At 49.7% G+C, this 61,540-nt stretch overlaps 3 protein-coding genes and 1 long non-coding RNA gene across 10 annotated transcripts; 2 read left to right on the forward strand and 2 right to left on the reverse strand.

The window, feature by feature from the left end:
* Positions 1-10,878: 10,878 nt before the first annotated feature.
* On the forward strand, positions 10,879-34,345 carry LOC103628712 (sugar transport protein MST1). Of its 2 annotated transcripts, XM_008648867.2 has the most exons (3): positions 10,879-11,119; positions 32,822-33,141; positions 33,222-34,345. In XM_008648867.2, exons 1-3 carry the CDS (start codon positions 10,990-10,992, stop codon positions 34,338-34,340), a joined length of 1,569 nt encoding a protein of 522 aa, XP_008647089.1. In that variant the 5' UTR covers positions 10,879-10,989; the 3' UTR covers positions 34,341-34,345. The 2 variants fall into 2 exon arrangements, 1 of the variants encoding a protein (XP_008647089.1); XR_002262056.2 differs by lacking the exons at positions 32,822-33,141; positions 33,222-34,345 and adding an exon at positions 12,374-12,824.
* A 590-nt stretch (positions 34,346-34,935) lies between these two features.
* On the reverse strand, positions 34,936-38,645 carry LOC100383737 (10A19I.15). 2 transcript variants are annotated; one of them, XM_008645881.3, is made up of 5 exons: positions 38,417-38,549; positions 37,133-37,205; positions 36,823-36,957; positions 35,797-36,172; positions 34,936-35,315 (listed from the first exon to the last, which is right to left on the reverse strand). In XM_008645881.3, the coding sequence occupies exons 3-5, from the start codon at positions 36,955-36,957 to the stop codon at positions 35,173-35,175; spliced, it is 654 nt and encodes a 217-aa protein (XP_008644103.1). In that variant the 5' UTR covers positions 37,133-37,205; positions 38,417-38,549; the 3' UTR covers positions 34,936-35,172. The 2 variants fall into 2 exon arrangements, with proteins under 2 accessions (XP_008644103.1, NP_001169845.1); NM_001176374.1 differs by having other exon boundaries at positions 34,937-35,315; positions 36,748-36,957; positions 38,417-38,645.
* Positions 38,646-38,766: 121 nt separating this feature from the next.
* Positions 38,767-40,506, forward strand: LOC103627327 (uncharacterized). Its single transcript, XR_553538.4, has 3 exons — positions 38,767-39,241; positions 39,392-39,702; positions 39,806-40,506. It is a non-coding gene; the product is annotated as an uncharacterized lncRNA (long non-coding RNA).
* Positions 40,507-40,755: 249 nt separating this feature from the next.
* Positions 40,756-50,661, reverse strand: LOC103627329 (sugar transport protein 6-like). 5 transcript variants are annotated; one of them, XM_008647637.4, is made up of 6 exons: positions 50,397-50,661; positions 50,222-50,286; positions 49,825-50,139; positions 42,176-42,455; positions 41,405-42,055; positions 40,756-41,295 (listed from the first exon to the last, which is right to left on the reverse strand). In XM_008647637.4, exons 4-6 carry the CDS (start codon positions 42,440-42,442, stop codon positions 40,999-41,001), a joined length of 1,215 nt encoding a protein of 404 aa, XP_008645859.1. In that variant the 5' UTR covers positions 42,443-42,455; positions 49,825-50,139; positions 50,222-50,286; positions 50,397-50,661; the 3' UTR covers positions 40,756-40,998. The 5 variants fall into 5 exon arrangements, with proteins under 5 accessions (XP_008645859.1, XP_008645860.1, XP_035814699.1 ...); NM_001301492.1 differs by having other exon boundaries at positions 40,935-41,295; positions 49,825-50,126; positions 50,397-50,578; XM_008647638.4 differs by lacking the exon at positions 49,825-50,139 and having other exon boundaries at positions 50,397-50,649.
* Positions 50,662-61,540: the final 10,879 nt, after the last annotated feature.

Below are 61,540 nucleotides of genomic sequence, written 5' to 3' on the forward strand. Positions count from 1 at the left end.
GCAATTTCTCATTTTCAATTTTAAGGCTAGCTAGGGATACATTCAATTCATCAATCTTAGCAAGCAAGTCAACATTATCATCTCTAAGATTGGGAATTGAAACATTACAAACATGTGAATCAACCTTAGCATTTAAGATAGCATTTTCATTTCAAAGGTTGTCAATCATCTCACGACAAGTGCTTAGCTCACTAGAAAATTTTTCACATTTCTCAATTTCAAGAGCATAAGCCTTCTTAACCTTAACATGTTTTTTGTTTTCTTTAATTAGACAATCCTCTTGGGAATCCAAAAGGTCATCCTTTTCATGAATAGCACTAACCAATTCATTCAATTTTTCCTTTTGAGCTATGTTAAGGTTGGCAAAAAGGGAACGCAAATTATCTTCCTCATCACTAGCATTGTCATCACTAGAGGATTCATATTTAGTGGAGGTTTTAGATTTAACCTTCTTTTTGCCGTCCTTTGCCATGAGGCACTTGTGGCCGACGTTGGGGAAGAGGAGTCCCTTGGTGACGGCGATGTTGGCGGCGTCCTCATCGTCGGAGGAGTCGCTAGAGCTTTCGTCGGAGTCCCACTCCCGACAAACATGGGCATCACCGCCCTTCTTCTTGTAGTATCTCTTCTTCTCCTTTCTTCTCCCCTTCTTGTCGTTGCCCCTGTCACTATCACTTGATAATGGACATTTAGCAATAAAGTGACCGGGCTTACCACACTTATAGCAAACCTTCTTGGAGCGGGACTTGTAGTCTTTCCCCCTCCTTTGCTTGAGGATTTGGCGGAAGCTCTTGATGACGAGCGCCATTTCCTCATTGTCGAGCTTGGAGGCGTCTATGGGTTGTCGACTTGGTGTAGACTCCTCCTTCTTCTCCTCCGTTGCCTTGAATGCAACGGGTTGGGCTTCGGATGTGGTGGCATCATCAAGCTCGTTGATCTTCCTCGAGCCTTCGATCATGCACTCAAAACTTACAAAATTCCCGATAACTTCCTCGGGGGTCATTTTAGTATATCTAGGATTACCACGAATTAATTGAACTTGAGTAGGGTTAAGGAAAATGAGTGATCTTAGAATAACCTTAACCACCTCGTGGTCATCCCACTTTACGCTCCCGAGGTTGCGCGCTTGGTTCACCAAGGTCTTGAGCCGATTGTACATGTGTTGTGGCTCCTCCCCTTTGCGAAGCCGGAACCGACCGAGCTCCCCCTCAATCGTTTCCCGCTTGGTGATCTTGGTGAGCTCATCACCTTCATGCGCGGTCTTGAGTAAATCCCAAATCTCCTTGGCGCTCTTCAACCCTTGTACTTTGTTATACTCCTCTCTACTTAGAGAGGCGAGGAGTATTGTTGTTGCTTGAGAGTTGAAGTGCTCGATTTGGGCCACCTCATCCTCATCATAGTTTTCATCCCCTACTGATGGTACCTGTGCACCAAACTCAACAACATCCCATATACTTTTGTGGAGCGAGGTTAGATGAAATCGCATTAAATCGCTCCACCTAGCGTAATCTTCACCATCAAAAGTTGGTGGTTTGCCTAATGGGACGGAAAGTAAAGGTGTATGTTTGGAAATGCGAGGGTAGCGTAGGGGGATCTTACTATACTTCTTGCGCTCTTGGCGCTTAGAAGCGACGGAGGGCGCATCGGAGTCGGAGGTCGATGTTGATGAAGTGTCGGTCTCGTAGTAGACCACCTTCCTCATCCTCTTGTGCTTGTCGCCTTTCCGATGCGGCTTGTGGGAAGAAGATTTTTCCTTCTTCTCTTTGTGGTGAGAAGAAGATTTCTTCTCCTTCCCTTTGTTGGAGGAGCTCTTCTTCTTCTCCCTCCTTTTGGTGCGGGACTCTTCCGATGAAGTGCTCCCGTGGCTTGTAGTGGGCTTTTCGCCGGTCTCCATCTCCTTCTTGGCGTGATCTCCCGACATCACTTCGAGCGGTTAGGCTCTAATGAAGCACCGGGTTCTGATACCAATTGATAGTCGCCTAGAGGGGGGGTGAATAGGGCGAAACTGAAATTTACAAATATAAACACAACTACAAGCCGGGTTAGCGTTAGAAATATAAACGAGTCCGAGAGAGAGGGCGCAAAAACAAATCCCAAGCGAATAAGCAAGTGAGACACGGATATTTGTTTTACCGAGGTTCGGTTCTTGCAAACCTACTCCCCGTTGAGGAGGCCACAAAGGCCGGGTCTCTTTCAACCCTTCCCTCTCTCAAACGGTCCCTCGGACCGAATGAGCTTCTCTTCTTAAATCAAAGCCGGGAACAAAACTTCCCCGCAAGGGCCACCACACAATTGGTGCCTCTTGCCTTGATTACAATGGAGTTGTGATCTCAAGAACAAGTGAGAAAGAAAAGAAGCAATCCAAGCGCAAGAGCTCAAATGAACACGGCAAATCACTCTCACTAGTCACTAGGGCTTTGTGTGGAATTGGAGAGGATTTGATCTCTTTTGTGTGTCTAGAATTGAATGCTAGAGCTCTTGTAGTAGTTGAGAAGTGGAAAACTTGGATACCATGAATGGTGGGGTGGTTGGGGTATTTATAGCCCCAACCACCAAACTTGACCGTTGGCTGAAGGCGTCTGCACGATGGCGCACCGGACAGTCCGGTGCACACCGGACAGTCCGGTGCCCCTGCCACGTCATCACTGCCGTTGGATTCTGACCGTTGGAGCTTCTGACTTGTGGGCCCGCCTGGGTGTCCGGTGCACACCGGACATGTACTGTTTGATGTCCGGTGCACCAGTATGGGCGTGCCTGACGTCTGCGCGCGCTGCGCGCGCATTAAATGCACCGCAGGGAGCCGTTGGCGCCGCAGGGAGCCGTTGCTTCGCTGGCACACCGGACAGTCCGGTGCACACCGGACAGTCTGGTGAATTTTAGCGGAGCGGCTGCCGCGCGAACCCGAGGCTGGCGAGTTCCGGAGACCGCGCTTCCTTGGAGCACCGGACATGTCCGGTGCACACCGGACAGTCCGGTGAATTATAGCGCGCCGGCTTCCGAGAATTCCCGAGGGCGAAGAGTTTGAGTCTGAGTCCCCTGGTGCACCGGACAGGTACTGTTCACTGTCCGGTGGCACACCGGACAGTCCGGTGCGCCAGACCAGGGGTGCCTTCGGTTGTCCCTTTGCTCCTTTATTGAATCCAAAACTTGGTCTTTTTATTGGCTGAGGGTGAACCTTTTACACCTGTATATTCTACTCACTTGGGCAAACTAGTTAGTCCAATTATTTGTGTTGGGCAATTCAACCACCAAAATTATTTAGGAACTAGGTGTAACCCTAATTCCCTTTCAGCGCGACAACTCTTGGGTTGTCGGTTGGTTGCGCCCAAGACATCCTGTCCCTGGTGGCCTTCGTTTCCGGGCAGTCCCTTGTTGGGTGCGCATAGTCTTCGCCGTGAAACAAGCAGTAAAATCTGTGCGCTGCTGTGCCCATCCTCGGCCCCGACCACGAGTTCCATTGCCGCGGCCCTAGGGGGGATAATCTTGGCGGCGAGGTGCCTCACCAGCGGGGTGCTGGTTGGCGATGTTATGCACCTGCTGCTGACTGCGGCCGTCCCGACCGGAGTCTGACTGTGAAGGTCTTGTCCACGTTCGGCTGGACTACGGAGGATCCTTGGGCTTCCTCTGGGACTCGACCTTGCGCTGGTGGAGCTCTTCAGATCTGGCATATTTTTCGAACAGCTGATACAGCTCCTGGAGGTTCTTGGGTGGATCCCTAATGCAGTGGCTGTAGAGGACGCCAGCCCGAAGGCCATTGATGGCGTAGTGAATGGTGATTTGGTCATTGACCAAAGGCAGTTGTGACTTGAGAGTCAAAAACTTGTGGTAGTACTCCCGCAGAGTTTCTCTCTCCAGTTGCTTGCAGAGTGACAGTTCGACCAAGGCATCGGTGTCTGGGCGGTACCCTTGGAAGTTGAGCAGAAATTTGTCCCGGAGACTTCTCCAGGAGTCGATAGACAGCGGGGGGCAACCTGGTGTACCAGGTTAGGGTCGGGCCTTCGAGGGCGATGATGAAGGACTTGGCCATCGTGGAGTCGTCCCCTTGGGACGATGCGACAGAGACCTGATAGCTCATGATGTACTGTGCTGGGTCGGTGCTGCCGTTGTACTTGGGGTAGGCCCCTGCCCTGAAATTGGCGGGCCATGGTGACACTTGCAGGTGTGGCGCTAGGGGACTCCGCTCATCGAGGTAGTTGACGCCTTGAAATGATGCGGCGTGTGGGATGACAGGTCCGCGCTGAGGAATGAGAAGGTCTTCGACTGGCGCGCGTTGTTGGAGGGGCGGCCCGTACTGCAGATCATGTTGGCCTTCGCGCTGCATGAGCGCAATTTCTTGTTTGAGCTCCTGGGCCCTCTGCTCCTCGTCACATATCATCTGGCGCACCTTGGCCTGCGTGGAGACACGTTGGCGCTTGGCCTCGAGGATCTCTTTCTGCTTCTGGAGGTTGCGGTTCTTGATGCACAGGGCTCGCAGCTGTAGCTGTTCCTCTGCTGAAACACCGATGACTTCACCGTCCTCAGTGGCGTCCTCGCCCTCTAGTGGAGCGAAGCCTGGGGGTTGTTGTGGTTGTCCTCCGGAGCTACAGGTGCGGAGGGTGCCTTCGGGTGTAGGTTGCTCATTGCGTTGTCTCTTGCTGAGCGCGTCTTCTTCGCAGGCTTCTTGATGGGTTGTGTCTGCAGGGGCCTTGCCCTTTTTCTCGGCCAGCAATGCTGCCTTCGCTGCCTCGTCAACAGATGGGGCTGCCTTCAAGCTAGCTCTCTTGGGTGCCATCACGGGTGGTTTTTTCGTAGCACGAACGGTGGGCGCCAAATATTGGAACTCACTCTCCTGGGCAAGTTGATCCAACGGGAGAGTGAAAACGACGTAAACAAGGTTTTAGCTCGAGATGGCGATAGCTCTGTTAATCTAGCCTCTCAAGGGCACTGTACGGGGGTATTTATAGGTGCCTGAGTGCCCAACGCCTCAATGTATGGACGCATGTACTCTCAGGCACCTGGACTATCCCCGGAATATTCCCATAAAGGAGGGTTACAGACTGTCATTACAGAAAAGCTATTACAAAACGGGCCCGTAACACACTTCTCCGTGCGGGGCCCGTTACAATGGGCTGAATCCCACGTGGGCCCCCAGGTCGATTGAGGACGTGGGACGGGGCGACGTCGTCGTAGGCCTTCGTCTTGTAGTGTGGAAGACGAAGGGTGGACCTCGTCGGTTCTTCTGCTTCCATTGGCGCAGCGAGATAACGCGAAGGCTGGAGCGAAGGGTAGCGTCTTCGCCTTCGCCCCAACACCCGGTTTTGGAAGGTAAACCGAATGCGAACCATGTACGTGCCAGGATCAGAACTTACGTACACAGCGATTACATATTTGGACATCATCACACAATGCTTGAATTAAATAGCGGAAAGGTATTTTATTACATCAAGATGTCCAAGACATCCACAGAGCCTATTACATAACCATAGTGTTTAACAATAACATCAAAGTGTGGAGTATCGAAACGTAGAATGTAAGCCTACATAGGCAGCTAACTGGGGGTTTGCCGCTAAGATAAACTAGAACTCATCGTACTCCTGGAACTCCTCGAAGGCATCCATGTTGCCAGCTTCACCTCCTGAGCACTGAGAACAATGGGGACAACCTGAGGTGGGGTGGTTTGTAAAGCAAGGGTGAGTACACTTCAACGTACTCAGCAAATGTCCCGTTTGGCTAAAGTGGACTAGCTATATATGTGGAGTTAAGGTTAAGCAGTTGCTTTTAGTTGGTCAAGTTTTATTATTATAAGTAGAGCCAAATTTTAGTAATAACACAGTTATTACCCAGAGGCACTCCCTCCAAGAGGAAATACCAGAGATCAGGATTATAATCACCATTGTTAATCATCGTCATAAAAGTAACCATTGTTCTTCTAATCGAAGAGGATCCCAAGGCTGCTCATAACCGTGAGCACGGCTGATATACCAGTTTCTAACACTCTGCAGAGGTCGCACACTTTACCCACAAGCCGTGATTCCCATTCTGCCCGGGGTTCTAGCCTTCCCATTGATCACTACCAAGGTGACCTAGCAGGGTCTCACTACGTAGCCTTTACAAAGATTTCCCAGAGGTCATAGCCGCCCGTTAGGTTTCTCTAGTTTGATAAACACAATACATCTCCCTAAACGAAGGGTGACTAACAAAACCAAATCAAAGAACCTCTGCAACCAACCTCGGCAGAGCAAGTACTGTGCCCAGACCCCATTGACGGCCCTATGGTGAAGCCAACTACTCCTCTGGTTCCTCTAATTAATCAGCTAAGGGCGTCCCATTCCACCCTCATGGTTGCACTGTTATCCCGGGTTGTCACTCCCCAAACAGGTCCTTACGGAGAGGCACTCAAGAAAGAGCCTGAGCCCCCTAAAGTATCATAAGAACCTCATCAGGATAACATCATCGTATCATAAAAGATCACATCATGTTCATTGATTAAGTTAAAGCAATAGCAGAAGCTAACCATGATTAACTCAAAAAGGTAAACAAGGGTAGGGGAAATACAAACTAGTCAATCCTTAGGTTTCAATAAAGTAATGCGGAACAGTGAATTATAAAGTAAAGTAGGACATGATAGGTCTGAGGACACTTGCCTTCACCAGGTTGTTACTCACAGGGATCTTTGGCAACACACTCAGGAACCACAAGCTGCTCGTCGTCTAAGTAAAGCGAGCATACATTCAATACATTTGGAAGGTAAAAATAAACATCACATCACACATGTACAAATATTGGCACACAACTCAAGAAGGTACAATATTAAGTACAGAGGAATGAGGTCAAGTTATAAAAATGGACTAATCCTAATTGGGGAATTGATTACTCTCTAAATGTTTAGAACATAGCTCAAAAAGGTTAAGTAGTGATTAAAACAAATGAAAGCTAGAATTATAAGATAAACTACTCTCATTTAGAAATTTGATATTCTTTTAAGTATTATCCTTAATTACATTCCTAATTCTATTTATGTCATTAAGGCCTAGAGGTTGAGCCAAAAATAAATCCAAGTAATGCATAACACAAATCTCACAAGATTGAATATACCTTATTCCTAGGGTTCTCCTTTTATTTATTTCATTAAATAAATAAATCAACATATACTTTAATTCTATGTTCTAAGTGTAAAAATTAAAGTGTATAGATTACAGTTGGTCATATTTTATTTGAACAGAGAATAATTTGGTGAACATTTTGCAATTTGAACCACTAAATTTGGAGTTCATATAAAAGAGATATGAAATAAACAAGTTTTGAGGTTTGAAATATGAAATTAGGGCTAAATCTATGATTAAATAAAAGTCCAGAGGTCTAATTAAAACAAACTAGGGACCTACACGCTAAAACAGAGGACGGCGGGTTGATTTCCTAAAACCAGGGGGTTTCTTAAGCAAAACAACCACGTGAAGGGGTATCGGGTGAATCTAACTGTTGGATCAGAAACCGACAGCCGAGATTAGATCTGCGGCCGAGGGCGCGCGCGCAGGCGGGCGAGCACTGACAAGCGGAACAGGGAGTGTCAGCGACAGAGGGGGAGAGCGGACTGACCGAGCGGGTCCAGCGCCAGAGGGGAAACGGACGGCTACAGGGGTCCGAGGGGGTCTGAGTCATTCGATCAAGATCGGACAGGGGGGGTCCGAGGGGGTCCGAGCCATTCGATCAAGATCGGACGGGGGAAATCAGACCAGGAAGGATGAGCGGCTGCGGGTGACGCTGACAGGTGGGTTAGGGCGTCAGGTGCGCGTGCACGAAGCGGTACCCGCGGTCCAAGCCGTTCGATCAAGATCAGACGGGAGGGGTCAGACTGGGGAAACAGACGGCTGCGGGCGGCGCCGCTCCTCTCCGCGGCGGTGAGGTCACCAGAGTTGAGGCGGGAGCAAGCTAGGGTGGCTCCGGGGTCGCCGGAGTTGGGCTGAGAGGGAGAGGGCGCCACGACAAACTCGATGGCGGGGAAGAGGCCACGAATCCACGAGCAGAGAGGGGAGAACGGCGGTGGGAAGACCTCGGGCGGGCTGGAGCAACTCCGGTGAGCGATTCCGGCCACGGGGAGGGGACTTAAGGCGCGCTAAGGCCTGGGCTGGCTTCAGCAGAGGCAGATGCACCTTAGGGACTAATATCGGGGAACTAGACCGGACTAAATCGGCCGGCCACCACGCGAGCACGGCGGACCGCCGCGGTCGAGCACCGGTGAAGGCGAAATTGGACGAACACAGGGCACAATAAGGGAAATTGGGCACGGGGACGGGTGTCTCACCTCGGGGCGGAGCTCGGGGAGGCTTGACGCGGTCTCCGGCGAGCTGGATGACCGGGAACGCGGGCGCGGGTCTCCGACGACGGCTGGCGGCGTGGGCAGAGCGCGAGAGAGGGTGAAGCTGAGTGAAATGAGGCGAGGGGCGAGTGCGGGGCACTGGTGGGGCTCTAAAAAGGGAGCTGGGCGCGTGGGCGGGCGTCGTGGCCGAGAAACCCGGTGACGTGCGCGAGTGCGCACGCGCCGGTCCACGGCGGGCGCGAGGAAGGCAGATCTGAGAGGGAGGGTCCACGGCGCAGAGAGAGAAAAGGGGGCACGCGAGGGCAACAGCTCGGCACTGGCGAACCGGGCCCGCGAAACAGAGAGAGAGAGGGAGAGCGAGCGGGCGAAGGAAACTAGCGCCGACCGGTCGGCCCCACTGAGCAGAGAGCGAGAGAGGGAGGGCGCGCGAGAGGGAGAACTGCCGTTGACAGGCGGGGTCCGCTTGTCAGGCGGCACGGGCGCGCGGGCGCGCAGCCTGGCTGTGCTTAGTGGGCCGATTGGGCTGCTTTCTCCTTTTCTTTTTCTCTGGATTTTCTAATTCCTTTTCTATTTCTTTTTCTATAGGGTTTTCAAATCCAAATTCAAACTAGGTTTCAAATTCAAATAAATTCAAACTTGTGCAACACTTCAAACGATATTTTAAGCTCAGCATGATGCAACATGACATGACTCATAAGGTTTTGACAAAAATAAATAATTAACCTCCACTAGCTTAGGCTATCTTTAATCAAAAAGGAAGAAGAGAGAAAGAATCTAGAGAGAGAGAAAGCCTAGAGTGAGAAAAAGAAGAGTAACACATGATTTTGGGTGATAATTAGAAAGAAATTTTATACCCCTAAAATCAGGGTGTTACAGACGTCCTCGTCGGTCAACCCCAAGCCAGGAACATTTCCTCTTAGCCACGTCTATGTATCTAGTGTGTCATATGCCATGTCATGTGACCACTCTAGGCCCACATCATCATGTGTCATATGTTCGAACCACTAGCCCACACATGCCTGTGAAACCGGAAGGATCGGTTCTACTTCAATTTATAACACCCCGTCCACTCTCGGACCCGTGGTACTTACTCCTGTCAGCCCTCTAGGATCATAGACTATCCCCACAAATCAATACGAGTCTTTTATGTGCTCTTTGTCCTTAATCATGTGCATCCGAGAAGATTTTCCGGTCGATCACCCATCCCAAGATTGTTCTGGGTCAAGCACGTTTAACCTCGATGTTTTTTTGAGATAAGCTTTTGAAAAAATATGCACATTGTTGGTATGAATATTCTATCAATTCTATTAAGCCTTAGACCATTATATAAACCTACCCATGCCAGGATATCACAAAGGAGACGGTAGAAGCCATGTTTTTTGTGCTATGACTCGCAACAAAACGACTCCAGCTCTTGGAAGATTCTCGACGAGAAGCCGTTTTTTTACTGTTTGGTAGGATTTTGTGATGAGTTCGAGCTAGACCTGTCTTTTTTTTATTATGGAAACAAGAGTTCCGGCTTTAGCATACAAATGCGTACAGCCATTACATAACGATTATTGCACCATAGAGCAGTTGCTTGAATAATTAAACTAACTCAAAGAAAACAAAATGCTATGACTATAGAAAATACTAGCCATCTTTAATTCTTGCATTCGAGCGCCATCCATGCATTGCAAAAACATTCATCGCCACCACCTCCAAAGCTCGACAGGCATCGAGAATTTGTTGGTGCTTTTCCTCCTTCTGTAGAAGTCTCCAGAATCTGAACCAATGAGTAACCCTGAAAATAACCTGCACAATTGATAGTATTGGTTTATGATTAAACACCACATCATTTCGATAGAGCCAGATGGACCAAAATAAAGCTGATATTCCAGTCAGTAATAATTTTTTGTATGCCAGAGCATTATTAGATTCCCAAGACCCGATAATATGATTAATGCTAATGGACATGTCTATTTTTAAAGCAAAGAGCCGAACCAAAAGGCCCTTAGGTTCTAGAGAGATAAAAAAAACTAAATACTTGTTTGAACATCTGAACGATGGTTTCCTCAAGGTAGAATATGCAACTTCTTCGTCGTTTTGCCAATTCAAGTGTTTCCCATACATCTCCATAAAATTAAGCTAAACATGTCCCGATCGGATGCTCACAGCATGCAAAACATGTCACATTGTCACGTCAATACACCAAACTTGTGCAACATAATAAAGTGTTAGTACTGAGTTTACACTCATCATAGATATTTTGTTGCCGTATATCTCCTTATATTTAAAAAACAATAAGTGCATATGCAAGGGGTGGTAATGGATCCAAATTTTCTTCACAAAAAGTTATAGCTCTTAATTATTTCTAGTTTAAATATTGATAGAAATAGAGTCCGGTTCTAATCAGATTCTATCATTAAATTTTGTAGTGTAAAATATAGCCTATTACCACCGTATATGCAAGTGGACAACTGGACATCACCGCAGAAACCAGTAGGGACCGAGCAAAAGCGTTTTTTAAAAAAAATAAATCAACCGCTGACGTACCGCTCGTGTGACCAAATGGACTTCCCACCCAATTTTTAGGCCTGGCGCCTTGTCATCTTCCCTATCACCCATTCACCCAACGCTCAGTTGCTGTCTAGCAAGTGCAAGCTCTGAAGCACTTGCTCTGCTTCGCCTTCGCAAGGCTCGCTGGACGAGAGAAGATGACCGGAGGGGAGGCGCTCGCCGTCGGCTCGGGAGGCGGCGGCGGTTCGATAACGTTCGCGGTTGCGATGAGCTGCCTCACCGCGGCCTCAGGCGGCCTTCTACTTGGATACGACATCAGTGTTACAGGTCAGTCTCTCCCTGTACCTGTACGTATGCTGAAGGAGTGAAGTTGCATGGACTGTGTCCCGTAATTACACTACACTCTTGATGCTCGGTACAACTTGTTTCTTGTCTAGCCGCAAGCCTGCCACAATGGTTTGTGAGCCGTGTTTATATGTTAAACTTCGATGTGCTCATATACTTAGATCGTTAAATCACTAAGAGATCGCTTGGATGCTCATATATTAATATCTATTAGTCTTGAATTAAGATAATTGCATGGGTATTTAAACAGTGGATATTAACATCCAAACAAGGCCTAAGACATTATTTGATGTCCATATATTCATATCAATCTATATATGGTGGGGGCGTTTTAGGGTAAATTTTAGTTCAAATTTTACTCTAAACTATATAGGAAACATATCATGTGCAATCGAACCAATTAGTGCAACCATACAACCAAGACATAGTGATGAAGGTGGGATGGCCTGTTTAAAGTATCATTTTTCAAAACAACTCTCCCACTCTTCCTATATATTTTTAAACAGGCTTTCCTATCTCTATCCTTCTGTCTTGGTTGCACACATTGGTTGCACCGGTTGCGCCAAATAATTTGGTTGCACCTGATGCGTTCCCAACTATGTAGGAACAAAGTTTTTTTTAGTATTGAAGCAATACTGCAGTATTGAACAATATATTATATATTTTGAGGTGTTTGGGAACTCATTTTTCTTGACAGTGTTCCAATGCTTACAGTTTTCTTATCCATAGTCAACACTGCACGGTATACATGATGTATGCGTACCATTACAAGATGTGCAGCTACATACATCTCACGTTAAACAAAGCAACTCCGGCTCATAAGTCGTTGTCTTACGGTACCGTGTGTCCATTTCAGATGATGCATGGTACCTCTAAACAATTCCGCAACGTTATTGTACCAGATGGCAAAGTCGCTCTAACAGATTTCAATCAGAATTCATAAAAAAGGGATAATATACAAACACAAGAACTAAAATTTTGATTGGTATAGTGCTACTCCTGTCATATGCTTTCCGAGAATGTAAGCGAGTTATAAGACCCATTGTCTTTCACTCTAGACTTTATTCGTATAGTAGAGTTTAAATATAAAGATTATGATGGGTAAACTTCTGAAGATAGCCTAACTCTATCATGACGGATAACATTTTGCAAAACAATTGTGTTGGGGGCCTTCGTCCTCCGAAGGTCCTCAAAAACATGATTTGACAATATCTTCCAAGTGAAATGTATGAACAGATATCTTCGGACCCAGATTGTGAACATGAAGTACGATCAGGACGAAGCTTAAGCTAGACGAAGGAAGATTGAGATGAAGGACGGGCTGATCACCAAGCCGTACGAGGGATGGTGCATAGCCGAAGCTATGCGCAGGGGAGCTTCGGCATAGTGGCAGAAAGGGGAACCGACTTAAAGATGAAAAGACTACTTAGGCTTTGACAGATCCTCATAAGTCATTAGCAAATGTAGTGGACATGAATGTAATTTTACATGGGCTGCGTCCCACGTCTATAAATAGATGAACAGTACTCCCGTACTGTACACACTGACTGGGCATTTGCTTTTGCGTCACATTTGTATTTTCATCTCCTTCCAAGCCGAAGGTACATTTGTAATTCAATATTGTCTCTATTTTTCTATGATGATATAAAAAAGCTAAATTGATGATGTTATATGATTATTCATGCTATCTTTTATGTTTCATATGCTTCGTCTTTCATTAATGTATACTGTGATGATGAAGGTTCGTCCTTCATGACCTTCGTCTGAAGATCGTTATATCCTAAGGGAAATAATGCTTCAAAGGACGAAGGATTTTATCGTTTAACATTCTCTGTGTTGCCTTGTTCTTAACTCATAGCACTTGAGAACAAGTCCCCAACATTGGCGCCCACCTCCGGTGAACTCACTTCCACTTCGAGTTTTTTGAACACCTTCGGAAGCCATAGACCCTCGCTATGGCACCGAAGAAAGCTTCAGCGACTGGGGCTGCAGCTCTGCAACCGCTGGACCCTAACCAGGAAACTGTCTCTCTTCGGGAGGCCCGAAGCCAGAAGAGGAAGGCCGTCAGCCCGACGCTTCAGGAGGATGAGCTAGACCAAGAAATCAGGGATATGGAGATGCTACATCAACAGGTGCAGAGGAAGAAGGAGAAGATGGCCCGACTAGCTGAGTTGCAAAGGCAGATAGACGAAGCCTCTGAGGAAGTTCGCCATCTTTCTCACGATGAGCAGAACCGAAGGCCTCAGCAGAAAGACCTTCATCAGGAGGGCTTCGTCAACGAAGATGACTGGTATGACAATTTCCATCAGGGAAATTTTGTTTTCGATGATGCTTCTCCTCTGTCCGCCGAACTGCAGGCTACACCTTGGCCCCCGTCCTATAAGCCACCCCAACTTCCCATCTTTGACGGCCATTCAGACCCGAAGCAGTTCTTGATGAGCTACGAAGCAACAGTGTCTTCGTATGGTGGCAATGCTGCAGTCATGGCAAAATCTTTTGTTATGGCTGTCAGGAGTGTTGCTCAGACCTGGTATTCCTCTCTTCGACCAGGAACAATCACTTCATGGCAGAAGCTGAAGGATATGTTGTTAACCAGCTTTCAAGGGTTTCAGACGAAGCCGGTCACTGCTCAAGCCTTGTTCCAGTGCACTCAGGATCATGAAGAATACCTTCAGGCGTATGTCAGAAGGTTCTTGCGTTTGAGGGCGCAGGCACCAACGGTGCCCAATGAAATTGTCATCGAGGCCATGATCAAGGGGCTTCGTCCTGGACCTGCAGCTCAATATTTTGCTAGGAAGCCCCCTCAGACTCTGGAGAAGCTGCTCCAAAAGATGGACGAGTACATTCGTGCCGACAATGATTTTCGCCAAAGAAGGGAGGAGGCTTTCAGATTTTCTGAGTTGACCAGGGGCTTCGGAGGAAGATTCTATCCGAGGCATGTCAGGTCCATCCATAACTCTACTCAAAATGATGATAAGGGGAAACAGCAGCACAGGCCGCAGCCCTCCTCACAGGCTTCGGGGCAACAACAAAGCTTCTTCCGGCCACCAGCTCCAAGAGGAAGAGGCGCCAGGGGCTTTGGCGGAAGATTTGGAGATCAACCAAGGAGAATATTTTGCTTGTTTTGCGGTGAAAACAAGGGCCATACCACCAGGATGTGTCATGTTACCATCCAAAAGCAAAAGGAGATAGCCGAAGCTGCAGCACAACAAGCTCAGCCGAAGCAGGTCATGCATACTGCTTCGTGCCATGTGCCTTACATCCCAGAATACGTAGGTAACCACCCTGCAATTTCTGTTGCTTCGGCAAGTCAACCTCAAGCTTCCTGGCAACAACCTCCACCTCCACCACCGCTGCAACAAGGCCAACAGCCAGAAGGGAGCCAATATGCTCCACACCAAAGGGACTTCAGAGAGCAGTCCGAAGCTCGTACAGTCAACAGCACCGTGCCGGAGTCAAAGCACATTTATTGACAAGTATCCTACCTTGATAGCAGTCTTTTCCATTTAGTTCTATTTCCTGTATAATAAAGAACATTTCGATTTTCATGTAATGGTTTTGTGGTTGGTCATAAGGGAAATCTATTTTCTCCGAAGGCTTAAGTTGCTGAAGCTTGAAAGTTTGCGGAGGACCTTCGAATTATTAAAAATCCTTCGAAGTAACAAAAAGACGTTCCAAAGGGAGCGCAGTGTAAGTTTTTTGCTCCAAAGACGTTCCTAAGGGAATGCAGAGCTTATACCGCCTAAGTAAAAGGCGAAGAAGCTCCAAAGACGTTCCTAAGGGAATGCAGAGCTTATACCGCCTAAGTAAAAGGCGAAGAAGCTCCAAAGACGTTCCTAAGGGAATGCAGAGCTTATACCGCCTAAGTAAAAGGCGAAGAAGCTCCAAAGACGTTCCTAAGGGAATGCAGAGCTTACAGCGAAGAATCAGCGCTGATACAAAAATATTGTGTGGAGATATGTGTGTATCTTTCGGAACAAATGTCATCTACGTAACATAACATCATCACATCATTTTGCATAGCATAAGCATCATACATCATGTTGCATATGGCACAAGAAGGGGACACAATATTGATCTTCGGAAGTATGCTTTGAAAGAGTGAAAATCGTGTTAAGTCACAAGGAGACACAATCTTCATCTTCGGAGTATAGCTTCGGAGAATGTTTTCACGAAGCTTGGATATTCTTCATCTGAGCACTATGGACATTGTTGTGATACATAAAAATTTTTCTTCACGAAGCATGAAAAGAAGGGAAGGTGTTTTTTCGCCGAAGGCTCAAAAGCGGTACGTATGTAAAGTTTCATGCATCGTAAAGAATTGAATAATGAACAGAGACTTGTATATTACATTCAAATGTACCAAATATTACATAAATCACACTTCAACTGTTTTTCCTAATAACACCTAGTCTTCTCTTAATACTACTTCGGCAGCCTCATTTAGAAGCTGTTCAACAACTTTATCCACGATAGTTTCGGTCATTTGTTTAATTTCGTCATCCCCTTTTGTGTGAAGGTCAACAAACGATCCAGCAGGTTCTGAGGGAAGAGAATATTTTTGCATTACTATTACAAACCGCGAACAAAGTTTGAAATAAAAATTACAACACGATACAAACTATTAATTAATACCTAATTGACCTTCGGGCTCTGCGCTCTTTTCAGCAGCCTTAGCCACTTCTCTAGCATCGTGAATGCCCTTTTCACTTCTTTGAATAATTTCTCCTGCCATTTCCCGGCCACCATTATCCCAGACGTCGGTGAAAAATTTTCCACCAACTTGGCTAGCTTCGGTCGAGGGGTCTTTAATATCTTCAGCGGATAAAGTGGCTTCGGATTGCGCAAGCAGCTTAATATGATCACAACCTTTCTTCTCTAGAATAGTAGCAACTCCTCTGGCGCCTGAAAATGCGCAGATATCACCGCGGCTGCTCAGGATTTCCTCGAAAGCTTCTGCTTCATGACTAATCCATTCCAATGGACCTTCGGGATTGCCTCTGGAGAAACTTTCTTCACTAGAAAATGCGCCAACGCTGGCGAAGCTGGATTTTATCTTTTTGACGCATTCTATAGATTTAACATAGCATTTCCTCTGGGATGCACGAAGCTCCTGAGTACTTAACTCTAAATGATTAACCAACTGATCACTAAGCTCTCGTTTTGTTTCTTCAAGCACACGTTCCTCTTTAGCTCTAGCTAGCTGTTTCTGAAGATCTTTAATCTCACGTTTTTGGGCTTCGGCCTGGATCTTTGAGGCAGCTTCGTCCTTTTTAACCTTGTCTACCAATGTAAGCAAAATTTTATCCTTTTCCAGAGCTTCGTTTCTCAGTTTAATAACTTCTGACCGAAGGTTGTTGAACGCAATTTCATAGCTCTCATCTTCGGCACTCTTTTGTGCTCTTAATGCGTTGCTTAGGATTAAGCCCTATGTGTAAAGACTTGGTATAAGAATAAAAGAATGAATTACGTATTGTAAAATTTTTTCAAAACGACTAATTCCCATACCTTTAGGCTGTTATACGCAAGACTGTCCGCGAGATCCTCCTTCGTCATAGCACATAATCCAGCTTCGAGCTTCGGGAACCCCATACTTCTAGCCATCTCTCGGCAAACAGATAATTCTTTGTTATCAGGGAGGCAGTATAGGAAGTCATCCTCATTTGTCCCATTGAACACCACTGCTCCCTTTGGATATTTTAACTCTCTGGCATAGTGATTGGCTTCATAAGTCTCTTCTTCAGATAATTTTTTCCCCGAAGCATGTCGTATGATATAGTTGAAAGGGAAATGTGCCCTTGGGCCATTTCTAAGTATTTTGGTGATTAAGTGCAAACACAGGTGCCAAAATGTGAAAATATGCCCATGGATGAACAAAGTGCAAATCACAATTAAAGGTATGTTTCTAAGCCTTAGTACATTGGTTTTGTGTACTAATATCTTGTCCAAGTGTTAGAAACAGGAAGAAGAAGAAAAGAAAGGAAGTGGAGAGTGTAAAGCCAAAGGCTGCTTCGGGCTGGGGCACCGGACTGTCCGGTGTGCACCGGACAGTGTCCGGTGCGCCAGACCAGCGCAGCGCAAACCAGCCGCTCTCGGGTTTTTCTCCGGCGACTTCGGCTAAAATTCACCGGACTGTCCGGTGTACACCGGACTGTCCGGTGAGCCAACGGTCGGCCGGGCCAACGGTCGGCCGCGTGATCGGCGCGCGACACGTGGCCGAGCCAACGGTCGGAAGGAGGCACCGGACTGTCCGGTGTGCACCGGACTGTCCGGTGCGCCAGATCTGCAACGGTCGGCAACGGTCGGCTGCGCTGTTTATGGAAATAAATCGGGCACCGGACAGTGTCCGGTGTGCACCGGACTGTCCGGTGCTCCCGACGACAGAAGGCAAGGATAGCCTTCCAGATGTGTTCTCAACGGCTCCTAGCTGCCTTGGGGCTATAAAAGGGACCCCTAGGCGCATGGAGGAGAACACCAAGCATTCCTTGAGCACTCTTGATCACTCACACATCAATCTCGCGCACTTGTTCGACATTCTAGTGATTTGAGCTCCGTTCTAGTGTGCTAGTCTTTTGAGCTCAAGTCTGGGTCTTGTGTGTGCGTATTCGCTGTGATCTTTGTGTCGTGTGTGAGTTGCTAATCCCTCCCTTGCTCTGTGATTCTCTGTGAACATCTTTTGTAAGGGCGAGAGGCTCCAAGTTGTGGAGATTCCTCGCAAACGGGATTGAGAAAAGAAAAGCAAGAACACCGTGGTATTCAAGTTGATCATCGGATCACTTGAGAGGAGTTGAGTGCAACTCTCGTCCGTTGGGACGCCACAACGTGGAGTAGGCAAGTTTTGTACTTGGCCGAACCACGGGATAACCACCGTGTCATCTCTGTGATTGATTTCTTGTGGTTATTGTGTTTTGACTCCTCTCTAGCCACTTGGCCATAATTGTGCTAACACTTAACAAGTTTTTGTGGCTTAAGTTTTGAAGTTTTACAGGATCACCTATTCACCCCCCCCCCCTCTAGGTGCTCTCAATTGGTATCAGAGGCGTTCTCTTCAAGAAAGGGACTAACCGCCCGAAGAGATGGATCCTAAGGGGAAAGGAATCGTGATCAACGATAAGGAGAAGGAGTCCTTCGTCAATGAGCCCAAAGATGACAAGCCTACCGACTCCGGCTCGGGTCATAAACGAAAGGAAGGGAAGAAGAAGAAGACGAGGCGCATCAAGGAGATCGTCTACTACGACGACAGTGATGAGTCTACATCTTCCCAAAAGGACAACGACCACAACGACTACGAGCAAAGGAAACCGGTTAATTCTAACTTTTCTTTTGACTACTCTCGTATTCCGCAAAGTTCAAATTCACATTTGCTTTCCATTCCACTCGGCAAGCCCCCACACTTTGATGGGGAGGACTACGGATTTTGGAGCCACAAAATGCGTAGTCACCTATTCTCTCTCCATCCTAGCATATGGGAGATTGTAGATAGTGGAATGCACTTTAATAGTTCGGATAGTCCTATATTCATTAATGAGCAAATCCATAAGAATGCACAAGCTACTATTGTTCTTCTAGCCTCATTGTGCAGGGATGAATATAATAAAGTGAGTGGCTTGGATAACGCCAAGCAAATCTGGGATACCCTCAAGATCTCTCATGAGGGAAATGACGCTACCTTGCTCACCAAAATGGAGTTGGTGGAGGGCGAGCTTGGACGGTTCGCAATGATAAGGGGCGAGGAGCCAACTCAAACATACAACCGGCTCAAGACCCTTATCAACAAAATAAGGAGCTACGGAAGCACACGATGGACGGACCACGACGTCGTCCGACTAATGCTAAGGTCCTTTACCGTTCTTGATCCTCATTTGGTAAATAATATTCGTGAGAATCCTAGGTACACCAAAATGTCGCCCGAAGAAGTCTCAGGAAAATTCGTCAGCGGGCGAATGATGATCAAGGAGGCAAGGTACGTGGACGACGCCTTGAATGGACCGATCAACGAACCACAACCTTTTGCTCTCAAAGCTACAAGAAGCAAGGAGGAGCTACCTAGCAAGGTGGCACAAATTGAGGCGGTCGGACTTAATGATGAGGAGATGGCTCTCATCATCAAACGCTTCAAGACGGTGCTAAAGGGTCACAAGGGGCAGCCAAGCAAGACCAAGACAAAGGGGAAGCGCTCATGCTTCAAGTGCGGTAAGATTGGTCATTTTATCGCTAACTGCCCCGATAATGATAGTGACCAGGAAAAGGGAAACAAGAGGGAAAAGAAGAAGCATTACAAGAAGGCAAAGGGCGAGGCGCATCTAGGCAAGGAGTGGGACTCGGATTGCTCCTCTTCCGATTCCGACAATGAAGGACTTGCCGCCACCGCCTTCAACAAATCAGCCCTCTTCCCCAACGAGCGTCACACATGCCTTATGGCAAGAGAGAAGAAGGTATGTACTCGCAACTCTACCTATGCTTCTTCAAGTGAGAACGAATCTAGTGATGAGTATGAAGTAGATTATTCATGTTTGTTCAAGGGCTTAGATAGATCTAAGATAGACAAAATTAATGAATTAATTGATGCCTTGAATGAAAAGAATATACTTTTAGAAAAGCAAGAGGATTTGTTGTATGAAGAACATGATAAGTTTGTAGAGGCTCAAAAATCCCTTGCATTAGAAATTAAGAGGAATGAAATGCTTGCTTGTGAAGTGTCAACATGCCATGATTCAATTTCTAAATTAAAAAGCATTAATGATGACTTAAATGCTAAACTAGTAGAAGCACATAAATCCAACTCTTGTGTTGAACATGTTGAAATTTGCACTAGGTGTAAGGATGTTGATATTAATGCTTGTAGTGAACACTTAGTTTCAATTTCAAAACTAAATGATGAAGTGGCTAGTCTCAATGCTCAACTTAAGACTAGCAAAAGTGATTTTGAAAAACTAAAATTTGCTAGGGATGCCTACACGGTTGGTAGACACCCCTCAATTAAGGATGGACTTGGCTTCAAGAGGGAAGCCAAGAACTTAACAAGCCATAAGGCTCCCATTCCCGCCAAGGAGAAAGGGAAGGCCCCTATGGCTACCAGTGCTAAAAGGAACCATGCCTTTTTGTATCATGATAGAAGACAAACTAGAAATGTAAATAGAAGTTATGATGCTTTTGATTCATATGTTTATGATTCTCATGCCATGTTTGCTCCTAGTTCTTCTTATGTGTATGATAGAAATGTTACTAGGAGAAATGTTGTTCCTAAAAGAAATGTTGCAAATGTTCATAGAAAAGTAGTGAATGGACCCTCTACAATTTATTGTGCTTTGAATGCTTCCTTTGCAATTTGTAGAAAGGATAGAAAAGTAATTGCTAGGAAGTTAGGGGCAAAATGCAAAGGTGATAAAACTTGCATTTGGGTCCCTAAGGAAATTGTGACTAACCTTGTAGGACCCAACAAGAGTTGGGTACCTAAGTCCCAAGCCTAAATTTGCCTTGCAGGTTTATGCATCCGGGGGTTCAAGCTGGATTATCGACAGCGGATGCACAAACCATATGACGGGGGAGAAGAAAATGTTCACCTCCTACGTCAAGAATAAGGATTCCCAAGATTCAATTATATTCGGTGATGGGAATCAAGGCAAGGTAAAAGGGTTAGGTAAAATTGCGATTTCTAATGAGCATTCTATCTCTAATGTATTTTTAGTAGAGAGTCTTGGATATAATTTGCTATCTATGAGTCAATTATGCAATATGGGATATAACTGTCTATTTACAAATGTAGATGTGTCTGTCTTTAGAAGAAGTGATGGTTCACTAGCTTTTAAGGGTGTATTAGACGGCAAACTTTATTTAGTAGATTTTGCAAAAGAAGAAGCCGGTCTAGATGCATGCTTAATAGCTAAGACTAGCATGGGCTGGCTGTGGCATCGCCGCTTAGCACATGTGGGGATGAAGAACCTTCACAAGCTTCTAAAGGGAGAACACGTGATAGGTCTAACTAATGTTCAATTCGAAAAAGATAGACCTTGTGCAGCTTGTCAAGCAGGGAAACAGGTGGGAGGCTCTCATCACACCAAAAATGTGATGACGACATCAAGACCCTTGGAGATGCTGCATATGGACCTTTTTGGACCCGTCGCCTATCTGAGCATAGGAGGAAGTAAGTATGGTTTAGTTATTGTTGATGACTTTTCCCGCTTCACTTGGGTGCTCTTTTTGCAGGAAAAGTCCGAAACCCAAGGGACTCTCAAACGCTTCCTCAGGAGAGCTCAAAATGAGTTTGAGCTCAAAGTGAAGAAGATAAGGAGCGACAACGGATCCGAGTTCAAGAACCTTCAAGTGGAGGAGTTCCTTGAAGAGGAAGGGATCAAGCACGAGTTCTCCGCTCCCTACACACCACAGCAAAATGGTGTGGTAGAGAGGAAGAACAGGACGCTCATCGATATGGCGAGGACGATGCTAGGAGAGTTCAAGACCCCCGAGTGCTTTTGGACGGAAGCCGTTAACACTGCTTGCCACGCCATCAACAGGGTCTACCTTCATCGCCTCCTCAAGAAGACTTCGTATGAGCTTCTAACCGGTAACAAACCCAATGTATCTTACTTTCGTGTATTTGGGAGCAAGTGCTACATTCTAGTGAAAAAGGGTAGAAATTCTAAGTTTGCTCCCAAAGCTGTAGAAGGGTTTTTATTAGGTTATGACTCAAATACAAAGGCGTATAGAGTCTTCAACAAATCATCGGGTTTGGTTGAAGTCTCTAGCGACGTTGTATTTGATGAGACTAATGGCTCTCCAAGAGAGCAAGTTGGTGATTGTGATGATGTAGATGAAGAAGATGTTCCGACGGCTGCTATACGAACCATGGCGATTGGAGAAGTGCGGCCACAGGAACAAGGTGAACGAGATCAACCATCTTCCTCAACTATGGTGCTACCCCCAACTCAAGACGATGAACAGGTTCATCAACAGGAGGCAGATGATCAAGGGGGAGCACAAGATGATCATGTGATGGAGGAAGAAGCGCAACCGGCACCTCCAACCCAAGTTCGAGCGACGATCCAAAGGGATCATCCCGTCGACCAAATTCTGGGTGACATTAGCAAGGGAGTAACTACTCGGTCTCGATTAGTTAATTTTTGTGAACATTACTCTTTTGTCTCTTCTATTGAGCCTTTCAGGGTAGAAGAGGCCTTGCTAGATCCGGACTGGGTGTTGGCCATGCAAGAGGAGCTAAACAACTTCAAGCGCAATGAAGTTTGGACACTGGTGCCTCGTCCCAAGCAAAATGTTGTGGGAACCAAGTGGGTGTTCCGCAACAAACAGGACGAGCACGGGGTGGTGACGAGAAACAAGGCTCGACTTGTGGCAAAAGGTTATGCCCAAGTCGCAGGTTTGGATTTCGAGGAGACTTTTGCTCCTGTGGCTAGGCTAGAGTCCATTCGTATCTTGCTAGCATATGCCGCTCACCATTCTTTCAGGTTGTACCAAATGGATGTGAAGAGCGCTTTCCTCAATGGGCCAATCAAGGAGGAGGTGTACGTAGAGCAACCCCCTGGCTTTGAGGATGAACGGTACCCCGACCATGTGTGTAAGCTCTCTAAGGCGCTCTATGGACTTAAGCAAGCCCCAAGAGCATGGTATGAATGCCTTAGAGATTTCTTAATTGTTAATGCGTTCAAGGTTGGGAAAGTCGATCCAACTCTTTTTACAAAGACATGTGATGGTGATTTGTTCGTGTGCCAAATTTATGTCGACGACATAATCTTTGGTTCAACTAACCAAAAGTCTTGTGAAGAGTTTAGCAGGGTGATGACGCAGAAATTCGAGATGTCGATGATGGGTGAGTTGAACTACTTCCTTGGGTTCCAAGTGAAGCAACTCAAGGACGGCACCTTCATCTCCCAAACGAAGTACACGCAAGATCTGCTAAAGCGGTTTGGGATGAAGGACGCCAAGCCCGCAAAGACTCCGATGGGGACCGACGGACACACCGACCTCAACAAAGGAGGTAAGTCCGTTGATCAAAAAGCATACCGGTCAATGATAGGTTCCTTGCTTTACTTATGTGCTAGTAGACTGGATATTATGCTTAGCGTATGCATGTGTGCTAGATTTCAATCCGATCCTAAGGAGTGTCACTTAGTCGCGGTGAAGCGAATTCTTAGATATTTGGTTGCTACGCCTTGCTTCGGGCTCTGGTATCCAAAGGGGTCTACCTTTGACTTAGTTGGATACTCAGACTCCGACTATGCTGGATGTAAGGTCGATAGGAAGAGTACATCGGGGACGTGCCAATTCTTAGGAAGGTCCCTGGTGTCATGGAACTCTAAGAAACAAACCTCCGTTGCCCTATCCACCGCTGAGGCCGAGTATGTTGCCGCAGGACAGTGTTGCGCGCAACTACTTTGGATGAGGCAAACCCTCAGGGACTTTGGCTACAATCTGAGCAAAGTCCCACTCCTATGTGATAATGAGAGTGCTATCCGCATGGCGGAAAATCCTGTTGAACACAGCCGCACAAAGCACATAGACATCCGGCATCACTTTTTGAGAGACCACCAGCAAAAGGGAGATATCGAAGTGTTTCATGTTAGCACCGAGAACCAGCTAGCCGATATCTTTACCAAGCCTCTAGATGAGAAGACCTTTTGCAGGCTGCGTAGTGAGCTAAATGTCTTAGATTCGCGGAACTTGGATTGAATTGTAGCATACATGTGTTTATGCCCTTGATCATGTTCATTCTGCATTTTGTTGCTTATTGTGGTGCTCAAGTTGTACAAACACTCCCTGGATCTCACAAGTCCATTGCAAAGTGATGCACATGTTTAGGGGGAGATGTGTTACAACTTGACCCTTTGAGACTAACCATATGCTTGAGTTTGCTTGATCTAGTCTCGAAGGAGAATTGAAAGGGAAAAGGTGGACTTGGACCATGAAAGACTTCCACTGCACTCCGATGAGAGGGTAATTACTTCCAAGTTCATCTCATGAACTCTTATTGCCATTTGCTCTTAATTGAAAATTTTGGTGAGGCAATGGGGTTCCAGGGCCAAGATTGATCCCGTTTTGGTGCTTGATGCCAAAGGGGGAGAAAATAAAGGCAAAAGTGATAAATGGATCAGCTACCACTTGAGAGATTTTGAAAATAGTAGAATAGAGTTTTTGTGAATTTTTGTTTTGTCAGTAGAATAGAGTTTTTGTGAATTTTTGTTTTGTCAAAAGCTTTTATTGTCTCTATTGTCAAAAGTGGGCTTCGTGTGGGGAGAAGTGTTGATTATGGGAAATAGGGGGAGTTTTTGAAATCCTTGATCAATCTCTTTTGGAATGACTCTCTTTATGCTTCAACATGTGTGTTTGACTTAGAGATAGAGATTTGAGTTTGATTTGCAAAAACAAACCAAGTGGTGGCAAAGGATGATCCATATATGCCAAAATTGAATCAAAATCAATTTGAGTTTTATTTGAAGTGAATTTGCACTTGTTCTAGTTGCTTTATGTTGTGTTGGCATAAATCACCAAAAAGGGGGAGATTGAAAGGGAAATGTGCCCTTGGGCCATTTCTAAGTATTTTGGTGATTAAGTGCAAACACAGGTGCCAAAATGTGAAAATATGCCCATGGATGAACAAAGTGCAAATCACAATTAAAGGTATGTTTCTAAGCCTTAGTACATTGGTTTTGTGTACTAATATCTTGTCCAAGTGTTAGAAACAGGAAGAAGAAGAAAAGAAAGGAAGTGGAGAGTGTAAAGCCAAAGGCTGCTTCGGGCTGGGGCACCGGACTGTCCGGTGTGCACCGGACAGTGTCCGGTGCGCCAGACCAGCGCAGCGCAAACCAGCCGCTCTCGGGTTTTTCTCCGGCGACTTCGGCTAAAATTCACCGGACTGTCCGGTGTACACCGGACTGTCCGGTGAGCCAACGGTCGGCCGGGCCAACGGTCGGCCGCGTGATCGGCGCGCGACACGTGGCCGAGCCAACGGTCGGAAGGAGGCACCGGACTGTCCGGTGTGCACCGGACTGTCCGGTGCGCCAGATCTGCAACGGTCGGCAACGGTCGGCTGCGCTGTTTATGGAAATAAATCGGGCACCGGACAGTGTCTGGTGTGCACCGGACAGTGTCCGGTGTGCACCGGACTGTCCGGTGCTCCCGACGACAGAAGGCAAGGATAGCCTTCCAGATGTGTTCTCAACGGCTCCTAGCTGCCTTGGGGCTATAAAAGGGACCCCTAGGCGCATGGAGGAGAACACCAAGCATTCCTTGAGCACTCTTGATCACTCACACATCAATCTCGCGCACTTGTTCGACATTCTAGTGATTTGAGCTCCGTTCTAGTGTGCTAGTCTTTTGAGCTCAAGTCTGGGTCTTGTGTGTGCGTATTCGCCGTGATCTTTGTGTCGTGTGTGAGTTGCTAATCCCTCCCTTGCTCTGTGATTCTCTGTGAACATCTTTTGTAAGGGCGAGAGGCTCCAAGTTGTGGAGATTCCTCGCAAACGGGATTGAGAAAAGAAAAGCAAGAACACCGTGGTATTCAAGTTGATCATCGGATCACTTGAGAGGAGTTGAGTGCAACTCTCGTCCGTTGGGACGCCACAACGTGGAGTAGGCAAGTTTTGTACTTGGTCGAACCACGGGATAACCACCGTGTCATCTCTGTGATTGATTTCTTGTGGTTATTGTGTTTTGACTCCTCTCTAGCCACTTGGCCATAATTGTGCTAACACTTAACAAGTTTTTGTGGCTTAAGTTTTGAAGTTTTACAGGATCACCTATTCACCCCCCCCCCTCTAGGTGCTCTCAATAGTCGCATGTGCTGGCAGGAGCTTCGGGGACGGCAGTGTCAATCTTCTCAACCAAAACTGGTTCTGATGTTTTTTCGGTTTCCAAAGATTGTTCCTTGGTGGGCTCTGAAGGCCCAGCTTCAGCTTTAGCTTCAGCTTCAGCTTGTTGCTTCGAAGTTTCGGTAGACGCTTCAGCAAGTTCGACAGTCTTCTTTGGAGTTGTGCTTGAAGACATAATTGTCTCCAAGACATCTAGTACGTTCACCATTCTTTTTCTTTTTGGGGTCATCAATGGGCCCTTTTGGATTTTTCCTGTTTCAGCATTCGCTGAAGGACTTAAGATTTCCAATACTTTTTGTCCTTCAATTCTCGATTTTTCCGCCTTCTCTGCTAAAGGCGCTTCAGATTTCTCTTCTATCTTCGGCACTGGAGCTGGTTCTGTAGTTTCAGAGGCCAAGGAAACTTCACCAATGAATTCTGGCACTGTGGCCGGCTCAATAAAGCGCGCTCGGTGGGTGAGCACCTTCATCTTTTTCCTTTGCGGCGCTGGCTCATTAGTGGCACTTGTGGTAGTTTCTGTTGCAGAAGAAGTATTCTTTCTTTTGCGACCCAACACCGGATAGTGATAGTCAGGGTAGACAAACCCGACTGCGTCAAATACCCGGTTGAGTCTTTTCTTCTTTCGGCCTCCGAAGGCTGCTGATAATGCAGTGTTCTCGGCCTTCGAATATGCCCCAAGCAGTTCGTCACTTAATGTTTCAATGCTTTTCAACCAGTCGTCATCAGGTTCAACAAATTTATCCCCGTATTTGAATGTGTATTTTAGTCTGACCAGTCCGCCTTCGTCGGACTCTTTGATGGTCTCCTTCGGCATTTCCCACTTTCCTGCAAGTGGCCACACCCTGAAGGCAATATATTCTTGAATCAAGTCCCTTGTCCCAATAAAAGAGCAGACTACGCCGAAGGCTCTTTGGCATTCCTCGGCTGCTTCATCCATTTCAACCTTCGGCCTTCGAAGTCCGAAACGTTGCCAGATGGGGCGCATAATGATACTCTTGACGTCTTCTTGCGTTGTTAGGTCATTTTTTACATAGAACCATTCAGTCATCCAGGCTCCGGGCCATCTCTTCCGAAAGGTCGGCACAGGGCAGCTTGACCCGGAGCGGGCAACGAAGCTGTAACACCCAAAGTTGTTGTGATATTGTTCTTTCCCCCAGGGCTTCGTCTCATATAACAACTCATGAATGTTGCAAAAGCTTTTGGCATTTGGTTCTAAACCTTGGCTTCTCGCAGCCCAGACAAACATCCCCATTCTTATGATAGCTTCGGGAGTAATTTGATGAAGGTAGATTTGAAATGTTTTCAGAACTTCAACAACAAAGTTGCTCAGGGGGAATCGAAGCCCAGCCTTGAGAAAGCTTCGGAAGATTACGACTTCATCTTCTTCGGGGGTGGGAGAAGTTTTTTCTCCAGCATCAGCTCTCACAATAGATATATCTTGAAAATATCGGCCCCTCATATTATCAATATGACTCTGCTTAATGGTGGTTTTCCCGAAAACCGCGTGACTTGGCCGCCATGGTCGATCTTCGGACTCTTCCCCACCGCTTTCTACATCATAACTGTCGCTGTCACCAGTATCTTCAGACAAGCCTTCCAGTATCTCCTTGGTAATTTTTTTCGTATTGGTCTCCGCCATCGCTATAAGGAACCCCAGGTTCTTCTCTTCAGAGAGACTCAGCTTCATCTCAGGACCGGCCTTTTTGTCTTCAGACATCTTCGGAAATGCTAAAAACTGTTTTCAATGCCGAAGCTTCAAAACTAAAAGCTCAGTAAATTTTTGCGCGCAAGAGATAAAATTGAGTAAGCAGGGGCAGATGGCAAGTGTGCGTACCAAAATGAGTTTGTGGTATGATCTTATTTATACGCCCAGTGCGTTGAAAGTTGAAAGACCCACTTGTCAGTGAATGTTGCTATTCTAGCAAAGGGAAGGTGTTTTTTCGGACCTTCGGCTTAAGGCCTTCGTCCATATCGCAATCTAAATTTATCATTAATAAATTAATATTGCGAGGGGCTACTGTTGGGGGCCTTCGTCCTCCGAAGGTCCTCAAAAACATGATTTGACAATATCTTCCAAGTGAAATATATGAACAGATATCTTCGGACCCAGATTGTGAACATGAAGTACGATCAGGACGAAGCTTAAGCTAGACGAAGGAAGATTGAGATGAAGGACGGGCTGATCACCAAGCCGTACGAGGGATGGTGCATAGCCGAAGCTATGCGCAGGGGAGCTTCGGCATAGTGGCAGAAAGGGGAACCGACTTAAAGATGAAAAGACTACTTAGGCTTTGACAGATCCTCATAAGTCATTAGCAAATGTAGTGGACATGAATGTAATTTTACATGGGCTGCGTCCCACGTCTATAAATAGATGAACAGTACTCCCGTACTGTACACACTGACTGGGCATTTGCTTTTGCGTCACATTTGTATTTTCATCTCCTTCCAAGCCGAAGGTACATTTGTAATTCAATATTGTCTCTATTTTTCTATGATGATATAAAAAAGCTAAATTGATGATGTTATATGATTATTCATGCTATCTTTTATGTTTCATATGCTTCGTCTTTCATTAATGTATACTGTGATGATGAAGGTTCGTCCTTCATGACCTTCGTCTGAAGATCGTTATATCCTAAGGGAAATAATGCTTCAAAGGACGAAGGATTTTATCGTTTAACATTCTCTGTGTTGCCTTGTTCTTAACTCATAGCACTTGAGAACAAGTCCCCAACAAATTGAATGTTTTAGGAGTAATTCATACGTGTTTTTTTATCATTGGATCACAAACCTACGTTTTTTTCAAAAACGCACACACACATATACAACCTTATCTAGATTTTCATATATATATATATATATATATATATATATATATATATATATATATATATTTGTCGGTACCCTAAATCAGGGGTACTCCTTACTACAACATGAAGACGCGGTGCCCACGTGACTATCTCTAGTCACGTGGTGAACAGCACCCGACTCCACCACGTGGATGGCTCCAGAGTCGTCATGTGGCCAGAGAAAACGATACACTCCAAGATGCCAACAGTAGGTCCGGATCCCATGGGAAAGTGCCGGACCCCTGCACATGTAGACCGGACCTTCGGAGCAAGGTCCAGGACCCCTGCGAGTGCAACCCGGACCTCCAGGTCGGGTCCCGGACCCCTCTGCGTAGGGTCCGGACTACCCACAGTCGGGTCTCGGGACTCTGGGGCAGAGAATACCCAGGCCTTGCTCAGGCAGGGGTCCGGTGCCGACATGTGTCCAGGCCCAGCCTAGTGCGGACCTGTCCGCATAACGCTACTGTTCCTTGCCCAGGCGGAGACCCGATGCTGCCACATGGCCTACCGCGCGTGACGTAAGCCAGCGGGTGGAGCCTGACGTAAGACCTCTGGGTCGCGCTGTCTCTGCATTTATTGCGGAGAAGACGCGCCGCCTGACTATCCAGCTGACAGGCGATGTGCCCCTTCAGCATTTAATGTGTCCTGTCCACTCAGCTGGCAGACGGCGTCCAGACCATCCTGTAGGCGGCGTGCCTATCCATTCCATTGCCAAACAGTACGCCCGTGCTGCGAAGAGCACTGTGCCCATCCATCATCACACGTACGTTGCCAGGGAAGCTTCCCCTGCACGCCAATACTACGCAGATCGCAGATATCAGAGCACAAGGAAGATTGCACTGGCAACGAGTATTAGTCGCTCCAAGTATTACATCTGTTATGTCCCTGGGCCCACATGTCGGGGCTCAGTACCCTTGTATGTGCCCCCTTGACTATAAAAGGGAGGGCACACTGCGTTACAAGGCAGATCCACACACACTCACTCAGACTCAGGCCAACTTAGACTCTCAGCTCTCAAGCTCTCACAGCAATACAACACACAGTGGAGTAGGATATTACGCTCCGGCGGCCCGAACCACTCTAAATCCTTGTGTGTTCTTATGTGTTCATCCTCCGATCTTGTAACAGGCAAAATGCTTAGGCCACTCCTCATCTTAAGACTTAGAGTGGGTGCATTCCATCACCCGGTCGAAGATTTCCTCTCCGACAATATTTTTAAAAATTCTCTAACCTTGGTCAATACCTACATAAATATCTAAATAATATGGGTGTTTGCATGCACTAGAGTTAATAGTTAGTTAGCTAAAAAATTGCTAATGAAATTAGCTAGCTCACTGATAATTAATGTGCTAAAAGTAGCTAATAGTTGAACTATTAGAACTATTAGCTACACTGTTTGGATGTATTTAACTAATTTTAGTAGCTAAGTAGCATTTAAACATGATCTTAGAGGGTGTTTGAATACAATAGAGCTAATAGTTAGTTATCTCTAAAAAATACTAGTACAATTAGCTAGGTAACAAATAGCTAAATACATAGGAATAAACATTGATCTCAATATAATTTGATCCTTAAATTTTATAATATAAAAATTAGAGCCCACTACCACTCTAACCACAGTCCCCACTTGTCAAGGAACAAGGATACATCCAGAGATCCCGTTCCTGATAATGTGTTCACATATTAAAAAATATATTGGCATATAAATTGGATTGAAATATTTGTTTGTGTCTTTTTGGCGTCAATCATTGCGTGAGAACCGGCTAAGCAGGCGTGGACGGTCCGCTGCCAGGGGTCGGACGGTCCGTGACCTGTGGCAGGGCTAGGGTTTTCTGCCTGACGGTCCGGACGGTCCGCGCCTACAGCCCGGACGGTCCGCGCGTGCGTAGGGGCGGCGAAGGTCGCCGGCGGCACCTGGATCTTGCTCCCGGGAGGGACACCGTCGGAAAGGAGAGATCCTAGGTGTTGTCTAGGCTCGACAGGCCGACCTAGACTCCTCTAATCGACGTAGAGTCGAAGAGAAGCGAAGAATTGGGGGGATTGGAAAGCTAAACTAGAACTAGACTAGAACTACTCCTAAATATACAAGAAATAAATACGAGATAAGTTGATTATTTATTCGATTGATGATGGTTAATCTGTATTCCTCTGTATTTATAGAGGAGGGGGCTGGACCATTACAAACAAATTTCCCGAGCTAATTCCGCGAATATAGCCAATAACTGTAGCAAGAAACTCGGAACCCTAATTGGCTCGGCGCGCGCGGACCGTTTGGACCACCGGCACGAACCGTCTGGACCGCGGACCGTACGACGCTCATTTTGGTGCTCAATAATATTAATAACAAACTAAAAAATATTTGGAACAACAAAATTATAGGTGTAAAGTAAAAAAGAAGAAGAAATGACGTCTACTTAAACAAGTCAATCTAGCCAGTTTGCCATACTAGCATGGACGGTTTCACTACCCTAGGGTTCGCCTTTTCGATTTTACTGTTCCGAAACTTCGTTTGGACAAAAAACGGTGTTTGTATTTTTGAATTTAGAACCAAAATAACACAGAAACCGGAGCGAGAAATGCATCCCTTAGAACAAGTAAGGTCAGTTCCTAAACCGACTACTAAGGGCTTGTTCGGTTTCATCAAAATCTATAAGGCCTTATTCGTTTACACTAATCCAACTCTAAGTTAGCATGGATTGAAATTAAATCCATGTCACAAGCTACACTCTAAAATAATCCATGCCTACTCAATTTTTTTTATTCGGTTAAACCCATCGTGGATTGTAACCCAAGAGTTTGTCCATGCGTCAGCGCTGCACCCATACCAACACCGTCGTGTAGGGCCATGTGTATATTGTGCATCCACGCCATCACACATGATGCAGCCACGAGCCAACGCGTACGACCAACGCACCCCCAGTGACTACCAGTGCGCAGGCGCCTAGCGCAAGGCACAAGTTGCAAGCGGCACCATGACAAACATGCAGGGCCTACGAGGATGTCGCCACGACGCTCACCGTCAGCCCGCCGCCCAAAGACAGTCACCACATCCACTAGCGTATCCACTAAACGTACTTTATCTTAGTAGTCTCTCCTTTGATCCATTTTTGGAGACACTGACAACTATCCCATTGTTCTAGGTGGCATTGATCGTTCTATGCAACGTCTATGTGCTCCTCACCAAAGTCTTCCATGAAGGCATTCTAGTCTACCAAAAAAAAAAACAGACACAACATCGGTCTAACTGCCACCCTCAGCCAGTTTCGCACGTCGATCTGTTTCGTTCTTGATGCGATTAAGCTTGTTTGCGAGCTCAGACTTGTTAGACCTTGCTGGTGTGTGACCCAACTCAGCCTCAACGCAGTAACTATATATCAAGTTAATGTTATCGTAGACTCAAACTTTCTCTTTTTTACTGCATAAATTGTAGATATTTAAATTGTTATAAAACAATTTAAAAGTCAACTATAAACTAGTTGTTCAATCGATATTGTGGCGCTGCATAAGAGCAATTACGTGACAGCACCAATGTATTTGTGGTAATAACATTTTCTTAACAGTTTGGACCAGTCACAGCCTGCATGTATGTTTGATCCATGTGATATGATATGATCAAATAAATCTGGTGTGATCTTTGATCGCCATAAAAGTTGAAACTACTTAGAGCATCTCCAAAAGATTTTTTATTTTTTGTTCTCTATTTAACTATCTATTTACGTTTTCATAAAGATTACATTCTATATATAGCATCTCAGTCCAACAGACTATCTATCTAGTTTGGCTAGTGGTGGCTAGCCAAATTTAGCTAGTGAGAGAGCCAATTTACAAAGTCAGATAGTTTGCGAGTCAGATAGCTAGTCTGTTGGAGATTTAATTTACTATTGAGTAGCTAAAATTTGGCTTTACGAGTTATTTAGCTAGTCTCTTGAAGATGCTCTTAGTCATATATGTGATACAAATCTGTTTATTTCTTTTTCAAATAAATTTCAGCTTGTTCTGTTTAATTTCAGGAGGATTGATGCAGATGGAATCGTTCCTCCAGGCATTCTTCCCAAACATCCTCAAGAAGACAAACAACGCGCAGCAGGACACGTACTGCATCTTTAAAAACCAGGTGCTCACCTTGTTCGTTTCCTCGTTATATCTCGCAGCCATCCTCTCCAATCTGGTATCCGGCCACTCGACGAGGACGATGGGCCGGAGGAACTCCATGATGATAGGCGGCATGTTTTTCTTGGCCGGCGCCATCCTCAACACCTCCGCCGTCCACATCAGCATGCTCATCATCGGCCGCATCCTGCTTGGCTTCGCCGTCGGCTTCACCAGCCTGGTGATCACTGCTCAGCCAACGCGCTCGGCATGCTGATGTAAGAAGGCGCATTGTGTGACACAGTGGCGCGTTGGTTGCAGTCTGCACCCGTGTACCTGGCGGAGATCGCACCGGCACGGTGGCGAGGCGCGTTCACGACCTGCTACCACTTCTTCTTCAACCTGGGCATGTTCATGGCGGACATGGTGAACTACGGCACCAACTCCATCCCGAGGTGGGGCTGGCGCCTCTCGCTCGGCGTCGGCCTCGTCCCGGCCGCCGTCGTCATCGTCGGCGCTGCGGTCATCCCCGACACGCCCAGCAGCCTGGTGCTGCGTGGGAGGCTCGACGAGGCCCGCGCTTCGCTGCGGCGCATCCGCGGGGCTGGGGCGGCGTCGGCCGACACCGATGCGGAGCTTAAGGACATCGTCCGCGCAGTGGAGCAAGACCGCAGACACGAGTCCGGCGCGTTTTGGCGCCTGTGCCGGCGCGAGTACCGCCCCCACCTCCTCATCGCCGTGGCCACTCCGGTGTTCTTCGACCTGACGGGCGTGATCGTAGTTTCCGTATTCACGCCGCTCCTCTTCTACACCGTCGGGTTCACCAACCAGAAGGCCATCCTGGGCTCCATCATCACCGACGTGGTCAGCCTGGCGTCCATCGCGGTGGCCGGTCTGGCCGTCGACCGCTACGGCCGCCGCTCCCTCCTCATGCTGGGAAGCGCCGTTCTGATCCTCTCCCAGGTGGCCATGGCGTGGATCTTTGGCGCGCAGCTGGGCACCGATGGCGGCAAGTCCATGCCGCGTGGGTACGCGGTCGCGGTGGTGGCGCTGGTGTGCGTGTACACTGCCGGGTTCGGCGTGTCGTGGGGCCCGATCAAGTGGGTGGTCACGACCGAGATCTTCCCGCTGGAGGTGAGGCCGGCGGCGCTGGGCCTAGGTGGCGCCATATCGGGGGTGCTCATCTTCGTGCAGTCACAGTCGTTCCTGGAGATGCTGTGCAGCTTCAAGTACGGCACCTTCTTGTTCTACGCCGGGTGGGTGGTTGTTATGGCGGCGGCCGTGGCCGCGTTCCTGCCGGAGACCCGGGGCGTGCCTATCGAGTCCATGGGCGTGGTGTGGGAGAAGCACTGGTACTGGAAGCGCTTCGTCAAGCTCAGGCCGTCTTCCGCGCCCACCACAGCGATGGCACCAGCAAAACAGGCGGATGGGCCCGTATGAGTTGGGAATTACGGCGGTTCACGGCGAAATGAAAACATTAAGGGTCTGTTCGGTTGTACCGGAACGAGCCAGGATTCATTCTAGCTCGTCAAAATCTATATAAATTAGAGAAGTAATCCGGCTAGGAATTAATCCGGGGCTCCAATCCGGAACAACCGAACAGGGCCTAAGACAGATGTGTTCTGTTGAGTAGATAATTGTGAGCACATGCATAATTTTAACTTTTTTACTATTTAAATATGGAGACATACCATGGGACAGACGAACGAAAGAGAAATGAACATGTACAGTGGTAGGGAATTGGCTGAAACACTTGTTACTCTGAACGGCTGCTGCTGAGACGTCAAACCTGAAATCTGAAATCTTTCACAAACCTTTCCTTCACACCTGAACTGTTACAACTAATATTAAGTCCACATTGACAGAATCTAGGCAAGTGGCTGGTCGTTTACTATATTGACAGAATCCCATGTCAACTAGTCAAGCAAAAGACAGCCATGAGAACAAAGCAACAACCATGAGAACAAAAAAACTTCACAAGCAGCAACCCATTTTCAGTGTCACTCCACAAGCAGCAACCATGAGAACAAAAAACTGGAATTCAACCAAAAAGCTTATAGCCATTGCCCCCATCTCAGGATATGTTACAACTAATATTAAGTCCACAAAACACATATTATTAACTCCACACAGCACACATAATAATGTGTCCTAGCCTTGCACATAATATCAAGTTCAAGGCTTCTACAAAATCCACACGTACTTAGCCCACAATTCATTGTTCGATGTGGTTCAAGCAAAAGAGCCGCCCAAATCTACCTACTAATTACCCTCACACTCTAGAGAACTTCTCACTGGCGAAATTGCGAGCCCAAATTAACTTGTGGTCGAACGGCAACTTGTTGAAGGCTCTAGCAATGTGAGGGTGCGCCACCAAATAATTGAAATACAGAGATATGTGGGTCTGCTCAAAACCTGCAAAGTTTAGCAAATTGTCAAAAACAATATATGCTGGTAAGTGGTAACTAGAGTTACAACCAGATTTAGTGGCTGCATTGTGTAGGTACTATCAAAGATCAATAGAGCATTGCAACTGCATCATAAGATTCAACAGAAGATAGTAAAGGGGAAGATAAAGCTTCTGTGGTTCAGACCAAAGAAGCTGCTGTTTTGTATGGCACATGGTTATACAAGGTTAGCAAAGAAGGTGCTATTTTGCATGCTGCTTGTATGGTTCGGACAGCAACCTATGTCCAAAATACATTTCAGGTTTCATAAACCACCATGCAAAACAGGTTTCAGGTTACATTATACACAACATCTTTCTTTTTACCAAAAATCACCAAAAGCATAGACAACATAGAAAACAGGTTTCAGGTTTCCACAAACCACCAAAAGCAACATACACAACATAGAAAACAGGATTCATGTTTCAACATACAAACAGAGCACACACCTGGAAGGTTTAGCAAATTGTCAAAAAGATCATCTGGTACATCAGTGTCCCATGTGGCAACCTTCTCAATAGCATTGGATAGCTTATCCGCGACACTTTTGAATGCAGCAATCAACTCCTCTTCACTGTCACGTTTTTTTGCCTTCTTGTTGCTCTTGCTTGCAGAAGATGTTGCGACATTATCATCACAAGCGAACTGCCTTTTAGTGAAAGCACGTGCCGTCACCTCTTCATTTTCAGTTTCATCATCTTCACCTAGACCTGCACTGGAATCCTTTGCAAACTTACATGTGGCCATGGTATTTCCAAATATTGTTTGCATCTCATCAAAGTGTTCAAAAGGCTTGTTTAAACAATCAGCATCGCTTTTGTCATCCTACAGTTGGATAGGAAACAATAATAGTCAGCAAACAACTCATATGTCCTACCATAACTTATATACTTACAGAAGAAAGAAACTTTCAGAAAGAGGAAATGTTAAATTCAGAAATGAGTGGCACTAGTCCACCTGTGATGAACTAAAGATAACTATGGAGTATGGACCAACAACACAATAACTACATGAAAAGCTCAAGTGATGGCTGCAGCGACAGCAAAACCTGTTGCCTCTCGTCAGCACGCTGTCACAGCTCAATTCACTCAGGAACTACTACCTCTAGCAGCACAATCTGATAGCAAGCCTGACGGTATCCAGTAACAATCTCAGTATTCACCACCTGCGACTGCTATACATCTATCATAGATTGTTTGCTTAGATAAGTTTTTACAGGTTACAACACATCAAGAAGCGTGAAAACATGCTGGTCCAAACAGCCAAAAAGATAAGACCAGGCAACAAATCTAAAGCAGCCCCTTTTATAAAGGACTGAGGAAAAGATAGGAACTGACAGAACCATCGGCATGAAGTGGTGAGTATAAACATATTGCAGGTAGAGGATGTTCCAATGGTACCTTAACATAACCATTATAGTGCTCTTCATCCAGAGTAATAACAAAATTATCTTCATCCCAGCCTGTACCACTCACATGCAATGGTGCATAGGTAATCTGTGCGCTCCTTGCATTTCGTTTTCTTTTTCTAGACGCAATAATCACGGCCATCATTGACAGTAAGTTATGTGCAGCAGCAACACAAACTGCAACCTTGGTCCTCTTATCCATCTACATTTAAGCATCAAATACAAAAAAAACATATGGCACATCATAATGAATCTGGAATCACATCATTATGCTATGTATTCACAAGTACATATAAGTTCATTGTTTGTGGAAATAATCTCAAGCAAGCAACAATCGAACTGATCTGTATATATGCAATGTGTTAGGGAATCTGTACCTTGCAACTTGAGCAAACAAATCCGATTTGAAAGGAAAGGCTGGAGGAGGCTTGACTCCCTTTGAGGGCGGATCTGTTCATTGGATGAGAATGTGAGACAACATATACAAAACGATGTTTCTACTGTGAAGCAACAAATAATAGATAATAATGAAACTTCGAAAATGCAAGTCGTATCTCTCGAAAGGCCACGTTTGTTCCTTTGAAACATTCTGTTTCAAAAGAATTGCGTGATGATTTTTTAATACTTGCAGACAAGTTGTTGACGAACCTCAGGTGACAAAAAATCTGTTTCAAGCAACAAAGATGAAAGCAGCCAAAGGCCCTAAAATTTTTGTGGGGTTTCTAAAAGTGATAGTAATCGTGCTGGAGACATACTAAAAGCTACTATGCAATGTAGACTTGAGTAGAGAGAGATATTTTTATTTAAATGAGCCACAAGAAGCTTGGCACATGTGCAAAAATACTTATGGTTCTAGAAAAGAAAAAGAAACATGTAGCTCTGCTCCAACACATCAGCTGCAGTTTATAGATTTGAGTAGAGAGAGATATTTTTGTTCATTGGATGAAACTGTTTTAGAAAACATTTTATAAAGCAACTTTTCATAGTAGAACAGGTAGAGGGAGCTAGTAGGATACGCTACTCTTTTTATCACGGCATTTAAATTTCAAGAGCAAGAATTCACTCAATAATGCCCTAAAACGTTTGGAGAGGAATCCAGGACCCCTTCCAGATCGTGACTATCTCATCTCAGCTGATCATCAGCCATCATGATCATGGCTGTTCCTATAGAAAGAAGTAAGAAAAAAAATTAAAATCTAGCTGAAGGCATCTCCTGCTGATGCATCCATATTCCTTACATAACTCCAGCAGCCCACTGCCCAACAGATCCAAAGCGGAGGTTCAGACCATCGCCTTTCCATCTGTTCTCCCCTGTTTTCGTGAAAAAAGACTGAGGCTATCTCCTTTCGGAAAAAAAAAAGACTGAGGCTATCTCCAGCAGATCCCATCTACAGTTCAGCGTTACACGGTCTAATGGAGACACTCTCTGCCTTCTGTCCCTGCTCTAGCCTCTAGCAACTATTCCTTAAACCCACGGAGGGTCCAGGTCCAACTCCGAGAAAGGCAGCCAGCCAGCGAGAAGGCTCGGCCGCACGTGCCTCGCGGCGTCCACGCACCGCGCCGCCAGGCTCAGCGCCACGACCACTGCGCCGGGCGCAGGATTCAGTGAGGCACAGGGAGCATGATGAGGAGAGCAGAGGGAAAGGAAGTCGTGGACTCACCGAGATTCGCAGGGGATGGATGGCCGGGGCACCGAGCCCCGCGGCTGGGTAGACTCGCCGGCGGCGGACACGGGATGAAGGAATGGATGTTTGGTTTACTGTGACTAATTTTTAGTTATTTTAGTTTTATTTTGTTATAATTTCTAAATTATTAAATACGTTAAAATATGAGATAAAATAAAGAATCCCCTGAATGGGCTCGTTTGTGTAGCCCGGCAACACGAGCCAATTTGGCGGATGGGGTTCGTTTGTGTCGGGGTTTCCTACGGCCCACCTTAAAATACCATCCTTCGCCTTCCGTGACTGAAATTCTGTGTACTAGACCTACAGTTGTTCCATTGCCAGATTCAGCCACACATCTGAAAAAACAAAAACAAAAAACGGGCTTACTGATAACCATGTAGCTAGCGACCATGCTATCCGTAATAATAATAGTTTTATTTATTGAGCGCCATTCGGGAAGCACGCGGTGATGACGCCAGCAAGGCTTCCCCCGCGCCAGCGAGATCACACAAGAACCAAGACCAATTCCTGTTGTTCGCTTGGATAAGAACGGAAGAAACAGAGGACTCGGTCCTCTTCACGGAAGAGTGCTGTTGCTGCATGCTGCCCATGCATGCACGCCATTAATTCGTGGCTTCTGCCTTATATTTATTCTTCCCATGGGCATGGCCTCCAGAGAGAGACAAAACGCGATCTGAAAAATCCACATCAATCTCCAGCTGCTGGCCGTAGGCGGTATAGCATACAGTCCAGACAGTCAGATAGAGAGGCACCTCATCAGTCGTGCATTATTGCCCTCTTGTACGTACACGGCAGTTTTAAGTGAGTTTTCTTATCCCTGTGCTATCTGTAAATACATACTTTGTACTGATATGTTATTACACTATAGATGAAAGACTTATGTATATGCTTCGTCGTAATTTAAAGTTCTTTTTTTGGTGAGTTCGTTCGATTTTTTTTTTTTTTTTGTAGATTGAAAAAATATGGCCGAGAACGAGGGTAGGTTCCGCTGGGATTCGAATCTGGACACTTTTTTTTGCAGGAGCTGCGTTCAATTGCTTGACGACGGGCTAATAACCCAGAGGCAGCCCTCCTTACATGACGAGGCTCTGGAATACTTGTCGCAAAAATTTTCTACGGTGAATTCAACAGTTTCAAAAAAGACTCTGATGAACAAATGGAACTGTATGAAACAGCTGTATGACAGTTATGTTCTGTTTCGTATCCACTCGTCAAATATGGGAGAGTTGAAAAGCCGCAGGATGTACATAAAAAAGACAAAGGTATTCTCTTGCACGTATCTCTTTGATTAAATCTAATTAATTGTATTGTTCAAGTATTAGTATATTCTAATTATATATATGTTTGTTTGTTTCATTTTTCTAGAAATGTGCGAACGTATTTAAGCATATGATAAATGAACCACCTAAGAATTTGGATCTACTTAAAAGATTGTTCCACGACGAAGATCAAGGGACACCGCCATCATCCCCGCCACACCCATCGTTCGAGCCACAGTCATCGTTCATGCCAGAGTCGTCGTCCCCGCCACAGTCGTCATCATTCATGCCAGGGTCGTCGTCCCCGCCACAGTCGTCAGTGTCATCCTCGTAACTTTCCTTTATTTTATGGATAGGGTATGCATGTATATCCTACCACATTTAGGGACGAATGTTGATACCCGAATTGTTAGGACAAGTTTAATAATATTTTTAAATTATATATATGTATGAAATTTGATGTCAATCTTTTATCAAGCACATTATTACAGATAAGAAAAGAATTTGCATAAATTGTTTTATGCATTGTTTCCTCCTTGCAACAAAAGCGGAGGGGGCAATGTATAGGTGATCCTCCACCACTCGCTTCACCAGGCGTAGTAATTCTGTGTGCGCATATGATATGAAACAGGGAAATTCTAAAGTTTGCAAGACTGACAATTGCCCTCGTACTTGTAAAATACTTTTTTCGGTGGTTTCACCTGAATTAATTATTTCGTAATAAACCAATAAAAGATATGAGCTGCATAGAGAAGAAACTTGTAAAGGAACAGAATTGTTCGATTATGCTTACCTATACTAGCACTATTGCCCTCCATATTATCATATGGGTCAAAGCACTGGTACTGGTACTGGAAGCGCTTCTTCACGCCGGCGTTTCCTATGGCCCACGTCGAAATACCATCCGGCCGTGGCGGTCATGTTTGGATTGCCTCGAATTGAATAACAAACCTTAGACATAAAAAATTACCCGTGGGAGAAAAAAAATTATATCCCATCCCTGAATTTGAAAGTGTCCGATTGGTCAGCCACATATCCGCTTAATTGATAACCCTGTAGCGACCATGCCAACCATAACAGCTTTATTGAGCGCCACACAGTTAGTAGAACAGCCATTAGCATAGGAAGTGCAACCAAGCCCTACAGTTGCTATCTACGGAGCCATCAGAAATAGCGCCAGAACTCTGTACAAGCCAAGCCAAGAGAAGTATTTACATCCACCAAACTAGCCTCCTACTCAAGTAACCAGAGTTAACACGCACTCATCTAGCTACGCATTCTCCCTCAGCTGAATCCCAATCACGACCAGATCCACAGCGCATAGTACGCAAGGGTGGCGTTCTTCAGCCTGCACAGCATCAGCAGGAAGTACCGCATCTGGGCGAAGCAGACGCCCAGGTTCAGAGCCACGGCCAGAACGTGTCCGGCCGAGTGAACCTTCCTGCCAGGTAAGGTCCAGAAGAACGAGCCCCACGACCAGCTGAGGCCGCAGGACACGACGCACGTCAGGGCGAACGTCGCGGCCGTGTAACCCACCGGCATGCGCGTTCCTCCGCCAACCCCGATCTGGACTTCCATGATCAGTGGAATCGCGACCTTGCAGACAAAATTTCGACCATGAACAGTATCAGTTGCTTGTTTTTCAAGAACACGTTTGAGTGTCTTAGTTTTTTTTTTTACAAAAAAATTGACTTCTTTCGGTTACCTGGCAAATTACCATCACGATGGCACCGATAGCGAACGTCACCTCCCGGCCGAACTGTTTCACTGAGAGTGCAGATCCAAGAACTCCGCAGGAGGTCACCAGAACCAGCAGAACGTTGCCGATCACCGCTGGGCTGCTCCTGGAACTCACGGCCTGGGACAGCATTGGCAGGAACAGGATGGTGACGTTCACCCGGGCTAGCCGCAGGAAGAGCTGCAAGGCCGCCAGGACTACGACGAATGCCAGGTATTGCTCATTCCTCGCCATGGCCCTCCAGATTGCGCTCGTGTCATGGCCACTTCGCATCCACTGCCTGCTGAAGCTGAGATTCTTCTGGGGGAACTCAGCAACCTTCAGACATGCAGGGTAACAGATGCACTGAAGCGCTAGACCGAGACCGACGTAATCTCGCTTGCGCCCAAGAAAGCTCGATAATGTCTGATCATTGCCCAGCTCATTATTGTCCACGACCAGAACTGGTTCTCCACGGAGGTTAGCACTTTGGCCAAGGACAGATTGCCAACCAGAAAAACGGTCTGGAATCATAGTGCAGCCACAGAGCTTGGTCATTAGAGCACCAACGCTGGCAAAGAATGGCAGGAAGGCACAGCAAGGAAGCGAGTTCATAGCAGCACGGGATATCATCGCGTGCTGCCAAATTTTGTCCAGTTAGAGATGTGTTAATTGGTCACTTAATTAATATCACGGATAAACCGAAATAAAGCAGCATATATGAAGTCCGTTCTCTCGAGCGCGCATTCAGCAACTGACCTGTGCAACAGAAGTTCCGCCCAGTAACCACCTACGAATAAGAGCTCCATAGCTGATGGCAATGCTCTGAATAGCAGTACCGGTGCTGAAGAATGTACGATCGACCAGCAGGACAGGAAGGTGCGACATCTTGTGGATGGTGTGAGAGCCAACGGTAGAGTTGTTTGATGATACACCGAACATGTCCACGTACTTCCTGTACAGAGAGTTCAGCTCCAGCTTCGCCGTGGCAACGCTAGGGAAGAACGCCATCGCAGATGACTGCATATTCTGAGCACACCTGCATGCCAAAGCAAATTATCAGGGCCAATGCATGTGCGGTAACAAACAAGAAGTGTGTGTACATGCTGAAGAATAGCAAGCATAGAACTTTGAAGTGTTAGAGTGTACATGCTGAAGAATAGCAAATGTAAAACTTGAAAGTGTGTTTAAACCTGATGGCATTGCTAAAATCTTATAATTCCGTCGTAGACTCTGACTAGCTACTTGGTAAGCTGCACGAACTACTTAGGCCCTGTTTGGGAACAAAGTTTTTGAAAACCACAGTTTTTGAAATACTACAGTATACTTTAGTCATGACAATACTGCAGTTTACAATACCACAATTTTGGAAACTGAGGTCCAGACCTAAGTTTAGAATACCTTAAAACAACTATAGTATTTGCAATACTTCAGTTTTAAAAACAGAGATTTTAGCCAACTTGCCAAACACCATTCTGTATATAATACTGCAGTATTTGAGAATACTGCAGTATTCTTCCAAAACTGTGAAAAAACTTCACTCCCAAACACCCCCTTAACTATAGTATTTGCAATACTTCAGTTTTAAAAACAGAGATTTTAGCCAACTTGACAAACACCATTCTGTATATAATACTGCAGTATTTGAGAATATTGCAGTATTCTTCCAAAACTGTGAAAAAACTTCACTCCCAAACACCCCCTTAGTGTTCAGTTGCTTCTTGTGGGTTCCTTTTAGGCACTGATTACTAGAGACGAATCATGGCCTCATGGGCATCCTGGAGTAGGCAAGTGAGTCTGGACGATTTGTGAGCGAAAAGTAATAAAAGGGGGTGTTGGTGTGAGATTGGATCTAAGTTATATCAAGACCTCAGTCTCAGCGGATAACTTGGATCCAGCATAGTAAAAAATAAATATATATATATATATATATATATATATATATGGGAACTTGGGAAGAGGGCGATGCATTGCATTGCATTGCATGGCACCCCGTTGCCTCGAACAGATTCCACGGAATATTCCCAGCTCGTGAAGGTTCCTCCGTCGGATGAACAGGCCGGGCAACAATAATCGGGGTAGTGGTCACTGAACGTAGGCTCATGTGACACTCTCCCAGCCAGAAGCTAAGCTAGTAGAGGACTAGAGGTCCAGCGTGCGTGTCGCCTTTTTCCAGCTGCGGAGTGCAGAGTGCAGACGCCGAGCAACAAGAGCCACATGTTGGAGATTCCGAGCACCCCGCTGGCAGTTTCCTATGCCGTGACGATCTCTCTCTCTCTTTAAATTGTTTTTCAGACGATAAAAAGGAAGCCCGTGCCCGGCTCCCGTGGACTTGGACTTGGATCATTCATGGGCTTGGCGCTTATGAAAGCCACACCACAGTATATGAGAGTACATCGCAATGCGCCCGCGCGCGCACACACACTCGTTTATCATCTAGCTAAGCCGCCGACTACTCGTACTATGCGTTTACCAAGCCGATGCGTCTAAAGAAAAGTGAGGCAGAGTGCTGATAGCATAGCATCAATGCGGTGACTCGGGTCGGGTGATCAATATGCTTTCTTCCACCTCAAAACTTCGCTGAGACACGCAGGGGAGGCAGAGCCCGGAAACGAACGACGGAGCCAATTCATGGCTTCGTCCACGGAGACAGACAGAACCCCATTCTGTTACTACACCACCAGCTACTGATCCATCACCAGGGGAGACGTTGAAGCCAGACTTGGTGGAGAAACAGGTCGGTCGCAAGCGCCGCGCCAATGTCCGTATTTCTGGTCCTGAGTGGGTGTAATGTCTTGTGGCTGACAGGCGGGTCTGGGCTACCAGTGCCTGCTAGTATAAATAATGAGTGTGTGTGTTCAGGAAGGGTATGCTGGTAATGAAAACTATTCTGAATCTCTAAGAAACTCTCCGTTCCCTGCCATTCTCTTCTTCCCCAAGCTATCCCCTCTTCTTCTCCTTAGGTAGCTAACAACCTGGTATCAGAGGGCTTCGTTCCCTTGCGATCTATGGCGTCCCCGTCCCAGATCGATCCCACCTTGACCTTGGCGCTGGAATCCCAAACCAGAGCCCTCCTATCGGAGTTGGACAAGAGGCTGCAACTCCTCGACAGCAAATGGGAATCTCGGGTCAGCACTCTGGAGTCCAGGGCGACGGAGGCTGCGCAATCCTTGTCGGAGTTTTCGGGCACCCTTCGTGCTGATGTTGAGGCACACCTTACCGCTGCGGATGCCTCGACGGACGCCAAAATCGGGCAGATCGAGGCCGACCTGGGTTACCGGGTGGCGGCGCTCGAGTCTACCGCGGGCATCTACGAGTTCTGGCGTCCACGCGTGGATGCGTCCCTCGATGATCTCCACTCCTCCGTGGATTGGCTTCGATCGGAAGTGTCGAAGATGGAGATCCAGTGGTCCCGGGGTGCGCGCGCCGACGGCTTCCACATGCCGGGCGTGCTGGGCGCGCACGGGTCGGCACCGGGACGCTCATCTGTCGCCGGGGATGTCGCCGACGGCCCTCGTTTTGGGCACCGCAACGACTCACATCACCGGGATAGCGGACCTTGGCACCCCGGTGCTGACGCCCGCTACCCGGTCACGGGTATGCACAACCCCTATGCTTCTCCTTCGTTCACCTTTCCCCAACCTGGTAGTGTAGGGTTTAATGAGCCAGATCCCCGTGGATGGTCGCCACGCCAGTTGGGAGGATTGCCTAAGTTGAATTTTCCTTCGTTCGATGGATCCAATCCGAAACTATGGCAATCCAAATGTGAAAAGTATTTCCATATGTATGCTACTGAAGCATCTATGTGGGTTGAAGTGGCTACAATGCATTTTGTGGGAGTTGCTGATCGTTGGTTACAATCTGTCGAACCACGACTTCCATCCATGTCGTGGCGACAATTCTGCCAGTCCATTAATGATAGGTTTGGTCGTGAGCAGCATGAGTTAGTAATTCGTAAGCTATTTCACATTCGCCAAACCTCCACGGTGCAAGATTATGTGGATCGCTTTAGTGAGCTTATTGATTTACTGGTCACTTATGAACACACCACTGATCCATTATATTATACTATGAAGTTCATAGATGGCCTCCGTGATGACATTAAATCTGTTATTCTTGTTCAACGTCCGGGCGACTTGGATACTGCTTGTGCTTTGGCATTGTTGCAGGAGGAGGCGGAGACCTCTCGTCGTCGGGAGTCTGGCCGCGTGGATCATGCACACTCTACACGGGCTGTTTTTCAACAAGGCCAGCCTTCTCGGTGGGGAAAACAGCTGGGCAGTTCCAAATCAGCTGCGGCTACACCACCTGCGTCTGCTGACAGCAAGGTAGCATCATTGCGCGCTTATCGGCGAGCACGAGGCCTTTGTCAGTTCTGTGCTGAAAAATGGAGCAAGGGTCATAAGTGTGCGAACACTATTCAGTTACATGCTGTCCAAGAACTGTGGGAAATGTTTTCTTCGGAACCCCAGGAATCAGAGGGCGAATTTGAAGATTCTGCTGAAACCTTCATGGTCCTGCTGTCAACAGAAGCCATATCCCCAAAGAAGGCTCCGTCTAGATCCTTCCGGCTTCAAGGCCAGCTTCAGGATGAGAACATGTTGATACTCTTGGATTCGGGCAGTTCTCACTGTTTTCTAAACACTTCTCGCACTTCTTCATTGTCTGGGTTCGTGAGTTTGGAGACTCCACTAGCAGTAACAGTTGCTAATGGTGGAATTCTGCATTGTCCATTGGAGCTTCCCAATGCTACCTGGTCCGTTCAGGAGTTGGAATTCTGTACAACATTTAAAGTCATTCCCCTTCCGTATTATGACATTATCCTGGGTATGGATTGGCTTGAGCAATTTAGTCCCATGATGGTGGACTGGAAACACAAATGGCTTTCTATCCCTCACTCTGGACAGACGGTTATATTACAAGGTTATGAACCCCTGGTTCCTGTGGGTACAATATTGGAGGTTTGGCCGGTGTCTGAGTTGCAGGACACTTCTGCCGAGCTGCACTGCGTTGTGGACATGTCCCTGCCCCAGCCTATTACCTACTTGCTTCAGCGCTATCAGGATCTTTTTCAGCCGCCAACTACATTGCCGCCCAGCCGGTCCTGTGATCATTCTATTACACTCATTGATGGTGCTCGACCTGTCAGTATTCGGCCGTATCGTTTCTCACCTGCTATGAAGGATGAGATAGAGTCTCAGGTCACCGAGATGCTACAAAGTGGATTGATCCAGCATAGCACCAGTGCATTTTCTTCTCCTGTGTTGTTGGTGAAGAAGAAGGACAATACTTGGCGCTTTTGTGTAGACTACAGACACCTTAATGCCCTCACTGTGAAAGCCAAGTACCCAGTGCCTGTAATTGATGAGCTGCTTGATGAATTATTTGGTGCTTCCTGGTTTTCAATTTTGGATCTTCGAGCAGGATTCCACCAGATTTTGCTGAAGGACGGTGAAGCTCACAAAACTGCTTTTCAGACTCATTTGGGACACTACGAGTTCCGAGTTATGGCATTTGGGCTGACGGGGGCTCCTGGCACATTTCAGAAGGCGATGAACCATACCCTAGCTCCGTTATTAAGGAAATGTGCACTCGTATTTTTTGATGACATTCTGGTTTACAGTGCGTCCCTAGCTGAGCATATCAGTCATTTGGAACAGGTGTTTGATCTGCTCTCTGCTGATGCTTGGAAGGTTAAGTTTTCCAAGTGCAAGTTCGCCCAACAACAGGTTTCCTATCTAGGACATGTTGTCAGTTCAAAGGGAGTCTCAACTGATCCAGTTAAAATCGAAGCTATTGCGCACTGGCCAGAACCTTCTTGTGTTAAGGAATTGCGCAGCTTCTTGGGCCTCGCCGGTTATTATCGCAAGTTTATACGCCACTTTGGCGTTATCTGCCAACCTCTCACTGCATTGCTGAAGAAAGGAGTTTTGTATATTTGGACCAGTGACCACGCCTGTGCATTTCAGACCTTGAAGACTGCTCTTACTCAGGCTCCAGTTCTGTCCTTGCCGAATTTCACTGCCCCATTCTTTCTCGAAACCGATGCCAGTGCAGTAGGAGTCGGGGCAGTCCTTATGCAGCATGGTCACCCCCTCGCTTTTCTCAGCAAGGCGCTAGGTCCAAAATCTCGCGGCTTGTCAACTTATGAAAAGGAGTACCTCGCTGTTATCCTGGCAGTCCAACAATGGCGGTATTATCTTCAGCATCATGAATTTGTCATTCTTACTGACCACAAAAGCTTGACCCAATTGAACGAGCAACGTCTTCACACCCCTTGGCAGCATAAGGTTTTCACCAAATTGCTTGGGTTACAATATAAAATCCAATACCGGCCTGGGTCTGAGAATCGTGTGGCCGATGCTTTATCCCGCCGTGCAACAGCTGACTGTCAGGCTATATCAGTATCTGTACCTCAGTGGTTGCTGGACGTTCAAGCCAGTTACACTCTAGATTCAGATGCTCAGTCCTTGTTGGCGAAGCTTTCTCTTGACCCCAATGCTGTGCCTCATTATACACTTCAAAATGGGCTGCTGAAATACAAGGGCAGAATTTGGGTGGGCAGTGATGACCAACTTAAACATAGAATTTTGTCGGCTCTGCACTGTTCTCCAGTGGGTGGTCACTCTGGCATTCCAGTCACGTATTGTCGGGTCAAGCAACTGTTCGCATGGAGTAAACTCAAACAGAGTGTGCAGGACTTTGTCAAAAATTGCCAAATCTGTTTACAAGCAAAGCCGGACCGGTCAGCATACCCGGGCAAACTTCAGCCCTTGCCGATTCCTACAACAGCTTGGCACACTATTTCTTTAGATTTTGTGGAAGGCCTACCTCGTTCTGGATCGGCGGATTGCATTCTCGTGGTGGTAGACAAGTTCACCAAGTTTGCTCACTTTCTTCCACTATCACATCCATACACAGCTACTTCTGTTGCCCAGCTGTTTCTGTCCCAAGTGTATCGTCTCCATGGGTTTCCACTTGCTGTTATATCAGATCGAGACCCAATATTCACTAGCCAGTTTTGGCAGCAGCTCTTCAAACTCGCAGGTGCAGAACTACGCATGAGTTCTTCTTATCACCCCCAATCGGACGGCCAAACGGAGAGAGTTAATCAATGCCTTGAGACTTTTCTGCGATGTTTCGTCAGTGCCTGTCCTAAAAAATGGTCAGTGTGGCTTCCAACGGCCGAATATTGGTACAACACCAGTTTTCACTCAGCTTTAGGTTCATCCCCTTTTGAAGTCCTCTATGGCCGCAAGCCTCGTTCTCTGGGTATTGAAGTGACACCTAACGTGTCTGGCACATTGTCGGATTGGCTGCTGGAGCGTTCCATGATGCAACATCTAGTCCATCAACACTTGGTTCGCGCCCAGATCCGTATGCAACGTCAGGCAGACAAAGGCAGATCTGAGCGTTCCTTTGAGGTCGGGGACTGGGTTTACATGAAGCTCCAACCTTATGTGCAGTCATCTGTCATGCCTAGAGCGCATCACAAGCTCAGCTACAAGTATTTTGGACCTTATCAGGTCACTGAGAGAGTTGGTAACGTTGCATACCGCTTGGACCTGCCAGCCTCGAGCAAAATTCACCCTGTCGTTCACGTATCTCAACTCCGCTTGGCGACAGGTTTCAAAGGTGCTGCTCATACGACTCTACCACCATCTATACCCGAGTTCAGTATTCCACTTAACATTCTACAGACCAGGGGAATTACAAAAGGCAATAGACTGGTGCAACAGGTCCTAGTGGAATGGTCCGAGCTGCCGCGCGATCTGGCCACTTGGGAAGACAGAGACGCTCTCCAACAATGCTTTCCTTTTGCTCCTGCTTGGGGACAATCAGGTTTTCAAGGGCCGGGGAATGTTACTACACCACCAGCTACTGATCCATCACCAGGGGAGACGTTGAAGCCAGACTTGGTGGAGAAACAGGTCGGTCGCAAGCGCCGCGCCAATGTCCGTATTTCTGGTCCTGAGTGGGTGTAATGTCTTGTGGCTGACAGGCGGGTCTGGGCTACCAGTGCCTGCTAGTATAAATAATGAGTGTGTGTGTTCAGGAAGGGTATGCTGGTAATGAAAACTATTCTGAATCTCTAAGAAACTCTCCGTTCCCTGCCATTCTCTTCTTCCCCAAGCTATCCCCTCTTCTTCTCCTTAGGTAGCTAACACATTCCCTTCCAGACCGTTCGTTGTATCGTTGATGCGAATGCGACGCGCAGCGCTGCGAGGGCGAGGGCTGGGCGAGCTACACGGCTTTCCCAAACCCGCTTTGGCGCTTTCGAATCTTGTGACGTCACATCACTCGCCTAACCCCCTTCTCTTTTTTTTTCTTCTTCTTCTGTGAATGCGTTGCAATTGCAAGGGAAGGATAAGGAGGGCCGGAGAAGGAAGGAAGGAGGGATTTCTGACCTGCTCTGTGCCTGGTGGAGAGTGTTCCGGAGAATACCGCAACAGCTAGCACAGATCCACTTGCTTCCCTCCCCCTCTCTCCCTTGGCTGCGTCCTTGCTTTACGCTCCGCGGGCCCCGCGGACTGTCGGAAACGGACGGCGACCACGTACCCCTCACTCACTGACTCCGGCGGCGAGCTCCTGGTCTCGGAGGAAGGGCCGCCGCCGCGCCGGAGAGCGTGCTAATGAGATCCTCGGAATGGAGTGGAGGTGAAGGATCCGCGGGAGAGCGGCGGACTGGGCGAGTAGTAGTGGTGCGTGCCTGTCAGCAACAGCTGTGATCCTTATCAGGACGTAGGAACTAGGAAGAGACAAGAAGACGATGGAGGCGAAGGTTGAAGGCCCGAGGAGACGTACGACGGAAACGAGGCGTCAGCACTTCTTTCTCGCCTGCCGACTGCCGTTCGCCTCTCTCGATCGATCTGCAGTGGCCGCGCGGGTGGCGATCACAAGGAGTGTCAAGAACGAGAGAGGAGAAAGCGAGAGGAGAGAAAGTGGGTAGGTGGGAGGGAGTGCGAGATAGACCGCGAACCTGTGCTTCAATTCAGTTTCCTTTTCTCACGCCAGAGTGCCAGACCAGAATACCAGATGGTCCGCCGGAGTTCGGCTCCGGTATCCCTATTTCTTCTTTTTTTTTCTATGTACGGATGTGAGAGGAAGGAAGACAAGCCTCGGGTGCTCTGGTGATGTGGGCGGGGGTGGTGGATAGAGCAGACAGCGGAGGCGAGCAAGCGGGTTTCGATGGGCGTGCCGAGCGAGGTACTGTAAAGCTGGCGTGTCCGCTGGGGCCTTGGGGGGGGGGGGGGGGGGGGGGGGGGGGGGGGCCGCGGCGCCGGTGCTACCTGCCTCCTGCTAGGCTGCTACGGCGTCTACGTGTGGTCATGCATGTGAGGCAGCGTGCGCCGCGACCGCGCAGGCGTTCTTTTTTGGTAGCGCACAGGCCGCGATCGCGAGGTCGAGGGAGAGCAACCGCTTTGGGGGTGCTAGTTGCCGGCGTCCTAGCGCACACGGTCAAGTGACACAAGTAGATCAGAATCAGATCCCGACTCGTACCGCTGTCGCTGCCAAGCCGGGTGCCGGGCTGCCTGCCTGCCTGCCGTGGAGATCAGATCAGGACCAGAATTAGATCACGAAATACGAGCCAACATATCCTCATTCCCATATACTAATCCTCTCCAACCCTGTCGGGGACCATAATTAGGGGTACCCTCAAAACGCCTAATTCTCAGCTGGTAACCCCCATCAGCATAAAGCTGCAAAGGCCTGATGGGCATGATTAAGTCAGGGATCAGTCCACACGAGTGACTCGATCACGCTTCACCCGAGCCTAGCCTCGGCCGAAGGCAGCCGACCTCGAGAGACTTCCGTCTCGCCCGAGGCCCCCTTTTTATGGCGGACACATCACCGGCTCGCCCAAGGCCTTGGCTTCGCTCAGAAGCAACCTTGACTAAATCACCACACCGACTGACCAAATTGCAGGGGCATTTAACGCACAGGAGGCCTGACACCTCTATCCTGACACGCGCCTCCGGCAGAGCCGAGGTGACCGCCGTCACTCCACCGCTCCACTGGCCAGTCTGACAGAAGGGCAGCGCCGCCTGCGCCACTCCGACTGCAGCGCCACTCGACAGAGTAAGTCTGACAGGCAGTCAGGCCTCGCCAAAGGCGCCACGGCGAACTCCGCCCCGCCCGACCCCAGGGCTCGGACTCGGGCTAGGACCCGGAAGACGGCGAACTCCGCTCCGCCCGACCCCAGGGCTCGGACTCGGGCTAAGACCCGGAAGACGGCGAACTCCGCTCCGCCCGACCCCAGGGCTCGGACTCGGGCTAAGACCCGGAAGACGGCGAACTCCGCTCCGCCCGACCCCAGGGCTCGGACTCGGGCTAAGACCCGGAAGACGGCGAACTCCGCTCCGCCCGACCCCAGGGCTCGGACTCGGGCTAGGACCCGGAAGACGGCGAACTCTGCTCCGCCCGACCCCAGGGCTCGGACTCGGGCTAAGACCCGGAAGACGGCGAACTCCGCTCCGCCCGACCCCAGGGCTCGGACTCGGGCTAAGACCCGGAAGACGACGAAACTCCGCCTCGCCCGACCCCAGGGCTCGGACTCCGCCCTGGCCTCGGCCGAACGACTTCCGCCTCGACCGACCCCTTGGCTCGGGCTCGGCCACGGCAACAGAAGGCAGACTCAACCTCGGCTTCGGAGGAAACCCCACGTCGCCCTGCCTAGGGCACAGACCGCCACGTCAACAGGAGGCACCATCATCATCCCACCCCGAATCGACTCGGGTCACGGAGAACAAGACCGGCGTCTCATCCGGCCAGCTCCGCCAGAGAGGCAATGATGGCGCTCCACAAGCTCTATGACGACGGCGGCCCCTAGCTCTCTTACGGAAGCAGGACAACGTCAGCAGGGACTCGACCGCTCCAACAGCTGTCCCTCCATCAGGCTCCGCCGCACCTCCTACAGCCACGACATCACGCCAGCAGGGTGCCCAGATCTCTCCGGCTGCCACATTGGCATGTACCTAGGGCGCTAGCTCTCCCTCCGCTAGACACGTAGCACTCTGCTACATCCCCATTGTACACCTGGATCCTCTCCTTACGACTATAAAAGGAAGGACCAGGGCCTTCTCAGAGAAGGTTGGCCGCGCGGGACCGAGGACGGGACAGGCGCTCTCTTGGGGCCGCTCGCTTCCCTCACCCGCGTGGACGCTTGTAACCCCCCTACTGCAAGCGCACCTGACCTGGGCGCGGGACGAACACGAAGACCGCGGGACTTCCACCTCTCTCACGCTCGGCTCCGGCCGCCTCGCCTCACCCCCCTTCGCGCTCGCCCACGCGCTCGACCCATCTGGGCTGGGGCACGCAGCACACTCACTCGTCGGCTTGGGGACCCCCCTGTCTCGAAACGCCGACAGTTGGCGCGCCAGGTAGGGGCCCGCTGCGTGCTGACGAACAGCTCCCCGTCAAGCTCCAGATGGGCAGTCTCCAGCAACCTCTCCGGCCCGGGACGGTGCTTCGTTTCGGGACTCTTGAGTTCATGTCCTTCGACGGCAGCTACGACATGACACTTCTTCCACCGCCGCGCGACTACGACAATGGCGGCCGACAACCCGCCCGCCGGCGGCGGAATCGATGACGTCTACCCCGCGTGGTGGAAGAGCAACATTCGGGCTCGCTCCGTTCTCTCCCCCGCCAACGAAGGAGGAGGCGGGGCCGTCAAGGCCAGACGGGAGGCCACGCTTCGCCGGCCGTCGAGCGAATCGACGCCCCCGACGCCCCGACGGAAGGCACGCCGGACGTCGACCTCGCGTTCGAGACGGAGGCAAGCGCCGTCCCCCCGCGGCACGCTGACCCCGAGCAAGAAGACGACGCCGGCGCGCTCGCGGAAAGCCTGCAGGACGTCGCCCTCGAACCAGAGACGACGGCGCAACCAGTCCCCGATGTGACTACGTCGCTCCACGTCGACCAAAAGGTAACGACTAACTCCCATCTTGCGTCATTTCGACTCGGCCTCAACCCGCCAAACGACCTCGTTTTGGCGGGCGCTCTCATTGAGGCGAGTGCAACCCCACTGAGGTTCTGTATGCGGTCGCCTTGGGACCGACTGACGGACGTCTCGACCTACGGGCCCTCCGGGTCCGAGGAAGATGACGATCCCAGCATCGGTTGGGATTTCTCCGGACATGGCAACCCCAGTGCCATGCGGGACTTCGTGACCGCATGTGACTATTGTCTATCCGACCGTTCCGACGGAAGCCGCAGCCTCGGTGACGAGAGCTGCGGCCCAAGCCGCGAATGTTTCCACATCGAGCTAGGGGATCCCACCGAGGGCAACCATCTTGGCATGCCGGAGGATGGTGATCTCCCTAGGCCGGTGCCTCGCGCCGACATCCCACGGGAGCTAGCTGTGGTCCCCGCTCCGGCGGGGGGTTACGACCCACAACTCGAGCAAGTCCGCGAGGCGCAGGCCAGGCTCAACGAGGGAACAGGGGCGCTTGAGCCGATCCGTCGGGACGCCGGACAGGCATGGGTGGGCCAACCCCTGGCCGGAGAAATACGTCATCTGCCCCAAGGTCTCCAGCACCGCGTCGCCAACGACGTCAGGATCAGGCCGCCGCCCGCATCCAGCGGGGTCGGTCAGAACCTGGCGACCGCAGCGATGCTCATCCGCGCGATGCCGGAGCCGTCAACCACCGAGGGGCGGCGAATACAGGGAGAACTCAAGAATCTCCTGGAAGGCGCTGCGGCCCGGCGGGCCGAGAGCACTGCATCCCGGAGGCAAGGATATCTCTCGGAACCTCATGCCGCGACTTCCCGATTCATGCGGGAGGCCTCGGTCTACACCGGGCGCACGCGCAACACCGCGCCTGCGGCCCCGGGCCACCTCGGCAACGAGCACCATCGACGCGACCGTCGGGCTCACCTCGACGAAAGGGTGCGCCGAGGCTACCACCCCAGGCGTGGGGGGCGCTACGACAGCGGGGAGGATCGGAGTCCTTCGCCCGAACCACCCGGTCCGCAGGCCTTCAGTCGGGCCATCCGACGGGCGCCATTCCCGACCCGGTTCCGACCCCCGACTACTATCACAAAGTACTCGGGGGAAACGAGACCGGAACTGTGGCTCGCGGACTACCGCCTTGCCTACCAACTGGGCGGAACGGACGACGACAACCTCGTCATCCGCAACCTCCCCCTGTTCCTCTCCGACACTGCTCGCGCCTGGTTGGAGCACCTGCCTCCGGGGCAGATTTCCAACTGGGACGACTTGGTCCAAGCCTTCGCTGGCAATTTCCAGGGCACATACGTGCGCCCCGGGAACTCCTGGGACCTTCGAAGCTGCCGGCAACAGCCGGGGGAGTCGCTCCGGGACTACATCCGGCGATTCTCGAAGCAGCGCACCGAGCTGCCCAACATCACCGACTCGGATGTCATCGGCGCGTTCCTCGCCGGCACCACTTGCCGCGACCTGGTGAGCAAGCTGGGTCGCAAAACCCCCACCAGGGCGAGCGAGCTGATGGACATCGCCACCAAGTTCGCCTCCGGCCAGGAGGCGGTCGAGGCTATCTTCCGAAAGGACAAGCAGCCCCAGGGCCGCCCGTCGGAAGAAGCTCCCGAGGCGTCTGCTCCGCGCGGCGCCAAGAAGAAAGGCAAGAAGAAGTCGCAATCGAAACGCGACGCCGCAGACGCGGACCTTGTCGCCGCCGCCGAGTATAGGAACCCTCGGAAGCCCCCCGGAGGTGCAAACCTCTTCGACAAGATGCTCAAGGAGCCGTGCCCCTACCATCAGGGGCCCGTCAAGCACACCCTCGAGGAGTGCGTTATGCTTCGGCGTCATTTCCACAGGGCCGGGCCACCCGCCGAGGGTGGCAGGGCCCACGACGACGACAAGAACGAAGAACACCCAGCAGGGGGGTTCCCCGAGGTCCGCGACTGCTTCATGATCTATGGAGGGCATGCGGCGAATACCTCGGCTCGGCACCGCAAGCAAGAGCGCCGGGAGGTCTGCTCGGTGAAGGTGGCGGCGCCAGTCTACCTAGACTGGTCCGACAAGCCCATCACTTTCGACCGGGCCGACCACCCCGACCATGTGCCGAGCCCGGGGAAATACCCGCTCGTCGTCGACCCCGTTGTCGGCGATGTCAGGCTCACCAAGGTCCTAATGGACGGGGGCAGCTGCCTCAACATCATCTACGCCGAGACCCTCAAGCTTCTGCGCGTCGATCCGTCCTCCATCCGAGCAGGCGCTGCGCCCTTCCACGGGATTATCCCTGGGAAGCGCGTCCAGCCCCTCGGGCGACTCGACCTCCCAGTCTGCTTTGGGACACCCTCCAACTTCCGAAGGGAGACCCTGACGTTCGAAGTGGTCGGGTTCCGAGGAACCTACCACGCCGTGCTAGGGAGGCCATGCTACGCGAAGTTCATGGCCGTCCCCAACTACACCTACCTGAAGCTCAAGATGCCGGGCCCCAACGGGGTCATCACCGTCGGCCCCACGTACAAACACGCGTTCGAATGCGACGTGGAGTGCGTGGAGTACGCCGAGGCCCTCGCCGAGTCCGAGGCCCTCATCGCCGACCTGGAGAACCTCTCCAAGGAGGTCCCAGACGTGAAGCGCCATGCCGGCAACTTCGAGCCAGCAGAGACGGTCAAGGCCGTCCCCCTCGACCCCAGCGGCGACACCACCAAGCAGATCCGGATCGGTTCCGGGCTCGACCCCAAATAGGAAGCAGTGCTCGTCGACTTTCTCCGCGCAAACGCCGACGTCTTTGCGTGGAGTCCCTCGGACATGCCCGGCATACCGAGGGATGTCGCCGAGCACTCGCTGGATATTCGGGCCGGAGCCCGACCCGTCAGGCAGCCTCTGCGCCGATTCGACGAGGAGAAGCGCAGAGCGATTGGCGAAGAGATCCACAAGCTAATGGCGGCAGGGTTCATCAAAGAGGTATTCCATCCCGAATGGCTTGCCAACCCTGTGCTTGTGAGGAAGAAAGGGGGGAAATGGCGGATGTGTGTAGACTACACTGGTCTCAACAAAGCATGTCCGAAGGTTCCCTACCCTCTGCCTCGCATCGACCAAATCGTGGATTCCACTGCTGGGTGCGAAACCCTGTCCTTCCTCGATGCCTACTCGGGGTATCACCAGATCCGGATGAAAGAGTCCGACCAACTCGCGACTTCTTTCATCACGCCGTTCGGCATGTACTGCTACGTCACCATGCCGTTCGGCCTGAGGAATGCAGGCGCGACGTACCAGCGGTGCATGAACCATGTGTTCGGCGAACACATCGGTCGCACAGTCGAGGCCTACGTCGATGACATCGTGGTCAAGACATGGAAGGCTCCCAACCTCCTCTCCGACCTTGAAGTGACATTCCGGTATCTCAAGGCGAAAGGAGTCAAGCTTAATCCTGAGAAGTGTGTCTTCGGGGTGCCCCGAGGCATGCTCCTAGGGTTCATCGTCTCTGAGCGAGGCATCGAGGCCAACCCGGAGAAGATTGCGGCCATCACCAGCATGGGACCCATCAAGGACTTAAAAGGGGTACAGAGGGTCATGGGATGCCTCGCGGCCCTGAGCCGCTTCATCTCACGCCTCGGCGAAAGAGGTCTGCCTCTGTACCGCCTCTTAAGGAAGGCCGAGTGTTTCGTTTGGACCCCTGAGGCCGAGGAAGCCCTCGGCAACCTGAAGGCGCTCCTTACAAAGGCGCCAGTCTTGGTGCCGCCGGCGGACGGAGAAACCCTCTTGGTCTACGTCGCCACGACCACTCAGGTGGTTAGCGCCGCGATTGTGGTCGAAAGGCAGGAGGAAGGGCATACATTGCCCGTTCAGAGGCCGGTCTACTTCATCAGCGAAGTGCTGTCCGAGACTAAGATCCGCTACCCACAAGTTCAAAAGCTGCTGTATGCTGTGATCCTGACGAGGCGGAAGCTACGACACTACTTCGAGTCCCATCCGGTAACTGTGGTGTCATCCTTCCCCCTGGGGGAGATCATCCAGTGCCGAGAGGCCTCGGGCAGGATCGCAAAGTGGGCAGTGGAGATCATGGGCGAAACGATCTCGTTCGCCCCTCGGAAGGCCATCAAGTCCCAAGTGTTGGCGGATTTCGTGGCTGAATGGGTCGACACCCAACTACCAACGACTCCGATCCAACCGGAGCTCTGGACCATGTTTTTCGACGGGTCGCTGATGAAGACGGGGGCCGGTGCGGGCCTTCTCTTCATCTCGCCCCTCGGGAAGCACTCGCGCTACGTGCTGCGCCTCCACTTCCCGGCGTCCAACAATGTGGCCGAGTACGAAGCTCTGGTCAACGGATTGCGGATCGCCATCGAGCTAGGGGTCAGACGCCTCGACGCCCGCGGTGATTCGCGGCTCATCATCGACCAAGTCATGAAGAACTCCCACTGCCGCGACCCGAAGATGGAGGCCTACTGCGACGAGGTTCGGCGCCTGGAAGACAAGTTCTTCGGGCTCGAGCTCAACCACATCGCTCGGTGCTACAACGAAACCGCAGACGAGCTGGCCAAGATAGCCTCGGGGCGAACGACAGTCCCCCCGGACGTCTTCTCCCGGGATCTGCATCAACCCTCCGTCAAGCTCGACGACGCGCCCGAGCCTGAGGTACCCTCGGCTCAGCCCGAGGTACCCTCGGCTCAGCCCGAGGTATCCTCGGCTCAGCCCAAGGTACCCTCGGCTCAGCCCGAGGTACCCTCGGCCCCCGAGGGCGGGGCGTTGAACGTCGAGGAAGGGCAGAGCGGGGCCACGCCAGACCAAGATTGGCAGGCCCCATACCTGCAATATCTCCGTCGAGGAGAGCTACCCCTCGACCAAGTCGAGGCTCGGCGGGTAGCGCGACGCGCCAAGTCATTCGTCTTGCTGGGCGACGAAGAGGAACTCTACCATCGTAGCCCCTCGGGCATCCTCCAGCGATGCATCCCCATCGCCGAAGGTCGGGAACTGCTGCAAGAAGTACACTCGGGGGCTTGCGGCCACCACGCAGCACCCCGAGCCCTTGTTGGAAATGCCTTCCGGCAAGGCTTCTACTGGCCAACGGCGGTGGCTGACGCCACTAGAATTGTCCGCACCTGCGAAGGGTGCCGATTCTATGCGAAGCGGACACACCTGCCCGCTCAGGCTCTGCAGACAATACCCATCACCTGGCCCTTCGCTGTATGGGGTCTGGACCTCGTCGGTCCCTTGCAGAAGGCGCCCGGGGGCTACACGCACCTGCTGGTCGCCATCGACAAATTCTCCAAGTGGATCGAGGTCCGACCCCTGAACAGCATCAGGTCCGAGCAGGCGGTGGCATTCTTCACCAACATCATCCATCGCTTCGGGGTCCCGAACTCCATCATCACCGACAACGGCACCCAGTTCACCGGCAAAAAATTCTTGGATTTTTGCGAAGATCACCATATCCGGGTGGACTGGGCCGCCGTGGCTCATCCCATGTCGAATGGGCAGGTAGAGCGTGCCAACGGCATGATTCTACAAGGGCTCAAGCCTCGGATCTACAACGACCTCAACAAGTTCGGCAGGCGATGGATGAAGGAACTCCCCTCGGTGGTCTGGAGCCTAAGGACGACGCCGAGTCGTGCCACGGGCTTCACGCCGTTTTCCTGGTCTACGGGGCTGAAGCTATCTTGCCCACTGACCTGGAATACGGCTCCCCAAGGGCGAGGGCCTACACCGAACAAAGCAACCAAGCCAGCCGAGAGGAATCGCTGGACCAGTTGGAGGAAGCTCGGGACAGGGCCTTACTACACTCGGCGCGGTACCAACAGTCCCTGCGACGCTACCACGCCCGAGGGGTCCGGTCCCGAGAACTCCAGGTGGGCGACCTGGTGCTTCGGCTGCGACAAGACGCCCGAGGGAGGCACAAGCTCACGCCCCCCCTGGGAAGGGCCATTCGTCATCGCCAAAGTTCTGAAGCCCGGAACATACAAGCTGGCCAGCAATCAAGGCGAGATCTACGGCAACGCTTGGAACATCAAACAGCTACGTCGCTTCTATCCTTAAGATGTTTTCAAGTTGTTCATATACCTCGCACCTACGCAAAGTTTAGTTGTCAAGGAAGGGTCGGCCTAGCCTCGGCAAAACCCGACCCTCCCTCGGGGGCTAAAAGGGGGGAGACCCCCTCTGCGTCGAATTTTTCCTCGAAAAAGGATCTCTTTTTAGCAGGATTTCTTTCGTGCTTCTTGACTACTTCGGAAAGCGGATCCTGGAAACGACGAGGTACACGTAAGCAGCCAAGGCTGACCGAGCCGAGGGACTCCTACGCCTCCGGGATACGGATACCTCACTCGTCCCCTTCTGTGATAAGTAACTTGCGCTCGGATAAAGCGACTCCGTGGACCGAACGAGTCATCACGTTCGGAAGCTCTCCTGCCGAAGCAGTCCTTCAAGCTTTCTCGACTAAGTCGGGGACAGGGCCTCATGGACGGGTGAAAGTACGCGTAAGCGTCAAATCCGACCGAGCCGAGGGATTCCCACGCCTCTGGGATACGGATACCTCACTCGTCCCTTCCGCGAAAAGCAGCTCTTGCTCACACAAACATCCCTGTTGCCGACGAAGTCCAGATGCTCGAAACAGGAGGAAAAAAGGCGCAGCTTCGCAAGTGCAGCGAGGGTGTTTTCTTCTGGCCTCGGCGGCCGCAGGAAGCACACGCTACAAGATGATCGGATCCTGCAGGCTCGGGTCTTCACGCCGAAGGGAGCTGTAGCACCCTCGGCATCGACGACGTCTTCAGCAAAGCCCGACCCAGCCTCGGGCGGCGCCGCGGTCCAGGGGCTCCTCCGGGAATCCGGCCCGAGCAGGCGGCTCAACCGGTTACCCTTGGGGCCTCGGTCAACTGGCTCCCAAGGGCGCCAGCCCGATCCGAGGCCTCGACTGATCGACTTTGGCGTCGGCCCCGCTGACGGACAACACGGCTAGGCTCCGGCCAACCAGGTTCCCATTCTCGAGCCAACTCCGCCTCTGTTCATACCGATATCGCTACCCCCGGCCTCGATCCACCGAAGGGCGACCGAGGGGTCTCTTCAACTAAGCTAGAGGAGCCTCACATAACAAGGCCGAACGGGCCGAGGGATTCCTACGCCTCCGGGATACGGATACCTCACCCGTCACCTTGGCACGGGGCAACTCATGCTTGGTAAAGCGGTTCAGATAATCAAACAGGCGAGACCTAGTGCTCGAAAATGAGGAAAAAACACGGCTCAGTGCCAAAATTACATACACGTTCAGGCCTCGACAGCCACAATGAACGAACTCACTGGCATTCGAAGTGCCATTACAAACGGAAGGCTCTTGTTCGCGGTCCCACTCAAGGGATGCGAACAAGCCATCAAAGCCAAAGAGCGGGCCGCCCCCAAGCGCTCCGGTAGATCCTCGCTGCCGTCCTCGCCCCGAATGCGAGGGGGAAGACGGAATGTTGCATCCTAGCTGGACAGCAACAGTTCGCCTTCCCCGGCATGACTGGAGGACGACTCCGTCGCAGCGCGGGAGGACGATTGCCACCACCAGAAGCTGGAAGAGGAGGTGGTTCGCCGACCCGCATGCGAGGTAGAGCCCCGGCTCGCCTCGGCCCCCGCCCCAGCGAGGATGACGAACGCACCCGACGCTGAGGGCGGGACCGCAGCCTGGTCTGTCTCCCCCCATCCAGGAGCTGGAGGCCACCGTCTTGGGTGGCCACCGGCGGGAGGGAGCAACCAGGCTGCCTGATGAAAATCCTTGAAGCCGAACGATGGCTGAGAGGTACCAGCTCCCATGAAGTTGCGTTCCTCCAACGAGGAGGCGGAAAGGCGGCGGATACCCCCCATCCGGGGGCTTGGAAGACGGGAAGACCCGACGCTTAAGGGAGGAAGAAGACATGGTTGCCTTACGAAGGGAGCCTCCCTCCTTTTAAAGGCAACTCCCCCTACGTGCGCCCCCAAGCGCCGCGGGCCGAGTCTTCTCCAACACGCTCCAAGGCCCTCCCCTGCGACTCGGGGGCTGGGTCCCGCATGTCATGCAAGCCGGCTCAGGGCAGAAGAAGCCAAACCGCCGCGCATGGTGCGCACGACCGTCCAGCAGTTACAGGCGACCCCCCATTTTCGCCCAGACCAACGGGCGGAAGGGGCGGGCAGCCATGCAGGCGGCATGCAACCGCGCCAGATGGACGCGCTTCTCCGACTTC

Source organism: Zea mays, chromosome 5 (genome assembly GCF_902167145.1).
Source record: "Zea mays cultivar B73 chromosome 5, Zm-B73-REFERENCE-NAM-5.0, whole genome shotgun sequence".
Classification (NCBI taxonomy): Eukaryota; Viridiplantae; Streptophyta; class Magnoliopsida; order Poales; family Poaceae; genus Zea; species Zea mays.

Coding starts and splice junctions, on each gene's coding strand:
- LOC103628712 (XM_008648867.2), top strand. CDS start 10,990: ATGACCGGAGGGGAGGCGCTCGCCGTCGGCTCGGGAGGCGGCGGCGGT. Junction 11,120..32,821: donor ATACGACATCAGTGTTACAG/GTCAGTCTCTCC, acceptor GTTTAATTTCAG/GAGGATTGATGCAGATGGAA. Junction 33,142..33,221: donor CCGTCGGCTTCACCAGCCTG/GTGATCACTGCT, acceptor CGTTGGTTGCAG/TCTGCACCCGTGTACCTGGC.
- LOC103627329 (XM_008647637.4), bottom strand. CDS start 42,442: ATGCAGTCATCTGCGATGGCGTTCTTCCCTAGCGTTGCCACGGCGAAG. Junction 42,056..42,175: donor GCGGAACTTCTGTTGCACAG/GTCAGTTGCTGA, acceptor AAAATTTGGCAG/CACGCGATGATATCCCGTGC. Junction 41,296..41,404: donor TCGTGATGGTAATTTGCCAG/GTAACCGAAAGA, acceptor TTTGTCTGCAAG/GTCGCGATTCCACTGATCAT.
- LOC100383737 (NM_001176374.1), bottom strand. CDS start 36,957: ATGGATAAGAGGACCAAGGTTGCAGTTTGTGTTGCTGCTGCACATAAC. Junction 36,173..36,747: donor ACTATAATGGTTATGTTAAG/GTACCATTGGAA, acceptor ATCCAACTGTAG/GATGACAAAAGCGATGCTGA. Junction 35,316..35,796: donor CAATTTGCTAAACCTTCCAG/GTGTGTGCTCTG, acceptor TAAACTTTGCAG/GTTTTGAGCAGACCCACATA.